This window comes from Camelus ferus, chromosome 3 (genome assembly GCF_009834535.1).
Source record: "Camelus ferus isolate YT-003-E chromosome 3, BCGSAC_Cfer_1.0, whole genome shotgun sequence".
Classification (NCBI taxonomy): domain Eukaryota; kingdom Metazoa; phylum Chordata; class Mammalia; order Artiodactyla; family Camelidae; genus Camelus; species Camelus ferus.
In genome coordinates, this window is record NC_045698.1 from 109,507,306 (window position 1) to 109,579,394 (window position 72,089).

The following is a 72,089-nucleotide window of genomic DNA, read 5'->3' on the forward strand; positions in this document are numbered from 1 at the left end:
TTGTATTTGAACTGTTTGTTTTTTATTTTTATTTATTGAAGTATAGTTGAGTAACAGTATTATATGAGTTTCAGGTGTACAACATATTGATTCAAAATTTTTGTAGATTATACTCCATTTAAAGTTATTATGAAATATTGGCCATATTCCCTGAACTGTACAATATATCCTTGTAGCTTATTTATTTTTATAAATAGTAGTTTGTATGTTTGCTCTTTAGAAGAGCTTTCATTTATCTCTAGTGATCTTTACAAGCCTATGCCATAGAATACTTATTTCAGACTGTTTTACTGACAAGAAAACTGAAGCCCACCCGTTAGTTAGCTTGTTCACGATCTCTGTTTTCATAATCCTTCCAGGTCATTTGTGAGGTGAGGCGTCACAGTTTTTCTGGATCCCCATGAATCTCCGGAAACTCGCTAATTTAGGGCGTTTATTAATTCATTCATTCGAAGCCAGGCTGGCGGGACCATGCTGGAAGCGCCAGCAGCGTGCTTACAATCTTCATGACGACACCTGGGGAGTAGGTGCCGCTCGGTCTCGCGATGAGAAAAGGGGTGGTGGTGGAGAAAAACCCGAGAATTGCGCATGCGTATTGCCCAGTCGGCGTCTGACCTCGGAGGATTCCGTAGAGGGTGGGAGAAGATGGCGGCGGCAATACTGGAACGTTCAGGTAAGGGTTTCTTTAAGGGATGGAAGAAGGGAGTGGAGGTGAGAGTCTGAATTGACGGCTTGCGTTGATGTTGCAGGTGCGTTATGGTTGCAGAATCTGAGGGGGAAGCTGGCGTTGGGGTAAGTCTCTCGTCTTGGAGTTGCGAAAGGGTCCAAGGCTCCCTTATGTGCCAGTCCATTTCTGAGAGTCTGGGTGTCAGGCTCTGCTTTAGGCTCTGAGGCTAGCGAACCAGACAGCCAGAGTCCACTTTGCACTTCGTTTTTTCGCCGCCGTATTGCATATACCTGCAGGGCTCAGGTTTACCTGTGACCGAGCAACATTGTAAATATGTTTTCCCAACAGTCTTTTCTGTTCTTTCTGATAAGATTAGACTCTCCCAACCATGTTGGGATTGTACTTTTCAGGCTCCCTCTCTAGTTAACTTGCTTACATGAGCAGGGAGTGTTGTGGACAACTGCGGTTTACACTGAACCTGACGTTGTGTTAAAATCTTCACACGCAACATTCTACGTAGAGTAGGTACTGCTGTACTCCTTTTTTTCACACAAGGAAATTGAAGTCCCCAAAGTAAAATGAGTTGCCCGAGGTTTCTATTTATAGGAAGTTTGGAAGTTTTACAGTATTCTTTGACCTTAGGACAAAAACGTTCTTTACGGTTTAGGAATGCATTTGAGTCAATACTGGCAAGAAGTTTTCTCTGCCTCCTTCTCATTGGGCCTCTTCTGTAGTACAGCTGTTCGTATTTGGAGATTGATAATATGATTGTAAATTTTCTACTCGGTGCATTTGTTAAACTTAATTGAGGTTTAGTTCGTAGGTTTTGGAGACAGACTGTGATTTTGGAAAAGTTACTTATTTTTTCTAACCTTCAGTTCTCTTTCCTGATATGAGAGGAATATTAATACCTACCTTATAGATTTGTAATGAGGATTAAATGAGATAATGTATGTGAAGTGTTTTGCGCAGTGCATGGCATATACTAATCCCACCTTAAATCTTAACTGCCTTCAATGTTTTTATCATTATGAATTATTACTGAGTTTCCATTATATTTAGCCTTGTCTTAGATTCCTGGCTTGGGAGATGAAAATGTGGGCTAAAGAATAAAATTGAAAGTACTGGCACTTAGGATTTGTCTTCACTTTGCTATGTTAGATTGTCTTCTATCAGTTCACCCGTGGCCTTGCTGATGTACTTACTTTTTCTGAGAGTGCTGTGCCTTTACTTGTTTCTTGGCTTTTTCTCTGTCCTCACTTTATGTCATTAACAGCAGTCTTCATTATTCAAACCCCTGTTTAACTGTTTTAACTTCATGAGATTTTTCTCAGATCTCACTAAAAATGAAAGAAATTAATTTTTCCTTCCTTTTAATATGTGTTCTTTAAATAACGGCTTCATGTATAGGTAGGTGTCTGCTATCTTATATCTCCTGGACAGTTAGGAACAGTTCTTGCTTCTCTTTGTAGCTCCAGCATACGGTCTTGCCCATTGGAATATTTTGTTAATTTTGGTTGATTTAAAGTGTCCAGCACTGACATGTATTGGGAAGCTCTGAGCAAGTAGCTGAAGCAGTTTGGCTTCAGCCTTTTCATCTGTGTAATACAAGAGGGTTGGATTTTGCTAGATAAACTCTAAGGCTTTTTCTAGCTTCGAAGTTACATAATTTTATGAAACCCTGTTCTGGACTTCCTAGTGGGGAAATGACCATATGAAAACGAAGTACAATAGGTGAAAATAATGCTCATGATAACTGTGTAAGATCTTAGAGGTCATCTGATTTAATGACTGGATACCTAACTGCATACAGATACCACACAGATAATAGAAATGAACTAACTAGAAGTGGTCTTTGTAAAATAAGAGAGAATGGTAGGACCGTTGGCTGTCAGTAGCATGCATTCCTCATCTAAAAGCATTGAATTGGATTAAGAAACAGTGGTGCCGACCGAATAAAACTTTTCTGCAGGCTGTATTTGGTAGTAGACTGACTATTTCCAACCTTTGAATTTCAAGTCTCCCGTTCTACTTACGCATGCATTTGGGAAGTTCTGTGACTTACTGAGGGTTACACAGCAAGGACATCGTAAATCTAGGATCTAAACAGAAAATTCTCTGGCTGTAAGTCGTGCTCTCTCACATCACAGGAAAATAGTGATGAGCCCTGTTGGGCGAGTCTGAAAGAGCTGATATTGAAGTTTTAGTTTAAAGAGTGAAGAGTACATTTTAGTGGTTTAGAAATAGAAGGGCCAGTGTAAAAGTTTGACAGCACTAGTTACTAAGCTGTACATAATTTAAAATTCTCCACAAGAAAGCCAAGTTGGAAATGTCATGAATCAGCAGTTTGGTGGAAAAATGATGACAGCAGTGTGATATATTTGAATAAACATTGGGCTGCAGGTGACAGAGCTGGACTTTAGGTCCCTGTCAGGGTCATGTGTTGTGTGTGGCCTTAGGCCATTTGCTTAACTTCTCTGAGGCCCAGTTTCCTCACCTCAAGAAATGATATTTAATAATATTCAACTTCAAGGGTGATTGTGAGAATTAAGAGACTAGTACATAAAATGTCTATTATAGTGCCTGGCACTGTGGAGGTGTGGTGATGGAGATGCTACTGCCATGAAGTTTTTTGAGAGGAGTCATTTTATGCTGAAACCAGTCAGTAGCTACTCAGCACCCCTAGATGAGATTACGTATTTCATCTGTCAGCCCTACTTTTATAGGACGATTCGCAGGAAGGTAAACTGAAACATACGTTAGGTTACTTTTTTATTTAATTGAGTCACTCTTAAGGGACTTTTCCAAAGTAAAGGGTAGAAATTATCTCTGGTTTTTATGCATTTATGCTTTCAGTGTTCTGATTGCCATGACCAGATTTGATAACCACATTGATTTGTACTCCTTTAATTAAGTCTTAGAGGTTGTTTTAGGACAGTGGTTTTTAAATTTGTCTCACAGACCCCTTTGAAATTGTGACAAAGATCACAAAACGTGTTCCCAGAAAAAATGCATATGACATTCATAGTTTGGCTTGTAATTTCATAATCCTTAATCTAGAAAACTTTGCACTGGGACAGCATAACTAAACATAAGTAATAATACACATAATAATAATAATAAAAAACATAACTACACAATAATGATTAATGGTGTAAAGTATGTTGGAAAATATGTCAGGCAGTGCCCTTTGTGTTAATGGGTGAAACACTTCCCTCGATTTATTTTGAAAATTTCAATCCTACAGGAGAATTGAAAGAATCCTTCATCTGGACTCATCAGTTGATAACATGACTTTAACTGTTTCTATAAATATACACGCTTTTTTCCCCTGAGTCATTTGAAAGTGAGTTGTACACATTATGGTACTTTATTCCTAATCACTTCAAACTATGTTTCCTAAAAGTAAAGACAGTCTGCAAGAACTACACACCATGATCAAAATGGTACAGTTTAGTGATCTTTTATTTTAATGTTTTAGTTAAATAAATTTAGATAGAAATCCAGTATATACTGACATTTACTTTTGAAAAAGAAAAATTGACTATTAGTTGTAGCTTGTCAGTAAGCCCTAAAATGGCCATTTCCTAAAATGAGGAGACCTTATAGATGGACATTTTCAGTTCCATAATATTTATGTCCATTTAGTGAGTCTCTTGTTTATGTGACATTTTATTCCTTTCAAAGGACTCTCAAGACTCCTCTTTGCATTAGAGTTTGTATCTGGTTGATCTGGTTTGTATCTGAAAAGTTTCTGTATTAATTTCTTAAGGCTGCTATAACAAATTACCTCAAATTGGGTGGCTTAAAACAATGGAAATTTATCCTCTTGTATTTCTGGAGGCCAGAAGTCCAAAATCAGCAGGCCCATTCTCTCTGGAAGCTGTAGGGGAGAATCTATTCCTTGCCTCTTCCAACTTCTGGCTTGTCTTCACCTTACAGTTCCCTCCGTTTGTCTGCTTCAAAACTTTGTCTGCATCTCTCTCATTAAAATACATGGGATTACATTTAGGACTGAACAAGGTAATCCAGGATAAGCTCCTTATCTCAGCATCCCTAACTTAATTACCTCCTTTGCTGTAGAAGGTATTATTCACAGGTTCTGGGGAAGAGGATGTGAACATATCTTTGAGGCCACCATTCAGTCCACTGCAGTCTCCCTCACAAGACGTCTTGTACCTCATCTTCAAATCTTTATTTCAGCAAGATGCCCTGTGAATCACACTGTTACTTCTGCTGTGTCTGCAGCCTGGAGTGCTCTTTTACCAGGTTTCTGAATGTGGAAGCCTGCACTTTCTTCAACATGCAGCTCAAGTTCCAGCTCCTTAAAGCCATCCCAGTTACTATAGCCCTCCTGTTACTTCTGACATTCTAATGCCTGTGACACATTTATGGTTAATTCTCTCTCTGAATTTCAAATCACCCGAGGGCTAGAAATACGTTTTATGTTTCTTTGCCTTCTCATCACCTAGTATAGTATCTGTAGTATAATAAGAAATATATTTGGTCTTTGTCTTTGGTTCCTGGCACAGAGCTCCTAAAATCATTGGAATTTTCTGAGTGATAGGAGTGTCTTTTGTTGATCATAATGAGCCCCTTTTGGAACAAAGAGGTTGGAAAAGAGCTGGGAATCAGGTTACAAAAACTGGAGCAAGTTACAAGGTTCTGAGAGCTTCTGGGCTGGTGAACACATTGATGTGTTTGGAAGGTGGTGTGCCTGGAAAGGGCATAGACGCTCTGTGCCCTCCCCACCATGCCTTGTCCTATGCATCACTTCCATTTGGCTGTTCCTGAGTTGAATCCTTTATAATAAACATAGGAAAAGTATTTCCTTGAGGTCTGTGAGCTCTTCTAGCAAATTATTGAACTTGGGGTTGGGGGTGGGGACCATGAGAGCTAGATCTGTAGTCAGCCAGGCATAAATGTGGGTAATCTTGACACCCCTTTTGTGTCTGGCTTCTGAAGCGGGGGCAGTCTTGTGGGACTGCACCCTTTAACTTATGGGATCTGAAGCTAACCTTCAGGTAGATGGTTAGAATTGAATTCAATTGTTGGATACCGAGTTAGTGTTAGAGAATTGATTGTTGGTATAGAAAACCCCCTACTCATTGGTGTCAGAAGTGGTGTCAGGAAAAAGACACCAGAGTACCCTATCCTTATTAGTTGGTCAGTAGGTATAAGTTGGTAAAGTATAAGTCAACCTGACAGATGGCAAGTTGTAGTCTCAAATATTGCCAGGAATTGAGATTTTTTTTCCGCTCTAGTACCAAGAAGGAATCCTAATGGCAAATTTAGCATGGGTACAGATTTCTACCGTTATGTAATAGAGTAGCTTGTGCTGATTATCCAAATTCATTTATTTATTCTATTTTTTTATTTTTCTTAATTCTAATTATTCCTTAAGTTAAAATAAGGCCTTCAGAAGCTCTGTTTGCCCATGCAATGAGTTACTCATTAGAATATGACTGTTATTACTATGAATGATACCATAGTGATCTGAAAGGGTTAATGCTTTATTTTCAATTGATTATTGACGTCAGGGGCTCACACTAGCTTCTCTGAGGGAAGATGTTAAGTCTGTGAAGTAGGAAGTTGATCGAGAATATATTTATAAACTTTTTGATTTATTCTCAAATTCTTTGTTAAAAATTGTTCTGAGAATTGTGACTTTGTTTTTTATTTGTTCTCATCCCTCTCTATAGTAGGCCAAACACCCCCAAATATATAAACATGCAGATATTTATATATGTATATACATGCACATACATGCGCTATGTCATGAAAAAGAAGAATAACATGGGGGCAGGGAAGAATGAGACTTCTTTAAGTAGTTGTTTTGGGGCTCTGGTAGCTTACCCTAGGAGGTTACAGATTGGAGATCTATTTGATAAGTTAAGCCAAAAGGTGTGTTTTGCTTGGGTTATACAGTATTTAAAAACTTCCTTTTAAATCAACATTTAAAAACTGGTGGCCTTCTCATCAAAACCTAGGTTTCTAGATTCTGTTATGCACTGCAAGGCATGGCAACAATTTTCTAGAGCAGAAGAGTGTACCACTGTTTAGATGGGCCATATATTCTTCAGTTTTCCTCATTTTCTAACCAGATGTTATAGTTTTGCCTACTTATTTATACCCAGCTCTCTTACCATGTTTATATTACCTGGCTGTTCTCTGTATTTTTGAATTCATTCTACAAATACGTATTTAGTGCCTTCTTTGTGCCAGGTACTGTTCTAACACCGGGAATTTTGTAGTGAACAACAAACATAATAATCCCTCTCCTCATGGCGAGTACACTCTGGTGAGGCAAATAATAGGCAAAATAAGTAAAATACAGAGTGTGTTAGATAGTGACAACTGCTTAGGAGGAAAATGAAAGCAGAGAATGGAAATAGGAAGTACGTGTACGTGAGAGGGAGGTTGCAGTTTTGGATAGGAAAGGCCTCACAAAGAAGATAGCATTTGGGTAAAGATTTGAAGGAAATAAGGGAGCGTGCTGTCAAACTAGGCCAGCATCTGAGCGACTGCATTCTTGTCAGATGGACCATGAGTGCAGAGTCCCGAGGAAGGAACATACCTTGTATGGTTGAAAGCAGGGAGTGAGAGGACGGAGGTGGTAGTAGGAGATGAGATCAGAAAAAGGACTAGGAGCTCATGTAGAGCTTTGTGGGTCATTGTAAGTGCTTTGATTTTTATTCTGAGTGAGATGGGAAAGCATAGCTGGATTTTGTGTGTAGGAGTGCTGTGATCTGACTTTTGTCTGAGTGGTTCTTTCTGTGCTGAGACTAGACCAGAGCGGGGATGGAGAACAGGATAGAAGCAAAGACCATTGGATATTTCTGGTTAGAGATTTTGGTGGCTTGAATTAGGTGGCTTTGAAGGTGGGTAAGTGGTTGGGTTTTGGCAGTATATCAGTGACAGCTGACAGTTCTTATTGATGGATTGGATATGGGGTGTGAGAAAGAAGGGTGATATCAGGGTTTATGACCTGAGCAACTGAAGGATGGAGTTACTGTTGACTGAGATAGGAAGACTTCCAGAGGAGCAGTTTTTGGGGAGAATGTCAGGAGCTCAGTTTGGGGCTTGTGAAGTTTGGGAGATCCAGTAACATAACAGTGGAGAAGTGAGGAGGCAATTGGATTTTTGGGTTTGGAGTTCAGAGGAGGCATGTGAATTTGGTAGTCATCAGTGTATGAACAGTGTTTAAAGCCAGGAGAGTGGTTGACTTCACCATGAGTGTGAGTATAGATAGAAAGCACAGGAGTCCAAGGATTGATTCCTACTGCGACAGCCAACATTCACAGATCCAGGTAGGAGGACAGAAGGAGACTGGAGATGTATGTAGAGAGGAAAACCCAGAGTGTGTGGTGTCCTAGAACCCAAATAAAGAAAGTGTTTCAAGGAAGAGCACGTGACCAGATGTGATATTGTGATTTATGAGAATATTTCTCATATATATTTAGTCTTTGTGATTCTGGCTCACAGCTCCCAAAACCCTTGGAATTTCCTGAGCCATAAAGGTAATGGGAGCATCTTTTGTCATATTTGGTCTCTTGTCCTCAGTTCCTGAAATGGATTCGGAGCCATAAAAGTGAAATAGCTGTCTTGTTATTCTTAACAAGCCGCTTTCCACCACAACGGGGCTTTTGTTAATTAGGTGACTTTTGGGAAGCGGCTAAGATTAGGGACTGGTTGCCAGGGGAACCAACCATGAATAGAGGGGTGGAACTTTTCCACGGAGGGGAGAAGGGCTGGAGGTTGAATCAGTCACCAATGGCCAGTGAGTGAGTTAATTATGCCTATGTAATGAAGCCTCCCTGAAGACCCAAAAGGAGAGGGTTTGGAGAGCTTCTGAGTTGGGGAACCACTACATTTCAGTGTGCCACTGTGCTGGGCCCCAGGTTTCAAGAGGACAGAAGCCTATGTTCGGGACCTTGCCCTGTGTGTCTCTTCTTGCTGCTGATTCATATCTTTTAATATCTTTTTTAATAAATTGGTAATCTAGTGCATAAATAGGTTTCCCGAGTTCTATGGCCTGCTCTAGCAAGTTAATTAAACCCTAGGAGGGGGTCATGAGAACCTCTTGATTTATAGCCAGTAGTTCTGAAGCACAGGTAACAACTTGGGCTTGCCGTTGGCGTCTGAATTGGAGGGTGGTCTTGTGCGACTGGGCCATTAACTCGTGGAATCTGATGCTGTCTCTAGGTAGGTAGTGTTAGAATTGAGTTCAATTGTAGGACACCTAGCTGGTGTTGGAGCGTTGCTTGTTGGTGGTGTGAGGAACCTCTCCCAGCATTGGAATTGTTGGGTGGTCAGACCCCTTTTGCCAGAGATATTTAGATCATTCTCAGATGAGGACTGAGAGTTCACCATTGGATTTTACAGCACAGATATCTTGGTGACCTTGATAAAGGAGTTTTGGTGGAGTGATGTACGCAAAAGAGCCTGACTGGAGAGGGTGAAGGATGAATGGGGGTGGGGCTAGAATTAGGCATAGGGAGTTTAGGTAACTCATTCAAGGAGTTCAGCAGTAGCTAGAGGAATTTGGTCAGGGGACGGTTTAAGTTGGGAGGTATTAGAGTATATTTGTTTGCTAATGGGAGCAGTCCAATAGAGAACAAAAAAATGGATGATTTAAAAGGGGGAAGAAAGAATTGCTGGAGCAGTCCCCTTGAGTAGGTGGGAAGGAATTGGATCTAGGGAGCAAGGGATGGGATTGGTCCAAGCTAGGGCATAGACGGTGCAGGCATAGTAACAAGAGAAGGTAGTAAATATTTATGAACATGAATGCAGGTATATAGATTAGGTGGTGGGAGCTTGTGGAATTTCTCTTCTGTTTCTTCAATTTTCTCAGTGAGTAGGCGTGATTGTCAGCTGAGATTGAGGATGACGGAGGAGATATGGGGGCTGTGAGTAGCAAGAAGAGATACGAAGTTTGTCTGCACAGGCTAGGAGAATAAATGGACTAGGGAAATATATTAGGACTGCCAGGCAGCCTTAAAGGCCCGCTTGGGGTTTATGAATAAGAATGTAAAATTTAGGCATTTAGTCATCTTTGATTTACGGAGTGAGAAAATCTGGCTTATTAACCATCCACATGTGTATAGCATGGTAACAGCAGCCTTTTGGAACAGAGAGGTCATGCTCAGTAGTCTGCAAAAATTAGCTGTTTTTTGTTTTCAATTTTTTTAGCTGCTACTTTAGTTAATAGTGACTTCCAGTTGGGAGTAATTTTGCCGTATACCTTGCCCCAGGTGACATTTGGCAATGTCTGGAGACATTTTTGGTTGTTACAACTCAGGCAGGAGGTGCTACTGGCACCTAGTGGGTAGAGGTGGGGGACACTACCAAACATCCTATGAGGAAGGCACAGGACAAACCTTACAACAAGAAATGACCTGCCTAAAATGTCAGTAGTGCAGAGATTGAAAAACTCTGAGCTTATCGTGGCCCAAAGTTGCTGGGATTTCACTTTTTTTGTTTGCTAAAGTTTTGTTTCCTTGTTGGATTGTCCTTGACTTTTGCAAAGTAAAACTATATTGCGTTATGAGACTGTACACATCACTTCAGCCTTTTATTTTAGATTTTAATTGAGGCAAGAGGGAGGATGTTCTTTTATTCAGTCTCAAGTGTGGGATTAATTTAATGTTGTCGGAAGTAAATATGGAACAAAGAATTTTTTTACCTTGATGCATCTAAGAACATGATTTTCTTAAGATTGAGCCTGAGGCCAGTATTATCTTCACTTGGGATTTGGGTATACCTTGTACTAAATTTCATAATGAACTTTGAGTAACAAAGAGGAAGTATTCTATCAGATTTTAACTTTAGAAAGTTTCAGATACTCTGCCTTAGGCACTGAGTTAACTCTTAATCCTAAAATTTGGCTTGTATTTGCTTCTCTTTAGTGCCTAATGAGTATGGGCAGGATTTGAAAAGTGGTACTTAAACTTAATCCTCAAGTATTGGTAGATAGTAAACAGCAGAATAATGAGAGAAAGAATTCATGTGCTAATTCCAGAATACCGTCTACTTTCTTCTTGAGCTCTGGCAGTCTCACTGTACTCTGGGTACCTGTGTGTATGTGTTGTGTACAAGCACTCTGGAGTGTTGGTTCATGCCTGCCTTCCTTCACTTAGTTTACAGTGATAGAAGCTAAAGGGGTTTGGGTTTTCTAGTAAATGGAAGGAAGTAAATATCAGTAGTGATACTTGAATTTCAAAATGATAAAAGTTGATCCTTGTTGCTTTTCAGTGTTTTTGTTTTTGTTTACTTGCTGTTTTTTTTTTTAAAGATTTTAACTTATTTTCATTCTTTAGAATGCTAACAGTAAGCTAGAGTTCTAGGCAGACTTAAAATTTAATATTTGTTAGAAAATAGTTTTACAGAAGGAAATGGATCCTAGCAATAACCCATGCTATCATAGGTTAATTCTGCCAGATTCCTTTTCTTGAATTTGTTTTCTCTAGTGACTCTTCATGGGCTTTCTTACATAAAAAGTTCTCATAAAAGCCTTAAGTTTTGAATTAGTTCTATTTTCAATTGGACCTTAGGATCGGTTCCTGCTTTAATTCAGTGTTATTCCCACAGTTGGCCAGGAGAGGGCACCTCAAAACTTTTTGCTTCAATACAGGTCTGAATTAAGTACCTCATTTGGAATGATATTTTAATTTAACTAGATTACAGTTGTTTAGTATTTGCTTGATAATACATTTTATGAAGCATTTGAGCCCTGAAAGAATTACAAGTATTCAGAAAGCTTTATCATTATTCAGTCATAATGTATTTAATTTATTAAGCATTGTATTTAATTCACTGAATGTGTATTGAGGATTTGAGGAGTGTAAGACACTGTGTTAGAAATGGGGGATACAGAAAGCATCGACCTCACCCTCAAGCAGTCTTTCAGACTGTTCAGTATAGTAGTGGTTTCATTGAAGAAGAATTAAATAAAAGCCAAGGCATTCTTATTTCTGTAATCATGTTGTCAACCTTGAAATTAGATATAGGATTAAGGTTCTGAGAGACCCTGGAGATGAAGTACTCAAATTCCCTTTCTCATAGATAAAGAAACTGAGGTTCCAGGAGTTGACAAACTTAGTGCATCAACAAAGTACAACTTCATAGAAACAAATGATCATGATTATAAACATGAGATGGTTTAAAATTGTGTAATATGAAGTTTACAGTTCACAGTGTTTATTTTTGGACAACAGGAAAGATGAACTGCTCAGAAGTCCTGTTTAAAATTAATACTAGCTATCAGTGTTTATCATGTGCTAGGTTCTGTAGGGTGGTGTACAGTAATTATTTATCCACCACTAACAGAATAAAGTAGGTGTTGTTCTTCTCATTCTAAAATTTATTGAGCCATAATATGTGTCAGATTAAGTATTTAACTTACAATATCTCATTTGAGCTTCTGAGAAAGCCTATGAGGTAATTATTATTGCTCCATTTACTGATGACAAAACAGATCTAGAAAGTTATGTGACTTCCCCAAGGCTGTTCACCTAGTATTAGAGTTAGGATTTAGACCAGGTCTATTTGACTCCATAGTCTCTGCCCTCATCACCTGGCTTATGGTTTTATTAGGAAATTCTGCCCTCTAATATCATGTATTCTAGTTTTGTGCTTTTCAGTTAGAATAGTGGAACCTAAATGTGGATGGCAAAGGATTTTGTCAGGTATTTTGATGGCATTCATCAGTGAGCTTGAGGTGTAGAGTAGGAGAAATGAGCCACTAGAAGAAGAAAAGATTTTTAAAATTCTTTAGCCTGAATGATTTGAGGATTAAAAACAAAGGCTTTGCCAAGTATATAAGCTAGTTGCATATATTGTGTGAGAATCTGCCAGTATACAACAACTTCGAATATTTAAGTCTGGGTTAAATATTTACTCGGTATCTATGTACCAAATACTGTCCTTGGTGCTCGAGTACCATAGGATGCCATACTTGCCCTCAAGGTGCTGAAATCTATATACTTACTACGGGAACTCATTTTTCTACACCCAACTAACTATAGTAAAGGAGTAGTCCAACTCATTGCTACATGAGTGGCAAGAACAAAGTACTAAGGCAGTGGGGGGAAGTAGTTGTTTTTTTCGTTTTTTTATTTTTGTTTTCATTTTTTAAAATTTTTAGTTGAAGTATAGTTGATTTACATTGTTGCATTAGTTTCTGGTGGGCAGCATAGTGATTCAATTATACATTTATACATATGTATTCTTTTTCATTTTAGGTTATTACAGAATATTGAAAATAGTTCCCTGTCTATACAGTAGGACCTAGTTTATTTTATATACAGTAGTTTGTATTTGCAAATCCCAAACTCCTAATTTATCCCTTTCCTTCTTCCCCTTTGGTAATTATAAGTTTGTTTTCTATGTCTGTGAGTCTCTTTCTGTTTTATAAATAAGTTCCTTTGTGTCTTTTTTTTAGATTCCATATATAAGTAATATCATATTGTGCCTTTCTCTTTCTGACATACTTTATTTAGTATGATGATCTCCAGGTCCATCCATGTTGCTGCAAAAGGCATTTCATTTTTTATGGCTGAGTAGTAGTCCATTGTGTATATATACTACAACTTCTTTTGTGGGGGGGGGAGGTGGAGGTTATTAGGTTTATCTAATTATTATTATTTTTTTAATGGAGGTGCTGGGGATTGAACCCAGGACCTTGTGCATGTTAGGCATGTACTCTACCACTGATCTATACCATCCCCTGCTACTACAACTTCTTTATCCATTCATGTGTTGATGGACATTTAGGTTGCCTCCATGTCTTGGCTACTGTAAATAGTGCTGCTGTGATCATTGGAGTGCATGCATCTTTTTGAGTTAGAGTTTTCTCTAATATATGCCCAGGAGTAGGATTACTGGGTCACATGGTAACTCTTTTTTTTGGTTTTTAAAGTAATCTCTATACTGTTTTCCATAGCGGCTGCACCAGATTACATTCCTACCAACATTGTAAGAGGGTTCTCTTTTCTCCACACCCTCTCCAGCATTTATTATTTGTGGACTTTTTAACGATTGCCATTCTGACTGGTTTGAGGTGATACCTCATTGTAGTTTTGATTTTCATTTCTCTGATAATTAGTGATATTAAGCATCTTTTCTTGTGCCTGTTGGCCATCTGTATGTCTTCACTGGAAAAATATCTGTGTAGGTCTTCTGCCCATTTTTCGATTGGGTTGTTCACTTTTTTTTTTACTGAGTTGTACAAGCTGTTTGTATATTCTGGAAATTAAACCGTTGTCAGTTGCATCATTTGCAGATATTTTCTCCCATCCGTGAGTTGTCTTTTCATTTTGTTTATAGTTCCTTTGCTGTGCAAAAGCGTTTAAGTTTAATTTGGTCCCATTAAGAAATTTTTGCTTTTATTTCTATTGTATTCATAGACTGACCTAGGAAAACATTGCTAAGATTTATATTAGAGGGGAGGGTATAGCTCAGTGGTAGAGTGCATGCTTAGCATGCACGCGGTCTTGGGTTCAGTCCCCAGTCCCTCCAGTAAATAAATAAATGAATAAACCTAATTACCTCCCCACTGGCAAAAAAAAAAAAAAAAAAGATTTATGTTAGAGAATGTTTTGCCTATGTTCTCTTCTAGATTTATGGTGTCCTGTCTTATGTTTAAGTCTTTGAGCCATTTTGAGTTTTTCTTTGTGTGTATGGTGTAAGAGAGTGTTCTGATTTCATTGATTTACATGCAGCTGTCCAGCTTTCACAGCACCGCTTATTGAAGAGACTGTCTTTTCTCCATTGTCCATTCTTGCCTCCTTTGTCAAATATTAATTGACTGTAGGTGTGTGGGTTTATTTCTGGGCTCTCTCAAATGGAATGTAACCTTTAAAAATTATGAATCACTATGTTGTACACTTAAATTTTATGTAATATTATGTATCAACTTTACCGCAATTAAAAATGTGTGAGTGTGTGTGTGTGTGTATATATATATATATATAGTGGGAAAATCTCTAAAAACTAAATTTTATTGTCCAGTTTGGGCAAGAGATCTTGGGTTAATACCTGTTTATTATTTGACTTACGTGAATTACTAACTTTTCACTCTTCTTAGCCTTCAAGAAACTAGCTCTTTGTGGTTTTTTATGTAATAGTGGTCTCTGTTAATGAATACATGTAGAAAGTTTCCACTTGTGATCCTTAAATAGTTTCCCATCAAAACGGAGGTCATGTTGCTCAGAAAGATAAGTAAGCTCTGGAAAAGATTCTGAGTATCCATTGTTTTACAGGTTTCTTTCAGCTCACAACATTTTACCCCAATCACATATCCACACAAGTACGTCTCTTGAAATATCTCGAAAATGGGAGAAGAAGAATAAAATTGTTTATCCTCCACAATTGCCTGGAGAACCTCGGAGACCAGCTGTAAGTTTGTGGGGAGAAATAATCCCTTGGTTTTGATAAAGTGCTCTTACCCTCACTCAATAAAGCAATGGTTTATTTTTCCATGTTGAAAAAAGAAAGAATTATATAGCAATTTACTTGATCCTTTAATTGATACAGAAAATGTTCTAGATTTATCATTTTGGTAGTTTAAAAAGATCATCTTTGACTTATTTGCTTGCCTTTGACATAACCTCCTGGATAGGGACCTTAACTCTAAAACTAAGCTAATAGCTTGGGATTGAGTTTGATTTTTTTGACTCCCAGAGGCTTGATAATGGATTCTTGATAATGGAGCATGAGAAGTTGACAAGAGTGGCTTTAAACCATTGGCCAGTATTTAAATCATATATATGGTTTTTCAGTATTTTATATTTTAACATAGACACTCTTGGTTGTGGGATTTTTCTTTCTTTTCTTTTGTATTTCACAAAAATTTGAAGCTGAGGTTTGAATTTAATCATTAGATTCCTTCCAGAGATATCTTTTTTCTTCTTGAGTTTTATCTTTAGCTGCTCAGAATCCTTTTATGTTCTCCACACTGCTAGAGATTGCTCTAGTCTGAGATAAAAGACTCATTTCTAGCCTAATGTAAATTTTCTCTGGGATGCATACACATTGGTTAAAAAGTTTAAATAAGTAATAATAGCATAAACAGGATGGGAACATTTGAATCCTTAAGAAAATAGACCGTGATAAGTACTTTAGAAATAGAACGATTGGGTTAATTATAAATCAGTTCAGCAAACATCTTTTAATGGCCTTTGGAATTTAACGCTACTAGACAGTATCATCTAAGTAATGTCATTTGCTAGGTTTTCTATGTACTTGATGGCATGCATTTCATTAAAATTCAATTGCTGTCTAGATATTAGTCTGAATTAACATAGTTTTATGGGGTTTTTTTCTTTTTTTTCTTATTTAAGGGAGTTAATTTTTTAATTTACAGATCTCCCAGGTGTTTGGAAACTAAGAAGAAAAAGAGATTCTAATAGTTTAAACAAATATTTTTTCTTAACACCTTTATTGTGGTACAGTTACTGTACAGTAAACTGCACATATTTCAAATGTACAATTTGATGAATTTTGATAGATGTTTATATACCAATGAAACCACCACCACAATCAAGATAGCTAACATTTCCATCACTCCCCAAGAGGTGCAATTTTCAAATTCCCAATTTGTCCCCTCCCACTTCCTGTATTACCCCGGGTAACCATGAGTTTGTTCTCTATGTCTGTGAGTCTGTTTCTGTTTTGTAGGTAAGTTCCTTTGTGTTCTTTTTTTAGATTCCACATATAAGCAATATAATATGGCATTTTTCTTTCTCTGTCTGTCTTACTTCGCTTAGAATGATAATCTCCAGGTTCATCCATGTTGCTGCAAATGGCATTATTTTATTTTATTTTTATGGCTGAGTAGTATTCCATTATATATATATATGTATATGTGTATGTGTGTGTGTGTATATATATATATCACATCTTCTTTATCCAGTAATCTGTTGATGGACATTTGGGTTGTTTCCATGTCTTGGCTTTTGTAAATAGTGCTGCTGTGAACATGGGGTGGATGTGTCTTTTTGAATTATATTTTTCTGTGGGTATATGCCGAGGAGTGGGATTGCTGGATCATATGGTAAGTCTATTTTTAGTTTTTTAAGGAACCTCCATGCTGTCCTCCATTGTGGCTGCACCAATTTACATTCCCACCAACAGTATAGGAGGGTTCCTTTTTCTCCATACCTTCTCCAGCATTTTTCATTTGTGGACTTTTTAATGATGGCCATTCTGACTGGTGTGAGGTGATATCTCATTGTAGATTTGATTTGCATTTCTCTTAACAATTAGTGACGTTGAGCATCTTTTCACATGCTTGTTGGCCATCTGTATGTCTTCTTTGGAGAGATGTCTATTTAGGTCTTCTGCCCATTTTTTGATTGGGTTGCTTGTTTTTTGATATTAAGTTGTATGAGCTGTTTGTATATTTTGGAAATTAGCCCCTTGTCGCTTGCATTATTTACAAATATTTTCTCCTACTCTGTAAGTTGTCTTTTCGTTTTGTTGATGGTATCCTTAGCTGTGCAGAAGCTTTTAAGTTTAATTAGATCCGTTTTGTTTCTGCTTTTATTTCCATTACTCCAGGAGCTGGTTCAAAAAAATATATTGCTGTGATTTATGTCTGAGAGTATTCTGCCTGTGTCTTCCTCTAGGAGTTTTATATTATCTGTCTTCAATCCATTTTGAGTTTATTTTTGTATATCGTGTTAGAAATGTTCTAATTACAACCTCTTACAGGTAGCTGTCCACTTTTCCCAGCACCACTTATTGAAGAGACTGTCTTTTTTCTATTGTATATTCTTACCTCCTTTGTTGTAGATTAATTGACCATTAGTGTGTGAGTTTATTTCCTGACATTCTTTCCTGTTCCATTGATCTGTGGTCTATTTTTGTGTCAGTACAGTACTCTTTTGATTAATGTAAACTTTGTAGTATAGCCTGAAGTCAGGGAGCATAATTCCCCCAGCTCTATTTTTCTTTTTTCAAGATTGTTTTGGCTATTTGACTATATTTTGTGTTTCCCTACAAATTTTAACATTTTTTGGTTCCAGCTCTTTAAAAACTGCCATTGGTGATTTGATAGGGATTGCATTGAATTGGTATATTGCCTTGGGGTAGTATGGCCATTTTAACAATATTGATTCTTCTAATCCAAGAACATGGTATATCTTTCCATTTGTTTATGTCGTCTTCAGTTTCTTATTTATTATTTTTAATTTTTTTTTATTTTGGGGGAAGAAGTAATTACGTTTATGTATTTTTAGGGGAGGTCCTGGGGATTGAACCCAGGACCTCATGCATGCTAAGCATGCACTCTACCGCTTGAGCTATACCCTCTCCCCTTGTTTTCAGTTTCTTTCATAACTGTCTTATAGTTTTCAGAGAACAGGTCTTTGGCCTCCTCAGGTGGATTTATTCCTAGGTATCTTATTCTTTTCGGTGCAGTGGTAAATGGTATTGTTTCCTTCATTTCTTTTTCTGCTATTTCATTGTTAGAAATACAGCTGAATTGTGTATATTAATTTTGTATCCTGCAACTTTACTAAATTTGTTGATGAATTCTAGTAGTTTTCTGGTCGCTTCTTGAGAGTTTTCTATGTGCAGCATTATGCCATCTGCAAACGGTGACAGTTACTTTTTCATTTCCAATTTGGATTCCTTTTATTTCTTTTTCTTCTCTGATTGCCATGGCTAGGACTTCCCAAAGTATGTTGAATAAAAGTGGCAAGAGTGGACATCCTTGTCTTGCTCCTGCTTAAAGGAAATGCTTTCAGCTTTTACCCATTAAGTAGGACGTTAGCTGTGGGTTTGTCATATATGGCTTTATTATGTTGAGGTATATTCTGTCTGTGCCCACTTTCTAGAGAGGTTTTATCATAAACGAATGTTGAATTTTAGCAAAAGCTTTTTCTACATCTATTGATGATCATATGGTTTTTATTCTTCAATTTGTTAATGTGGTTTATCACATTGATTTATTTGCTGATATTGAAAAATTTTTGCATGCCTAGGATAAATCCCACTTGATCATGGTGTATGATCCTTTTAATGTGTTGTTGGAGTCCATTTGCTAGTATTTTGTTGAGAATTTTTGCATCTATATTCATAAGTGATATTGGCCTGTAAATTTCTTTTTTGTGTTAGCTTTATCTGATTTTGGTATCACAGTGAAGATGGCTTCATAGAATGAGTTTGGAAGTGTTCCTTCCTCAGCAATTTTTTGAAATAGTTTCAGGATAAGTGTTAACTCTTCTTTAAATGTTTGGTAGGATTCATCTGTGAAGCCATCTGAAAACAAATAAACTTAAATTTTCATACTTTTTTATGCCATAAGATCTTAGAAGTTTGATTTGTCCCAGAATTGGTGCTGTTAAGTGTTGACTCCCTTTTGTAATTAGCCAAAATTTAGAAAAAGTTACACCTTTTTACAAATATCATAAATAAAATATTTTCTGTAATTAATGAGCTTTCTTCTGTCTTGAGCTCCTTGGACTTAGGTATTAATTGGAAACTAAGAAATCATAACAGTATCTGTCAGGTCTAGAATCTAAAAGCAAAATTTTTTATTTTGTAGTACTAGTCTTTTTGGATGTTAAAACAAACATACTTCAGGCTACATCCCAAATAGCAAAATTCATTTAGTTAGCAGTAGATCATCTATTTAACTGTAGCAAATGAAGAACAGTGCTGATTGGATCATTTGTTATATACTGTAATTTACTGGAACATTTTGGTTAACCTTTTTGCATCTTATATACTCCTTAGTGCCTGTATGAAGACATTTGGTTTGATTTTATGTAGGCACTTTGGAGAAACCCAATTTCTCTGTTTTGCACAGATTTTTGTTTGAAGGAATAATCCTTTTTTGGGACAAATTAAGACTTGGAAAATACATTAACATTTTCTGACTTTAAATAGTATTTGGTAAATTGATACTGATGTGTCAGTTATACATGACTGTTATGACTGAAATATTAATGCCCTTCTTAAATACCTTGTTTATTAGCAGGGAGTAATTTGCTCACTTAGCCACACAGTTTATACACTGTGCCATTATGTGCAGCGGCCCCTAGGCGTTCCAGTCTGCTAGCTGCAGACATTTAAAAAACCAGTTTTATCTCTTGTTTAAAAGAGGGCCAGGTAGTGTTTATCACTCTACCTCATTCTGATCTTCATCATTTAGAATATGCTGTTAAACAAATCATGGTGAATGGAGCATTGTGTAAATCTGATAGCGGTAAGTTAAAATGAATGTCACCAATTTAGATTAGTCCTGTTATTTTTAAGACTATCTTCCTAGTTCAGCTAGCACCAGTTTCCACAGTGTAAATTCATATGTGGACTTTATCTCACAAGTGGCTTCATCATGGTGAAGAAAGTGAGCCAGAGAGAAATGAAAAGGCTTTCTTTGTAATAGTCAAAACTTGTTAAATTGGGTTTTACTTTATGGTATCTTTGAAGAAAGCTATGTTAAATAAATTGAAAGCGTCCTGAGACTGTATCAAAACTATTTGAACAGTCATTTCTATAAGAGGCATGTTTTTAATTTGTGGATTAATTGACATACTGATAATGAGTAATCCTTATGAGTCACTAATGTGGATCCCATGAGACTCTAGAGCTTTAGTTAGATGACTTTTTTTTTGTTACTTGTGTTATTATGTGCAGTTAAAAATAAATTAACTTGTTTAAAAGTTACTGGTTTAGACATTTCATAATTTAGACTTACTTTTACCTCACTTGAATAACTGTTTTACACGTTACATTGTAATGTAACTTTACTTAATTTTGCCATGTAGGTTAATTAATAGCAGTGATATTTAACCAGGCCTTCTGACCTCTAACCTTGCCACTTTATTTATTTCCCGTGGTAGATTTATTTACTGAGACTTCAGTTTATCTTTAGAAAGTGCCCTTAGTCATTGTATCTGCCCAAAGTATGTGTTAAGCTCTAGTTTTTGAAGAGGATGATTGAATAACTCTCCCCTTTTTTTGTAAACAGTTCTTTCTTTTTTCTCAGTGTTTTGTCAGGATTACAGTATCTTTTTTACAAAATTTGAGGATAGTGAGTAGAGGGTATAGTTCAGTGGTAGAATGCATGCTTGGCTTGCATGAGGTCCTGGTTCAATCCCCAGTGCCTCCGTTAAAGGGGGGAAAACATTAGAAAACAATTTGAGGATAATCATGTACAATTCGGATTTAAAGATACCCCACTGTGACAAACCAGGAGTTGAAAGTTTTCTATATAAAAGATTTTGTTGAGTGAATTAATTTTTGCAGATTAATATTATCAGTCATGACGGTTCTTCTTTCCTCTCCCTGCTCCCCAGGACACTTTATTGCTGAAAATGTAATTAGGCTATTGCTACAGTTTTCAGCCTGTCAGCTTCTATTGCAGCTGAAATGAAATCTGCTACATATTAAAAGTATGGCCACTTGAGAAAACTCTGTTGCTTCTAAGGGCATTTGAAAATTTCCGGCAGGAGTCAGAATATTAGAAAATTCTGAGTTTTTTCTGCTATTATTTGCCTTGAAAAATGTTTTCTAATTTTTTTTTAAGTGTCAGTATGCTGTAGTAGTGGGAAGAATGTGGGTTTTAGAGTCCCAAGGGGGAACTTTAAAGATACACTGGCCAGAAATTGTATTAGGCCCTTCACATACTTCCTTGGGTGGCGCTAGCTTTGTCTTGTAACTTTGCAATCTTGGACAAATTATTTGATTTCTCTGATTTTCATTTTGTAAAAGGTTTATAAAATGTTTTCTCTCCCAACTCACAGAGTTAGATCATATGAAATAATGGGCTTGAGAAGTGCTTGATGAACTATAAATTGTTTAATGGATGATTGATTAAAAGATTCAATAGGATATACCTACTACTATAAATAGAAGGTAATAGGAACTAACATTTACTAAAATCTTACCCACTGTGAAGTACTTTATTTACATAGGTTACTTCATTTAATCCTTTTTAGAGTTTTATATGTTTGGTACTGTTATCTTCATTTTAAAGAAGAAACTTAGGCAGAGAGAGGTTGAATAGCTTGGGTTTTGTAGCTGGTAAATGGTAGAGCTGGGATTCAAACCCACGTAGTCTGATTCTAGAACCTATGCTCTTGACCAAACACGTAGAATATTGATTTTCTTATGAAAATAGTTATTTTGTCCATTTCACCATTGTTCTCCTAACAAGGGACTTTTTTCTTAATGTACCTTTTCTTTTGTTCTTTTAGCCAGGTAAATGTTTTCAAAAATACTTTCATTTAAATCTTTTACTATGCCTCAGAATAGCAATGTTGCAAATATTGGCACCCACTAGCCATTTTATAGTTGTTTCTCCCTTAGTAACCTTTATAATATGGTGAGACTTTGGAAAAATGTAACTTTCCAAATTCTTAATAGTTTTTAATTTCTTATGGCAGCATTTTCACTAGGCATAGAAACTAAAAACTTTATTAACAGTGTGTTACTGTCATTTTGATAAACTTGTTTTTTTGTTCTCTTCCCGTTTTAAGGAAATCTACCATTGTCGAAGACAGATAAAGTACAGCAAAGACAAGATGTGGTATTTGGCAAAATTGGTAAGCTAAAATGCCTACACTTAGGCAAAGGAGCCACAGATTTTATCCCAGGATTTGGAAAAGCAAAAAAAACCTGTCCTGATTTCCCGAGAAATTGAGGAATATAATTGCATTTTCAGACATTTGGTTGGTAATCCAAAAAGGATAGCTCAGAGATGAGTGGTTTTGCTTAATTTTTACCTTTGGGTAAACTAAGCCATGTTGGATCCATAGATACTTAGAACAAAGGTATCAAAAACTTGGCTACGGTTAAAGAATCCAGGAAGCAAATTCAACCTATTTCAAAACTATTGCCTTTTTTTAAGTTTTTCCCTTGGAAAATGAAATTTATATATGAGAGAATACAAAAGCAGCAAATATACATGTAATACATTTATTCTATAGAAGGAGATATCTCAAATGCCTAGTGTGGTCCTTGCCAACCTGTAGTCTTTGTCTGTTATGTCTTCTCTCTTTTTTATTATCACTGAAACCATTATAATCCAGGTTTTATTGTTAAAATGTTTAAGTCTGATTTTGACTTAGAGTGGTGGCATCCCTTTTCAAACTTGTTTTCTTCCCTTTTGCCTGCATTTAGTTAGCTATTTTTATACTTAATGAAAAAGGTTTTCCCCATCTTATTGAGGAATAAGTAACATGTAACTAGTTAGCTATTTTTAGAAATTATTTGGATTATGTAAGTTTCTTTTCATTGAAAAGGGAACACTGACTTTATAAACTAATTTATTTTCTCTTGTTTGTTACTCATTAATTCTAGATACGAGGAATGTCCATTGACCAGGCTCTGGCTCAATTGGAATTCAGTGACAAAAAAGGGGCCCAAATAATTAAAGAGGTAAACTAAGATTGATGGGGAGGGAGCGCATAGCTGTCTTGCAGATGTTAGTAAGCTTGGCCTAAGTCCTGAATTCCCTGAATTTCTTGGTGTAAATGAATAGTTTATATAACACAGATTTAGGGTACTCAGTTTTATTAATGTTCTCATACCCCAGGACTGTTGTATGCTTTAAGTAATTTTTTTCCTGAGATGCTTTTATTTGCATCAGATGGCAATTTCTATTTTGTGGTCAGTCTATGAAGTGATACATCTTATTTTTAATGATTGGGGGCTTGATAAATTTTTTAGAAGTTTTTTTTGGGTCAGTTCTGTGACTGAGTGATTTTGTAACTAACTGAGTGGAAAGGACACTGGACTGGAACTCAGGGGAATTGATTGTTTTCTGTGACAATTTCTGTTGTGACCATGGGCAAGACCCTTGTCTAGTTCCATTTTTCTCATTTGTAGACTGGGTGGGATTGGATTAGATTATCTCTAAAGACCCTTCTCGCTCTAAATGTAGCTGATTTACTAGGTGCAAATGTACTCATGGTATTTGTGCTGACTTATTGTAGGTGCATGAGCGTTCTTATTTCAAAAGGCATGGTTGAGGCTATCTGGGGATATCAGCATTATGTTTTATACTTCAGTTAATTTTCAGTTAACTAAAATCTCAAGTCAGATGTTATGTTTTCAGTGTTTTTTTAATTTTTAGTTTTGTAGTTGAATGGTTGAGATTGTTGGATTCAGACTTCCAAGAGGCTCTATTGTAACACCTATATTTAATTCCATTCAGAGTGCAATGACTGAGTGTCTGTTTTGTACTCAGCTTTGTAGCACATTCTCGTCTTTAAAGGAGTGAAAGATCTGATTTCTGTTCTTTCTGGCAACAATTGTCCTATTTAAAAAATGTGTTCCAGAGGAAGTTAACTTAATTCAAAATATCTATGGAGTATACATTTAATAATTCTTAAAGGAAATTTTGAAGTATGATTTTCTCTACTTGTCTGATGTTGTTAATGGTTATTTTGGATCCAAAGTTTAAGAATTTTCATTAAGATTTACCTCTTGAGCTTCTTGAACGTTTTGGCAAGCTTTTGACTCAAAGATACAGTGTTCATTAGCAAGGGTGCTGCTGCAAGTGCTGTCACCTCCTCCTTTCAGCCGACATGTTCCATTTACAACTGATTAGGATGGACTGTGTTCCTTGCACTTGCAGGTCTTGTCTGAGGAGGGAAAGCTCACTGTATTCCTTCTCCTTAGCATCGTTACCATCTGATACTCTCTTTTTAAAATTAACTATAAAAGGGAGGCATGTGAGTAGCAGTCATGTTACAGAGATAACAAGAAATGAGAAATTTAATTCTGTTTTAATTCATGGTCTGCCATATACATGTCTTTCTTTTCCTTGTTTAAGGTTCTCTTAGAAGCACAAGATATGGCAGTGAGAGACCACAATGTGGAATTCAGATCCAATTTGTATGTAGGTAAGATCTTTAATATTCTTAGTTTTAGAAAATGTGTTCCAATAGTGATGCCAAGTTCTTTATCTAACAATAATCTTTGATATCTAACTCCTTAGGACTGTGTTTACCAGTGAGAATGCTGATAATAGCTTTCTATGTGCTGTTAGTCTTCTGTAAATGGTCATAATTTTATTGTTTTATTGTTACTTGTTCTGTAATGTGATTGAGATCATGAAACCTATTGCTGATAATTATTAAATAATGGATATCAAGGTGGTACATAGTGTGTGGTTCTTTAATCATAATAAAACTAAAGAAGAACATAGCTGATTTTTTAAATGAAGTATTGGTCATCCCAAATGAAATATATATAAAGGATCACACGTAGACTTAAAAAATCTTTCTTTATGATGTGCCAGGCCAGGTGCCTCATCCATAAAGGTTTCTTATAAGTTAACCTTCCAATTACATGGAAAGTCTGTTGAATTATAAAAGGCCTTCAAAGGCTCAGGTGACTCAGATGTGTTTGTCCACCCTTTATTATTATATCCTGAAGCATCATCTCCAGTTTCATATACTTGTTCCACATCAAATTAAGTTAATGTAAGTGAAGATGCTTTGGGAAGCATGAAGCACTGTGCAAAGGTAAGAGATTTTTTAGTACTATACCTTCACACACTTTTTCTAGAAAGAGATAACTGTTTATAATGAAGCTCTCTTGCCCCTTTCCGACACCACAGTAAAGTCATGTGGTGATTGGAGTTAATGCAGCAGTTACTCCTAACTTCAGCAGTTTTGTAATCAAAGATGGTAATGTCAAAGCAGAATTTTCTCAATCTCCTAAACCTACATATAAGAAGGATTATTTATCTAAGAACATTTAATCTCAAGATTTAGGAACTGCTACTCTACAAATAGAGGGGAAGGGGCTGAATCATTATGGGGGAAGTTAGCTGTGTCTTATAATTTTTCAACAATTAGAATTTTTAAAGAAATCTAAATTCCACTTTGTCACTTAACCTCTGCCCTACTGCAGAAAATTATTCTGGTTAAGTTAAAATCTTAACTCATCTATAATTGATGCTGGCAACCACACCTACTTCAGAAATTCAAATGAGTTATGATTTTTGATTGAAATATTTTAAAGCTGAATCTTGTATAATTATATTCTGATACATGCATAGATGCAGAGGGAAATCAAAACTCAGAAGATGTAGCCCACAGTAGTTAATCATAAGCATTTTCTTGTGGGAATAACATGAGTAAATAATGCTGGGAGGGCCCAGAATTGGTGGAAGAGATGCAATGAGTGAAGAGCAAGACCATTTGCTTAAAACCTCTTGGTGATCTTTCCTGCTCTGTGACTCAAGGTCAAGTGAAATTTGATTTTTTTCGTTTCATAAGAATATTGACTTCTTAGCTGATACATAACACTTCATAATGAAATTCAGATGTAAATAAAATGGATTTTTGTCTCTAAATCCATTTCAGTAGTTGTAGTATAGAGAGAGAGAGTGAAGAGCTTAATCCTGTCTTCCTAAATGAAGGTGCAAAGTCCAGTGTTGCCTTTAAGCAAAAATAAACTTAACCAATTTTATGTGAATGGGCCTGTAATTCATTGGTCTCCTTATGTACATTTCTGCTGAAAAAGCTCTGCCCTTCCTGTACCCTCTGGTAAGTTCAGATTTGTCTTACGATTTTAGTAAATATTTGATTTATTTAAAATTTTTTTTGTTTTTTTGCAGTGAGGAGGTGAGTAGGTTTATTTATTTATTTATTTAATGGAAGTACTGGGGATTCAATCCAGGACTTCGTGCATACTAAGCACACATTTTACCACTGAGCTCTATTCTTCCCCCTTGTGTTATGATTTTAAAAACTCATTAGCTAAATATTTTGTTGCCTTACTCTATTATGAAGGAAAAAGAGGTGTGTACTGCAAGAAGATGAAGTATCTGACCATGACATTCAGGCATCTTATCCCTGTATTTGCCAAACTTCTCTGATGAGAATCACTTGAGGTTCTTATTGAAAATACAGATTCCCAGGCCTCACCACAGACTCACTGGATCTGAAACCCCAGGAGAGAGGCCTGGGTGAGTACTCTAGTGATTCTTATAAAATGTGGGAAACTTCTTTATCAGCTTACCGTCTTTGAAAAGGCATAGATGTTTCACTCCATAGACTTCTTTTAGAGCTTTGAAAGATAGTTACTTGGCTGCCATTTTGGCTCAGCAATAGTTCTTTCTGTTCCCTGAGATAAGTAAGTACAGGCATTTGAGAGAAAGTCCTTTGGTAGCATATGTTCTCACTATATGGTGATTCCTTCAAATACTTGTCTTCAGTCTAAAGCTAATACCTGGTGTTGCGTGACCACAGACTTTGAAAGTTCATTTCCTTTTCAGCCTTATAACGATGACTAATGACACTGTGAATAGGCCTTAACAAGTGGACGTGGACTAATAAAATGTCACTGCTTCGTGATTCATGACATCTAAAGTGGTTTACTTCAGGGAAAAAGTGATCGACTGACTTCGTAAAATCAGTCTTCTGGGCTAAGAGTGATGAGGGGGAAGAGGGAGAGGGTTTTTAAAGTTAAAATGGTCAAGATTCGCATTTACCTAAATACCAGCAATAGGAAATACTGACAATATTTTAAATATATGATGTCTGTTGGGCATTATCTTTAAAGAGCATTATCTTGAACATTATCTTTAGAAGGTTGTTTCCATTTGCGAGATGTCTTAATGTTTTTTCTTTCATTCAAAAGATATTTGAGTGCTTTCAGTGGGTGTACTACCTGTACAGCTAGGTGACAGTGTGTCTTTTATAGCAATTTAAAACATTTAACACACATAGTTTTGTTCTTTGACAGTAATAGTCCTTGGGAAGAATACATTTTGGCTTTTAAAGATAGGCTTTTGTGGAGCTGAAAGAGTGTCCAAGGGAAAAGATTGATTTCAAAGTGAGGTAACCACTTCAGCAGAGGCACATGGGTTGGAGTGAGCAGTAGTTATGTGGCTCAGTGAGTAGAACAGTGCGACAGAAGTAGAGGCTTGACCTGGAGTAGATAAAATTGAAAAGGTGGGTTGGGCCTAGATTCCAGGGGCTGAGCAAGGCAGGCTGTGGCATTCAGCTAAAACTGTATTGAAAAGGAACCACAGGAAGTTTTTGGGTAAGAGGTTTGTGTTATTTAAGGCAGTGCTCTGAGACTGTTAACTATAAGCAGTGGTATTGAAATTGTGCTGTGGGACCTTCTGAGTGGGGCCTGGGGCAAACAGAAGGGATCCTTGATATCTTGGTCACTGCTGTATCCTTAGAGCTCAGGATAGAGCCTGGCACCCAGTAGGGGCTAAGAATTTCTATTTGTTGGGTGAATGAATGGCAACACACTTTTGGGTCTACCCCCACCCATGTTTCAGTTGGAACAGATCCAGATGAAAAAGGGCATCTACAAGTTGCTTCATTTTAATTGAAATGTTCTGTTCAGAAGCAGTTTGAAACCCCTGTCATACAGAATCAGTGGAGGGGAGACTGGAGGAGGGGAGACCATACACCGATTTGGAGTCAATGTGGCGAACTCCTGATTTCACTCAGGCCTCAGAGTGGCTGTGTTGTGTGTTCCCATTCCAGAGTATTAAAGAATCCTGGTGTTTCAGAAGAATTAATGTTTTTGCTTTTACATAAAAAATGGTGGCATTATGTGCATAAGGATAGGCAGATGGTATTTTATGGCTTAAGGATGAAATCATAACTGGCATTTAGCAGGTATTGAGTGTCTGCTCTTAAGTGTTTTGGGAAAGATGGGAGGAAAATGGTAGTTAACATAGACCCTGATAGGGTTGGTCGTTGTGTTTTGATAGATTGTGTAGTGCTGCACAATTAGCTAATTTTGATACTTCTTTCACTGGAGTAGTATTCTTTATTCTCAAAGTATTCGGAAAGTGGTGCTCAAAATGGGTTGAGTAGCAGTTTTGGATAAAAGCAGCCATCATGTATGTACAATCTTCTTAGAGGCTTTCTACACTCTTCCCAGTGTCACTTGTTCTTTTTTGTAGGTTTCCTCCTCACAGGTGGACCCAGGGCACATGGTGATGCTTCATTATAAAGTGATTTGTATACTGCCGCTTTTTCTTTGGAAAATTAAAAAAAAAATTTTTTTATTGAGGTATAATTGACATACATCATTATATTTCAGGTGTACAACATAATGATTCAATATTTGTATGTACCGTGAAGTAATCACCACAAGTCTTGTTAACATCGGTCACCATACATACAGAATTTTTTTTCTTACGAGAGAACATTTAAAAACTATTCTCTTAACAACTTTCAAATATACAGTACAGTATTATTAACTGTAGTCACTGTGCTGTACATAACATCCCCATGACTTAATTATTTTATAATTGAAAGTTAGTACCTTTTGACTCTTCACCCATTTCGCCCACCTCCCCCCCAGCCCCATCTTTGGAAATTCTTACATGCATTTCTTTAGTGCCCTGAAGATGAAGTAAATTAAAGGGCAGTAGTTCTCCCCTTGTCTCACTGAGACCCTACGCAGTTTTCTTAATCATTTTCATCCTTAGTTTTCTCTTGGCCAAAGCTAGATGCTTCTGCTGAAACCCATTTCATGAGAGAATTGTAGTTAGAGGGTTGTGGAGCACATACTTTGATGTAGTCCCTGTAACATAAAATTCTGTCACAGTAAGAATGAAAGAATGGTGAGCATCAAAGTGGATTAATTTGATATGTGTTCTGTAGATTTTGCCTTTTTAAAAGGCTTATTAAATTTGCTTAAAAGAGTAAGACTAAATTCAGAAGATAGTAGAAGGTGGTTTCTACTGTGATTTACTGTGAGTGAACAGGTAAATGATTTCTTCTTGTACTACTTAAAAGGTTTTTTCCAATTTTACAAGGTCAAACTTTGACACGTAGAACGGGGGAGGGGACATGAGGGGGCAGATGTGATGCAGGAGTTCCTAAAACTGGCTGTGAATCAGAATTTGCTTAGGGGTGGTGTTTGCTCAGGATATAATTTCCAAGGCCCAGCCTTGGATTCGCTTAGAATCTCCAGAGATGGGGTCTCAGCATCAGCATTTTAAATATGTTCCCTGGGTTAGTTTGATTCAGTTAACTTGAGGACAGCATTTGGGAACCACTGGTTCCAGGGACTTCTCATACAGTTAGAATAAAATCAGAACTTCCCTCAGCCTACAGGGCTCTGTTGATCTTGCCTTTATCTCTGACCTCTTCCCCTTGTTTGTGTCACGCTTCGCCTTCCTACACGTGATTTAGCAGCTCCTCTTCCTAAAACAGGCCAAGCACATTCCCAGCATCGGGCCTTTGCTCTTGCTGTTCCCTCTGCCTGGAACTCCTTGGCCCTAGATAGTTGCATGAGTGATTCATTCTGGGCTTGGATCAAGTGCCTCTTTCTCAAGGATGCCCCTTGACACTGCCCAGTCTGAAGTTGCCCCCCAGCACCCCATCAGTCTCTGTCACGTAGTTGTTCTGTTTTATTCGTAACACTGTCACTGACCGAAACGATGTTGTTTGTCTTCTGTCTTTCTCCTTTAGAGTATGCGCTGCGTGGAGGCAGGGCCCTTGCTAGTCTTGTTCACTCTTGTTTCTCTAGCACTTGGAGTAGAGTCTGGTCCTTAGGAAGGAAGGACTCAGGAGAGACCAGCCTGCTTTCACCAGCCACGAGCTCATGTCGTCTTAGAATCCAGTGTGGGAGAGGGCGGACATTCCTCAGCTGGTCAGGCTTTAATCTTGTGGATACAGTCATTTCCTATAATTCTCTTTTTCTTCCCCATCTAGCGGAGTCCACTTCAGGGCGCGGCCAGTACCTGAAACGCATCCGATACCATGGCAGAGGTCGTTTTGGGATTATGGAGAAGGTTTTTTGCCATTATTTTGTGAAGTTGGTGGAAGGCCCCCCACCTCCACCGGAGGCACCGAAGTCAGCAGTCACCCGTGCCAAAGAGTATATCCAGGAGCTTCGCAACCGGACCATCATTCACACTCTGTGATGGGGGTATTCAACTCCACAGTGTACATATTTTAACATTTATTTCCTAAAACCAACAAAAATTAAAGACAAATGCTTTTTATAATTTGTCATTGAATTATTGAAATATGAAACACAACTGCTAGTTTTACATGAATATTTATAAGGCTTTGCCCAGCTCTCATGAGCCTCTGGGTATATTTTATGCATTTGCAACTTGGAAGGGGAAATCTCCTTTAAACATAGTAACAGACTATGTAATTCAGAAGGCTTTTTTGAGTACTGTATGAAGGGAATGTTAACTTTGCAGCTAGTGCCCCGCAGTTGGCAGCTTTGATACTGGACTTGAGTAGAAAGTTACAAGAAAGCTTGTCTTTGTTATTTCACTTGACTTTTCTCTTGGGACTGGTGAAGGGGGGTGGAGGTGAGCATTGCTGCATGTTGTTTCACTGCAGTATTTTAGGGCATTCTGTTGTTCTGTTTATCCTTTTAATTGTTGGCATATTTCAGTGGGTGAAGGATTATATTTTCCTTTACTGTTTTAGCAGTAACTTGGAATTACAGGAGTTTATTAGAAATATTAATCTAAAACTCTGAAAGCCCTTTAACTTAGAAAGTTTCATTCTGGTTAAAGACTTTTATGTCTCCTTCCAACAATAGTTTCTATTGCTTGGATATCTTGTTTAGTACTGATTAATTTTTCAGAGTGAATTCAATTTCCTAGAGAGGAATAGAACCAATTTTGGGATTGCGTTCTAAAATCAGGCAGTAGGTGGCACTGACTTCCCTCTTGTTAGCATAAAATTTTTAGAATTACTGTTGAACACCACCTGGCTCTCATTGATACATGTGTTTTCTTTTTCGTTTTTCAGTTTGATTAGGTAGAATTGTTACAATTTGCACATATACAATATCTTGCATGTAAATACATATATATAATATACTGCACATATTTTTAAAATTTTCATATATGTACTGTTTATTGTTTTTAAGAACTTTTAGAGCTTTAGCTTTTTAAGCTTACATAGTTATCAAAGGAATAAAGCCAACCACAAAATAAGAGTTAATTTAAAAAGATACTTACACCCTGCTATTAACTGCGACGTTACTTATAAATGCCAAGATATGGAAGCACTTTTTTTAAAACAACTTTACTGTGGTATGATTCCTGTACAATAAACTGCACATAATTCAGATGTACAATTTGATGAATTTTGATAGATATATACTCCAGTGGAACCACCGCCACCACATCAAGATAGCTAACATTTCCATCGCTCCCCAAGAGGTGCAAATTTCAAACTCCCAGTTTATCCCTTCCCACCTCCTTTACCCCATAAATTTGTTCTCTATGTCTGTGAGTCTGTTTCTGTTTTGTAGATAAGTTCATTTGTGTCTTTTTTTTTTTTTAGATTCCACATTTAAGCAATATCATATGGTATTTTTCTTTCTCTTCCTGACTTCACTTAGAATGACAATCTTTAGGTCCATCCATGTTTCCGCAAATGGCATTATTTTATTCTTTTTTATGGCTGAGTAGTATTCCATTGTATGTATATACCACATTTTCCTTATCCAGTCAACTGTCATTGGATATTTGAGTTGTTTCCATGTCTTGGCTATTGTAAATAGTGGTGCTGTGAACATTGGGGTACATGCGTCTTTTCAAATTATATTTTCTTCTGGGTATATGCCCAGGAGAGGGATTGCTGGATCATATGGTAAGTCTATTTTTAGTTTTTAAGGAACACCCATGCTGTCCTCCATAGTGGCTGCACCAATTTACATTCCCATCAACAGTGTAAGAGGGTTCCTTTTTCTCTACGTCCTCTCCAGCATTTTTCATTTGTGGACTTTTTAATGATGGCCATTCTGACTGGTGTGTGGTGATATTGCATTTCTCTAACAATTAGTGATATTGAGCATCTTTTCATGTGCTTGTTGGCCATCTGCATGTCTTTGGAGAGATGTCTATTTAGGTCTTCTGCCCAGTTTTTGATTGGGTTGCTCATTTTTTTGTTTGATATTAAGCTGTATGAGCTGTTTGTATATTTGGGAATTAGTCCTTTGTCAGTTGTGTCATTTGCAAGTATTTTCTCCCATTCTGTAGGTTTTTTGTTTTATTGATGGTATCCCTAGCTGTGCAAAGCTTTTAAGTTTAATAACATCCTGTTTGTTTATTTCTGCTTTTATTTCCATTACTCTCAAAGCTGGTTTGAAAAAAATATTGCTGTGATGTATGTCAGTGTTCTGCCTGTGTTTTCTATATCTGTGTTTTCATTGACAAGAGGCACTCTGTTCACAGCCCACTGTTTCTCACAGTTTTTTGCAGAGATAGAACCTGAGGTGTGTGCTTGTTAATACAGACCTCTGGGTCTTGCCCCAGTGATTCTGATTCACTCGAAATGTATGTTTTAAACAAGCAATTACAGGTGATTCTGTTGTAGGGTACCACACTTTGAGAATACCCTTCTAGTTGAATGAAGAATGTAGTGTTAGTGCCATGTTTGAAGGTGGCATTAGTAATAGCTACTGTTAATTGGAACCTCATTATTTGACATGCTCTGTGCTCTATTTTTTACAGCTCTTCACAACATCCTGCAAATGTAGATACTGTTTTGCTACTTTATAAAGAAACTAAACACACAAATTCAAATAACTATCTCAGGGTCACACAATGTGTGAATATTGAGGCTATGATTTAAACTCAAGGTTTCTCAAGTACCTGGTTCTGCAGACCTAATGAATATATAGGTGGGTTTCTGTGCCTCTGTAGTTAACCTAATGTGCAGGTAAAAAGGCAAAGGGCTCAGTGAAATAAGCCAGTGAAGTTTAGGACAGATTCATTCTGGGTCCTAAGCTATTGCAGCATGGAATCTCGGAAATGACAGGGGAGTGGTGGAAGGAGACCCTCATTGTAGTCCTGGCACACTCATTAACTAGAAAGGAGACTCTGGGCAGATCTCCTCCTCCCTGGCCTCTATGCCATCCGTCTGGAAAACAAGAGACTCGGTGTGCTCTGTAGACTGCCTTCTTCAGAACCACCTGAAGGACTTACTGGAAGATGCAAATCCCTGGACCCGGCTCTCAGGCCGAGTGAGTCAGGATCTGGAGCGGGACACCAGGGGCTTGCATTTGTAACGAGCGCCCTGGTGATGAGCGGCTGGACAGTCCCTGGGCCAGGTGGTCTCTGGGCTCGCTTTCAGTGCAGGTGTACCACGAGTCTTAGCCTTGGAGTTTTTGACTTCCTAGGCTGTGACTAAAACATGTGAAGTGGTAACGCGGACTCCATAACTATAAATTATGTAGATGAAGGTGCTGCTTCAGTCAGGCCGTTAAAGCTATTTTGAAAGAGTTAAGTGGGAGGGTATAGCTCAGAGTTAGAGCACGTGCTTAGCACGCACGAGGCCCTGGGTTCAATCCCCGGTACCTCCACTAACATTAAATAAATAAACTTCATTAACCGCCCTCTGAAAACATACATATATAAATAATAATAACACACACACAAAAGCTATTTAAAACAAAACAACCTTGGATTCTAATGAAGTTTGCTTGCGATAGAAGGTTAAGTCTTCATTTGGAACTGCTTTTATTGGGTTAAAAAGTGTAATGATAGCTAACATGTAGCACTATGTACCTAGCACTATTTTAAGCACTGTATATACATTATCTCAATGAATCTTTCCCATTGTGACTGAATACATCTGGTTAGTTTCATGGCTGAGGGTGCACTTTCTAATGTAAATGAACATTTTGGTCCCCACTTAAAATTTAACTTTGCATTTTCAGAAACTAATATCTATTAACTATTCTTTAATGGCAATATCTGAATGCTTGTAATTTCCTTCTTTCTTTGGCAGAGAATTATGATAGACTTAAGCTTTTTTGTTGGAGTGTAGCACATTCAGAAAACGCACCAGTCACGAGTCTAGCTCAATAAACGACCAACTGGTGAACATGGCTGAGTAACCAGATGAAGAAACAGCATGATAGCAACCCTGAAGTCCCCTTCATGCCCCCTTCAGTCACTACCTACCTCTCTTCCCTAAAGGTAACTGTTAGCCTGATTGCTATCATATGACAGATTTTCTTTTTCAAAGGTTAGCTTTTGTTTTTTTCAACTCAACATAACTTATTGGACAGCCATTGTATGCCTGGTGCTGAACATACATGCAGTGAAAGAGGAATCAGCTCCTGCCCCATGGAGCTCACACTCTGCTGGGAGAGGCAGACTGTAAATCAGTAATTGCAAGTGTTCATTGTGCTGTGTGCTATGAAAGCAGAGGAATGGGGCTATGGGAGCAGACGTTGGAGTGCCCTGAAAAAGTCACTGGTTTTTTGGGAAAGTTTATTTTTTTTTGAAGAGACAGGGAAAGGGTAAAAATGAAAAATGTCGTATGGACCAGTAAAGGATTATGTTGTCAGAACGCTAACTTGAGTTTTATTTTCAATGGTATAAACGTTAGAACCACTTTGCCCTTCTACAAGTTAAGATGGATGTGGGATGTGGGATGTGGGATGTGGATGGGGAATATACTGGAGCTGACTTTCTGAGTCCCCAGCTAAGCCTGAGGGGAAAGACATTTGAAGAGAGTGTCTTGCGAACATTGCAAAATAAAATGGAGGTGTTTTTCTATAAGTGATGGGAAATGATTAGTTTTCCCCAAGCATTTCATTTTAATAACAATTTTAGTTGATTAAGAAGAGCTCAATCACATGTGCAGGTTTAAAACAGGAAGTGTTTTTGGAGTAGGTGACCTTCCAGAAAAAGTCTAAAGCAGGACACTATTGCGGAGGTGATATTATTAACACCTCTAGGAGTGGGCACCTCTTGTTAAGCCTGTCTCTGATGTAGCTGTCTAGGGTCAGATCTCAGAGAGAGAGGGCAAAGCAGCCTATAGGAAGTTACATTAATACATAACTTAGGCTATATCTGTTATGGAATCACAAATACATTGGATGGAAGGGAGGATATATTGGTAAGTGAATCATACGTACTCAAGTAAAATGTTTTTTATGTTTGTTCAATAGGGACTTGAATGAATTATTATTTTCACTTATGGCCAAAGGAGACTCATAAAAATTCCACTCTGGAAAGTAAGGGATGGCAATATTAATATCAACCGAAGTGGAATTTAAGGAAAAGGCATTAAATGAACCTAAGGGTTGTTTAATGTACATATGGAGGAACACATTCTGCAGTCAATTTGAGACAATTTCTAAACCTCCTGAAGGTCATCTAAAAGTTCTAAGTTTCCACAGTGGACTCCAGGGTAAGACATTCTGATTTAAATGATTTAAGTTCATTTTGTCTATCTGGCCATGGTTCTTCACTCTTTTCCTGTATGTACCCTCTTTACAATGTGACTTCGAAGGTCCTCTTGTTATGAGGTGGAGTCTGTTCTGACCTCTTGGGTTTGGGCTGACTTTGTGACTTCAGCTCACAGAATGTGGCAGAGGTGACAGTCTGTAGGTTTTCAGCCTCAGCCTTGTTTGCTTCCTCTGTCTTGGACATCTGCTTCTCCATGTAAACAAGCCCAGGCTGACCTGCTCCAGGATGAGAGAGCCCATGGAAGAGAGCTATGGCCCCCAGCTTACAGCCAAGCGGCTGTTAAACACAGAGAGCACCCCGCTGACATCAGCATACCTGCCGACCCAGCAAAAGCTGATGATTGAAGCATGAGTGAGACCAGCTGAGGATAGGAAAACCACCGCAAACTGACCTTGCAGACTCATGAAGAAGTTAGTGAGTTCTTACTTTTTAAACCCCTGAGATTGAAGGTGGTTAGTTGCATAGTAATAGCTGTGATAAGTGTTTCAAACTTCGTACCCTGAAGAGAACACCCGTCCTTTTCAAGTGTCTGTAAAAATTTGTAAAATTGATTCTGCAGTTGTAGAATCTAAATTGATTCTACAGTTGTAAAATTGATTTACAAAGAAGACCTCAGATTCTCTCAAATAAGAATTATATAGACCACTTTAAAAAATTATACTGCCCTAAACCCAGAAATGTGTTCTTTTTAAGAAAGTTTAAACATAATCTACTTGATAATAAGACATTCCTAACTCTTGACTCCTTGGGGGAAAAAAATCATTGAAATGGATAGATCCTGTAAGTCCAATCAAGAAATACAATTAAAAGTGATATTTATAGACAAGGGCATAAAACATACAGACAGTCCTCTATAGAACTGTGCTGGATCGTTCTATTTCTCTGTATGGATCTGGGTTAGAATTGACCAAAAGATGAATTTGAGTAATACTTGGGAGTTAAGAAATTATGTTCTCGTAGTCATTTCAGCATCTTGATGCCTATCGTAGTAGTGCCGCAGTCTAAGGCAGCCATTGTTCCATTCCAGCATCTTGTTAAGACTAACTTAAGCAAAAGGGAATTATTAAAGATATTAGATAGGTCAAAGAATTTCTAAGTCGGCCCAAGAACTAGAATGTATACCTGCCCCCACACTGCCCCAGTCTGCAAACCCTCTCCTCACTCTGTTTTCTTCGTAATCTGAACCAGGCATGGGTATCTATGACTGGCAGAAATGCCCTATAACTAAACCTTAACTAAAGAAGTCTAGAATTGTACTTTTTAGTGTCCTAGCCTCATAAAACATCTCAGTGTCCCACAGCCAGAGACCACTGTGAACACAATTATAGTTGAACAAGTCAGGATTATTACTTGTCACATCAAGGGAGAACACACTGTGGGGAACCATGGGGAATCCTCAGCAGGAGGATGGTAGCTAGAACCCGTTATAGAATCTGGGCTTTGGTTAGGTGACTCGTGGGGGGTCTAAGGAAGCTAGGGTTTGCCCGGGTTGGATGCCATTAGAGAGTTGGGGTGGGGAATTACGTGACTGAGTATCTCAATAAATTTTATGTATAGAGAGGGCAAACTAGGGTGCGGAAAAAGATGTAATTAATTGGTAAAGAATTAACAGTCACTCATTTTAGACAAGAGAGGGAGATGTTTGGTATTTTGTGGATGGCCTAGTGACCTTATTTTTGTTCTCAGACAGAATTATGGTGTGTATTTGCATCATCTCATTTATCTCATTTAATCATGTTCTCAGAATGACCTTGTCTGAGATGGTATTCCGTGAGATGGTTTATGTCCAACAAGAGAACAGCATGGCCAGCGTTGAGTGCTTGGCCAGCTTCCGAATGTCAGGGGCTGCTCTTTTCTATTTCAAGTACAAGCTCGAAGGGGTTTACTGTGTCTGCCTCAGGTATCATTTTTCTTGATGAAGCTCTGATTTCCCACCAAAGTCAGGTACAAGTTGAGTATGCCCACTTCAGTGGTCATTTTATATTTCCCAGAAGTGCAGTCAGAGAAGTAAGACAAAATGAAATCAGAGGAAGATCTTTGGAAAGGAAGAGACAAATTATTAGTTGCATGTAATTGCCTATCCAGGAACCCAAGAAAATCAACCGAAAAATTATTAGAAGTAAGGAGAGTTCAGTGAGGCAGTTGGTTACAAAATCAGTATTCAGAAGTCAGTGCCTATGCTTTAAATCAACAATCATCAGAAAATACAATTTAAAAAGGCATTGAAACAGAAACTAGTATAGAAAATAGCTAGAATAAACTTGACATAAGGAAAGTATGCAGGACCCATATAAATAAAACTGTGAAACTTTCCTGAGAGACTTGAAGACTTAAATGGTAGGGCATACCACACTCTTGGATGGCATAACTCAATAATTCAGTCATTTCATTTCTAATAAAAATGTCAAAAGTATTTTTTTTAACTAGACAATATAATCCTAAGGTCACCTGGGAAGCTTAATAAAAGGCTTAGGAATTTTTAGAAGATTGAAGGGTGACTTACACTGCTAGGAAGAAAAATTTATTATCAAAGCAGCTTGATTCTGTGTAAGAATAAAAATAGCCCCCCAAATAGGCTCCAGTATACACATTTGGTTTAGGATAAAGGTGAGTTTGAAATGCTTTATCCTTATGCTTCAGATTCAGAAAGCTGCTAAGCATATCGCCTGTGCCCTAATAATGACAAAATGATAGATAAATTATAGAATCATTATTTTTGTTGAGCCCATGGGACAGATGAGGTTGTGAGGCAGCCAAGCAGGAAGTCCCTCCGAGGAGAGAGCGGCTTCACAAACCGTCTCTGCTCTGGCAGAGCACAGGGAGCAGAGGCACCTCCTCTGTCCACCTGGGGGAAGAAAACGGCTGAGTTGTAACACATGTGGGTGAGTGTGTGAAGCTGGAAAAGCTGAGGTAGCGGAGGAGTTCCCACTCAACTACAGACTCTGCCACAGACTTCTGCCAGGTGCTCACAGAAATATTGGGGGGCAGAATGAGACTGGCTTTTGCCAGCCCACCTCTGAGGTGCAAGCAGGGGGAGCCAGTCACTGGATGCTGGGGACACAGAATGCCATGAACTTCCCTGGATTTTTCTCCCTTAGGGAGCAAAAGCTCTAAGCTACTAGGGGTCAGGCAGCAAACTCAGTTGCCCACAGAGTTCAGAGGGATCAGTGGATGTGTGGCCCAAAGCCCTGACTGCTTCCCTGGACAGTTTTCCCTGGATAGTAGACTACAGCCTCAAGTTTCTGGGGTAGCAGAGTCTGTCAATCCCAGGGCAGACAGACAAGATGCTTTGCTTAATAGCTGCATAAAAAGCCTTTGATAACATTGAACATCCATTTATAATAAAAACTCTCAGCAAACTAGAACTTCCTCAGTCTGATAAAGGACATCTACAAAAACCTTACAGCTACCATCATGCTTAACAGTGGAAGATTGAATCTATAAATTGTGGTACGTCCCTGCAGTGGAATATTTCTTATCAATAAAGTGGATGAACTCCTGGTACAAGCAGTGGAGTGGTTGAATCTCAAAAGCATTGTGGTAAGTAAAAAACGCCATACTCAAAATGCTGTGTAGTGCATTATTATATTTGGTTGACATTCGGGGAAAGGCAGAACCTATATGGACAGGACAGATCAGTGGTTGCTAGGGGCTGGCAGGTGGGGGTGGGGGATTGACTACAAAAGGGCACAAATGAACTTTTGGGGATGATGGAAATACTCCGGCTATGTATCTTGATTGTTGTGACTACATATTATGTATTTGTCTAAATTCATGGAATTACACTCTTAAAGAGGATGAATTACATCTTGAGAGATCTACTTTTAAAAAAATGATTCAGAAAGAAAATATGCTAGAAACAGTGCTGAAATAATTGATAACCCATTTGTGGAAAACTAACGTTTCATTCCTCACAGAATATGATAAAATAAATCCCAAATGGATTATAGATAAGAATGAAAGAAAAGTTAAGAACTTAGTGAAGTAAGCCAGAAAGAGGGAGAAAAATACCATATAATACCACTTATGTGGAATCTAAAAAAAAAAAAAAAAAAAAAGTGAACTTACGTATAAAACAGAAACAGACTCAGACATAGAATACAGACTTGTGGTTGCCAAGGGGGAGGAGGGTGAGAAGGGATATACTAGGAGTTAGAGATTTGCAGATGCTGACTGGTATATATAAAAGAGATAAACAGGTTTATCCTGTATAGCACAGGGAAATACATTCAATATCTTATAGCTTATGGTGAAAAAGAATATGAAGATGAATATATATATATATATGCATGTATGACTGAAGAATTATGCTGACCAGAAGTTGGCACAACATTGTAAACTGACTATATACCTCAATAAAAAAATTCTTTTTTAAAAAGTTAAGAGTTTTAAAAAGTTAAATACACAGGAAAGATAGGTGATGAATACATAGGGGGGTGAAAGCACACGTAAAACACAGAAGTGAAGACTTCAATAGTCAGGATAGTGACTGTCAAGAGGTAAGAGGAGTGTGTCCTTGAGAAAGGCCCCACTGCAGGAATCTCTTCTGTCACTCTCCCTTCCTCCCTCCCACCCACCCTCCTTTCCTCCACCTCCCTCCCTCTTCCTCCCTCCCCCTCACACTCTATCTCAAAAATATGGATGGCAGTTACATGAACATTTGTATTATTATTCACCATACTGTACAGCCCTCTGTACATGTCTTATATTTTATAATTTAAAAAAAGGTAAAACTTGGGGTCCAAATGTAATTTCCTACATTTTGTATATAGAGGACTTAGGCACAGAGAGGCTAAGACCATTGGTGAAGATTTAATTCCCCCGTTTCCTCATCCAGTTCTCCATTTCCTATCCAATGCTCTACCAGCCAAAGCAGCCACATGGTTCAGCACAGATTAGCAGACCCTGAACCTTATAAACCAAACCCAGTTAAAAAGAGTGTATCTTGCAGTTATGAGATGTATATTAAAAAAAATTGGAGAAATATGGGTGAAATCAATCTGACTTGGAATGAAGAAAACCTTTTAAATCATCATGGTAAAGGCAGAAGCTATAAGGAAAAGATCAATAGATTTGATTACTCTCAAGTTAAAAATGTTGATCAAATTTTAAAACACCAAAGCAAAACTGAAAGGCAACATACAATTGGAGTAAATGTGTAAAAATATACGGCAGATAAAGGGTTAACATTCTTGAAATACAAAGAGCCCTTAAAATCAATAAGACCAATATCCCAATAGAAAACCAGGCAAGAAATATGGTTAAGGCTGTTTTTAAGGGAAGAAATGCATACTGCTAATAAACATTTTAAAGTATTCATTCTCTTGAGTAACCCAACAGTTGCCCATTCAAGGTGTGCACTTGTCACACATCCAATTATCCAGGATTAAAGAGAATGGAAACATCTAGAATTGGGAAGTTGTAGAGAAAAGAGCACGCTGAAGTGTTGGTGGGAAAGCAGTTCAGCAACATTAACAAGAACCTTAAAAATTGGTTATTCTTTGATTTAACAAGATGTGCACAGAGATGTTGGTAATAGTGATAACTAGAAATGACCTGATGAAATATTCCAGTGATGGGACTGGCTGGGTTACGTTCCCTCTGTATGCCTGGACATTTTCTAGCCAAAGTGGCATCATCGTGTGGCTTAGAAAAGATGGCTTCTCTTATTCTGGGAGACCCCACCCATTCCAGGCCCACAGCTTGTAGGCAGCCACCTGGACAGTGGAGACCATGGCTCTGATATACACAATGTGATGTTGTCCTGTGGAGTCATTACAACACATTTTTGAATAATTTTTAATGACATAGGGTTAGGGTCACAATACACGGCTACTAACATCAAGCATGCGATGCGCGAAGACTAATTCCTAGTTATTATTTAAAAAGTAAGTTTTCCAGTGTGTACAGTGTGAGCCCAGTTTCAAAAAAAGAGTAAGTAATAATATGCATAGAAAGGAAACTAGAAAATAGAAACCTAGAAGAATGTATACCAGTATTTTCAGAGCATTACATCTGGCTGATAAGATTATAGGTGCCTTGTTTTTCCTTTTGTGTTTTTCTATATTTTCGATATTTTCCAGGTGAAATGTGTATTACCTCGGTAATTAGAAAAACCAGTTAAATAAAAAATCTCATTTAGAGAACTGAGCAGAACCAAGTAAAAAGTGCAGATTACCCAGGAGAAATGTGTGCTTTTGGCTACTTTCATTACCTTGACTTTCACATAAGCGGAAGCCTTATAAGATGGAGAGAAAAAATCAGTACAGAGCAGCTGCTTTAGAATGACATTCAGTGAGAGTGATGAAAATGTGACCACATTAGAACATTGAAATGAGATGAGGTCATGTGACACAGGTCATCCTTAATGTGCAGGTTGTAACCCCAGGAAAATGCTTCTGACTAAGCCCTGCTCATCACAGATGTTCAGGGGCCAAAGAAAGCCTGGCACAGGCTAGGGGACAGATGGAGAAGGCAGTGAGAAGCCTTGGTTAAGTCACAGAAGCCTGGGAAGCCCCTGCACTCCTCACCCAGTGATTAAGTGGGAGATAAAGACAGATCAGTATTCTTGGAGTTTGTTTGAGCCTCACTTGACATCATTATGTGGCTAGTTACTTCTTTATATCCGAGTTCTCTGTTCTGATAAGGTGTTGGATGCAAAGCGAGAGTGTTACATGTGGCATTTCCCTTAGTGGTTTGCTTTCCCTGAAGCCAGCAGTTTAATTATCTGTGTTGATGGAGAGGAGAAAGCCCATGACGGAGTGAAACATACAGATGCCTACTGCCCTCTCTCCTCTCATACTTCCCTCCACTGCTTACAACCCTCCAGTGACTCCTCACAGGCTTCAGGACAAAGTGTAAACCTTTCATCTCGGCATAAAAGATCTGCTTTTCATTCTAGCATCATCGCTCAGCACCACATACTCCAACCCCACCAAAGTAGCTTTAGTTCTTTAAACACATGTGGCCTGTTAGCTCATGTCTAGGGGTATTTATCGTCCTGCTAATATTATCCAATGCCTGCTATGTGCCAGGCACTGTGCTAAATGTAATATCTTCTGCCACGGAAGAGTCCTGTCTTGTAGACTTAAATAGCATCCCCTTTTTATGAACAAGAAACCTGAGGTTCAAAGAAATTAAATAATTTTTGTAGGGTCACGCAGTGAGTAAGTGACACAGTCAGAATTTGAACACAGATGTGTTTGTTTTTTAAAACCACTTTGTTGAGATATGATTGACATACAGAAAGCTATAGGTATTTAACGCATACAGCTCGATGTGTTTGGAGATAAGTATACACGTGTGAAACGGTCATTACCACAAACTCATTTGTAGCCGTAAACTTACCCATCTCCAAAAATTTCCTCCTGCCTCCTGAACCCAGGTTTGACTCCAAAGCTTGAATTCCTTTATGGTTTTTTAAATTGTGCTAATCATTCAAACTATTTTAAGTGTACACTTTTGTGGCATTAGGTACACTGAAACATTGTTGTGCAACTATCACCACCATCCATCTCCAGAACTTTCTGTCTTCTCCAACTAAAACTCGGCCCATTAAACACTAACTCTCCATTACTCTCTCCTCCCAGCCCCTGGCAACCACCATTCTACTGTCTCTATGAATCTCACCACTCTAAACACCTCATATAGGGGGAATCATACAGTGTTTGTCCTTCTGTGACTGGCTTATTTAATTTAGCATGGTATCTTCAAGTTTCATCTATGCTGTAGCATGTGCAGAATTTTGTTTTTTTTTTTTAAGGGTAAACAATATTCCATTGTGTAATTATATACCAATTTTGTTTATTCATTCACCCATCCATTAATGCGTGGGTTGCTTCCACCTTTTGACTATTGTGAGTATTGGTGCTCTGAATATGAGTGTACACATACCTCTTCAAGTCCCTGCTTTCACTTCTCTTGAGTATTTATACAGAAATGAAATTGATGGATCCTATGGCAATTCTATGTTTTTTTGACTGGACGTGGTTGAAGATTGCAGGTCAGTCATTTTGTAGAGTGCAGGAGTTCAGTTTGGTCTTGACCTGTTTCCTCATGGTTAGACCCAGGTTATATGTTTTGGCTGGAATGTCACAGATGCCTTTTTTTTTTTTTTTAAATCACATACCATAGGGTGGCTCATGATATCTGGTTACTGGTGTTTTTAACTTTGATCAGTTTATTGTACTGGTGTCTGCCAGCTGTCTCTACTGTAAAGTTATTGTAAAGTCTTTTTGTAATTACTAAGTGCCTTGTGAGGAGATACTTTGAGGCTATATGTCTCTTTTCTCATCGGTCTCACACCCACTAGAGTTTAGGAAATGCTGACATTTCTTGACTGAATTCATTACTCTGATGGTTAGCAAATGGTAACTTTCTGATACCATCAGCTTTCCTTTTGCATTTATTGTCTGCTGTAAAGAAGAGCTTTCCCTTCTCATTTATTTATTCATTTATTTCTATCAGTGTGGATTCATGGGTACTTTCTTTATTCATTGGATTCTAATCTCTTGCTGTCATTATTTATTTTAATGCTAAAACATCCCAGATTTGGCCAGTGGTAGCCATTGCAAGTTGCTTTCTATGTCCTTTTGACATTTCTTCGTCATTGAGCACTTCCTTACTTTATGGCACAAGAAGATGTTCCAAGCTCATCTTATTCTTTCCCTGGATTCAGTTATTTGAAGAGGGTATATTTCTCCATAGAAATAAAGCCACTCCTCAGCGTTAAAAATGCATAAACAGTTTGTTACCCAGGTGGCTTCACATGCATCACCCCTGGTGAGCCCCGTGGGTTTGAGATTTCACCCCTGTTTTGTTACCGGATTTGTTTGTGCAACAGGTGATCCATGCACTTTATGGCCCGTTAAATAAGTGGTAAACTTAAGCATACCTGAGCCGGGTGCAAAAAGGAACTGGCACTGATCTGTGCTGCAGGGTAGTTTGGTTTCCTCCTCCTGGACACTCAAGGGCCTGCCGGCATGGAAGCTCTGTTTAGAGAGGAAACCGTCTTGATGTATTTCTGTGTAATGGTAATAGAAGTGAAACTGTGGTTGTGAAAAGACACTAGGTTTAGACTACACCATATGGCACTGAGAGGCGTTCATCACTACAGTGTCTAACGGCTGAACTCAAAATAGCCCATATTTCTGCATTGATGGAGAATTAGCCCCTGACTGCCAGGAAGCACCCACTGTAGCAGCTCTTCAGCCATGTAATTTAAAATAATTACTAATTAAATGAGAATAAAATGGAGTCCATAATAACAATAATAATCACTGTAGCATTGGTCATTACCCAAGTTACTGTTTGTTGGAGCATTACCTAGAGGAGGATGGCTTGCCAAAGGGAAGAAGGATGGCCAGGGAGCTGCGGGCTTCATCATTACTGCTGCGGTAAGGAGTCAGGACTGCTCCAGGGAGCTTGGCAACTGCAGACCTAATTTTATATTCCATCTATATTGCCGATCTCATGTTGTTTCAAGGAATTTGTTAACTAATACAGCAGGCAGTGTGCCATTGAAAACCAAGGAATGGGAATAGCTGTGTGGCACTTGCCAACAGATTTTTATCATTGCATGAAACAACTCAAGCAATTGCCTTGTCTTCAACAAGCATCGCTCTTATCTCCACCTTGGGAAAAGCAGGGCCCTTTTGCAAGGCTGCCTTTGGGTGTATATGTCCAACGCCAGTGGTTATGAGTGTGGGTATGTGGGATAGTGTAAGTGGGGCAGATTTCAGGTCACTGTGCAAAGCCCTGTCCGAGTGTCTAAGAAAGTAAAAGGCAGAGGCTGTTTGGGTTAAAGGCAGGGTTTCCGCTTCCTGTTGTTTGGGTGACTTAAAAAAATATGCATTCTTTTATTTATTCTGCTTCCAACAAATGAGTTCCCGCTCTGTGCCAGACATTGCAATACGTGCTGGGACTACAGACCTCAGCACCTGACCATCTCCTGAGACATATAAATATAGATGTACACGAAGTGCCATGGAGGCTGTGAGGAGAGTGAATAATGGAAGAGGGGGACTCTTTTTGCAAGGTAGCATCTTTGAAGGACCCTTGAGGAAGTACCATCTATGCTGAGGCCTCAAGTCTAAGGAGTGTGTGGCCAGCGAAGGGTGAGGAGAGAATGTTCCAGGCAAAGGCCCTGCCTGAGGATGGATCCTGGTTGGTTTGGGGAACTAACAGAAGTACAGAGTGAGGGAGAGTGCAGCACAAGGAGAACGTGGCGAGGTCAAGGGCGGCCGGCTTTAGAAAGAGGAGTTCACATGGGATTTTCAGTGCAAGGGGAAGGTTCGTAGCCAGGGTGGCAGGTGGCAGGACCCAGTTTAGGTCTGTAAAAGCCCAGTCTGGCTGCTGCTGGAGAATCACTTGCAGAGGGTGGGCCCTGAGCCAATGCAGGGAAGCCAGGTAGGATTTGGGAGGTGTCGGGACTGGCTCCCAGCTCTCTGGCTGGAGCAGATCAATGAATGGACGTGCAGTATGCTCAAATGGAAAATGTCAGAAGACAACAATATCTGGGGGTTAAAATACTCAGTTTTTTTTCTTGCATGTGTAGCAAGATATATATATATATATATATAAAAATTGACCATTTTAGTCATTTAAGAATGTATACTTCTGTGGCACTAAGACACACCGTCACTACTGTCCATCTCCAGAACTTTTCTAACTTTTCTAACAGTGACTATACCATTTTACATTCCCACTCACAGTGCACAGGGGTTCCAGTTTCTCCACATCCTCACCAACACTTGTTATTTACTTATTTATTTATTTATTTTGATAATTGCCATCCTCATGGATGTGAAGTGTTGTCTCCCTGTGGTAAAACATTCAGGTTGTTAGATGTTATATTTACGATGCCTGAAAGATCTTCGCGTGACACTGTTCAGTAAACGGTTGGATGTGCCAAAAGGGTTCTCAAAGGGAGGTCTTCTGGCCCGCAGGTCAGTTTAGATCCCACTGACCAAGGTGTGCAGCAGGCTCTTGTAAGTGCCACACCATGGTGGGCCCTCTGTATTTGTTCTAAGGTGGCTTACCCCTGCCCCCGTGCCTACCATTTGAGGATGTGAGCATTTGGTTATTTGGGTTCATTTCTGGTGAACAAATGACACTTTGTACCTGGTTCTCCCCTTTCTGATCCAGATTGTGGCTCCCAGGGAAATTAAACAAGAATTACTAAATATCTGCAAATAAAAGTGGTGGAAAGCTTCAGAAAGAGGGAATTTATTGTCACGGTCTTGGAAGGGATATTTAGTTGAAGTCAAATAGGTTTGATGCTCCTTTAGAGTGAAGAGAAGGAGTTTTTGTTTGTCTCTCCCTTTTCTTGGTAACAAAGAAAATGCAGCTTTAAAGTGTTTTTCAATTTCTTTCTCAGCTCCCTTTCATTCTCCGATTTCTTTACTCTTAATGGGATAATATAAACCAGTTTTCTGTCGTCCATTATTCATCAAAGCTGTCGACTTATCCTGAACAGAATGAAGGCAGGGATGTTATTAAAATAAAACAACTTCCAGTTGAGCTGCTAATAAATGCTGAAATGCATCCACATTTCTCCTATTGATCACCTCCCGCCGACAAAAGCAGACACAAGCTTGTACCGCACGCTGCCCGTGGAAATGAAAGATTTAATTAGATGAAAACCGAATGAGCTGGAAGATCTACAGTGCTCGGCCATGAAACGATTGTTATTCATAATTGGCTGTTTGAAATGTCCCTGCTTCTTGAGCCTTTTTCACTTAAAAAATTCCCTGCAGTGCATTAAGACGAACACAGTCGTTAGTAAATTTTCCCCTGCGTGCTTTACAAACTCAAGGTTGTGGGCTAGAATGAGCCATGTCAGGCCATAAATCAGGTGTAATGGAATGCCTTGAAATTGAGAATTAGCAGGCGAGAGCAGGGAGACAGCAGGTCTTCTCCATTTCAGGCCCGTCTCCAAGGAGAGGCGGTGCTGGTGGGGAGGATGGACGAAGAGGCCCGTAAACTCCGAGAGAGGCGTTCTGTAGAACTCACTAGCTCTGTAACTGTGAGCGTGTAAAGTTTAATGTCTGGTAAGTGCACCAAGATTTAGTGATGGGAATGTATTGAAAAGTGGGCATTCACTTCACTGGGAATGTTTCAAGCGCCTATCAGGCAGCCTGCTTTTGAAAACAGTGGGGAAGAGAAAGATGGACGGGAATCCTTGCCTCTGGCAGCCACGTGACACTTCGCCTACACAGGTTTTTCTTCATGCAGCTTCCAGCAAGTTATTAATATTTGGTTTCCTCATTTGCACAATGCGGGTATTAATTGTACCTGTTTCATCGATGTGGCATGAGGATTGAATGAGCTAATGTAGACAAAGCTTTTAGCACAGTGGCTGGGCACGCAGCACACACCAAATGAATGTCAGCTACTAGCGGTCATATTTCGCCTTTCACATCTCAAAACCCTGAAGGGAAGACATTCTTTTTTTTCCCCTATATTTCCCACAGCATCTTGCCTAGTCCCTAACACCCTGTTCTCAAGAAAAATTTTTATCTAAGTTTAAAGAAGTGTCCATCTCTCAATCTTCATGTTCTTACAGATACGGATAAGAGTTGACAGTCATTCAACAGGTGAGTGTTTAACATCTTAAATCATTAAAAAAAAAAAAGGTTTTGCTTTTCAGATTACAAGAGATAGAGCAACTGCTCCTGGGCAGAGGCAGTGAGGTTCAGAGGGCACATGTGGGAGCTGGGTTGCCTCGGTGTGGGGTCCTGCACGCCTGCTCCCAACCCCCAACAGAATGATCAGTGTGTGAGGATTAGATGAGTTCAGACACGAAACACATGCAGGCGGGCCTAGCGCATACTGTGTGCTCAAGAAAGTCTAATTAGCGTTCACTTACGTCCAGTGAAAACCGACCAAGAGACTGCTCATTCTCGTGATCGTGAGATACTATCTGCTAATGAATGCTTATTGAAAGTGGGCTCTGGGGTTGACGCAGGGCTAGGCACTGTGGGACATCATGAATAGCCCGGTTTTGGAACCCTTGTTGCCACCAGACCCTGTGCTCAGGGCTTTGTGCAAAATATCTCATTTAATTCGCTCAATAATCCTGTGGGGCAGGCAATATTATTAGGCAGTATTGTTCCCCTTTTTTGAGATGAGAAAATAAGATCAGGGAGGTTAGGTAACTTTGCAAGTCACAGAAGTGGTCACCGACTGAGCTAAGACTCCAATGCAGGTCTCTCTGGTTCCAAAGTTCACCTTTATACCACCCTACCTTGAGAATTCTGATACCGAGTCAAGGCCTGGCAGCCCATATGCATGATCTAGGGAAGTGAGGTGGGAGAGCTGGGGGAGGCGCAGAAAACAGGCAGTTACGTTATAATGTGCTCCATGCTGTAACTCTTCCTATTAGGCTTCAGATTCTTTCTTAACACAGTGGTTTAGACATTGGAGCAAAGCTGGCACATGAGATGAAACCCATTGTGCACAATGCTGTGTATTAAGCAAGGATTTAGGAAGCCTGGACGGGTTTTTCCAAGAAGGCTTTATTGAGCTCCTGCGTGTTTGAACCTGATTCTTGCTGCCATATTTGTACTGAGTTTAATGCTGCACCAGAATCTCAGGCTGGATACTTTCTCTTTAATATCCTGCCCCCTGTAGTCACCACTTCCGTAGAAAAACACTGTGGTGTGTGAGTTCTTGTTTCTCAAGTGTAATCTGGAGTTAAGTGGAACTGATAAACAATGTCAATGAAAGTACCTTTTGCAGACACTGACAGGACTTAACCTGTCTTGAAGAGATAAAGGATGCATACGTGTTTAATTTTTCTTTGCATCTTAATATGACCATTGAATGCCCTTGGTCCCTGAGCAAATTAATCATCACAAAATGAGAGTAAATGACACGCAGTCTGCTGAGCTGTGGCCTGTTGGATCAACCACCCCTTGACATGGTGTCACACAGGAGGCAGGCCTCCTCAGTAGAGCTGCATGAAGAGCTGTGCTGGACTAAACTTATTAGATGCTTCCTTGAAAACTCAAGGCACTGATCTAGCTTGAGGTTGGTTCTTGGCATGTCTGTGGGGTGAGGTTTCCCTCTCCAAGTAGAAAAGGTCCAGAGCAAGTTCCGATGTGAGCCTGGCTCCGCAACACATCGCTTACTGTGTGACTTTCACAAGTCACAGCCTCTTGAGTGTTATTTGCTTCATATACAAAATAGACTTGTGGCTAATGTTATGTGTACCCATGTGTAATTTTAATTTCTAGTTGTGGTGAAATACACACAACATAAAATTTATGATCTTAACCATTTTTAAGTGCACAGTTCAGGAGGTATTATGATAATTCAGTATAATTATAATGCTACCAATATTTTTATTTTATTTATTATATTTTATTTTATTATTTTAACATTTTTTATTGAACGAAAGTTCTTTAAATTCTGTGGTGGTTTACAATTTACAAAAGTTTCACACACATGGTTTCTTGTAATCCCGTTGTTTCCCCCTAGCCCTTTATTGCCCCTGACCCTTCCCTCTCCCAGCTGGTAACCACTAGTTTGTTCTCGATGTCTGTGAGTCTGCTTCTTTTTTATTTATTCACTAGTTTGCTGTATTTTTTTTTAGATTCCGCATATAAGTGATAACATACAGTATTTGTCTTTCTCTGTCTGACTTATTTCACTTCGCATAATGCCCTCCCAAGTCCATTCATGTTGCTGCAAATGGCAAAATTGCATTCTTTTTTTTTAGCTGAGTAGTATTCTGTTATTTATATATACCACATCTTTATCCATTCATCTGTTGACGGACACTTAGGTAACTTCCATACCTGGACAATTGTAAATAACATAATGCTATCAGTAATACCACCATGTGCCCAGTAGAATTGTTGTGAGGGCCAAATGAGAAAAAAGGATGTGACAATCATTTCTAAACTAAAAAGTGTTCTGCAGGTATCAGTTGCTGTGGTTAGTATGACCCTGCCCCCTCTTTGGTCTTCACTTCCCCATCAGGGACTTGAATTTCAGATGCTTTTGGTCCTAATATTGTGTGGAAGCATTATTTCTACCCAGCAGAGTTTTCCATGTCAATAGGGAGTCAAATCTTATGCTAAAAGGCTGAGTTTTCTCTAGCAAAACATTAGCATCATCACACACTTGGTTTTGTCACTTTTCTTGTCACCATATGCTGGAAGCTACTGGTAAAATCTGCTTGGCTTGTCAGAGGCTCTGATACATCTGTATCTATATTAATGACTATGTCTATATCTATATCCATGTTCTGTCTTCTGTTATTGAGTCAGAAATATCTATCCAGCACCTCCTCATCACCTGGGGACTGTCTGAGGTGCTGGGGATACAGCAGCGAATGAGAGAGATACCCAGTTAAATTTGCATCTCAGATAAACAACTAATACTCTTTTTTTTTGTCCAAATGGGACACACTTATACTAAAACATTTTTTGAACTTTTAATTTGGGACATACTTATAGTAAAAAATTATTGGTTGTTAATGTGACATTCAAATTTGGGCATCCTGTAATTTATCTGGCAACTCTAATTGGTCAGAACCTAGTTACATGGAGACAACTAGCTGCAAGGGAGTCTGGGAAGCTTAGTCTTCAGGTGGGTGGTGATGTGTTGCACTACAGCTTGGGGTTTTGATTACTTAAAGGAAGAAGAGGAGAATGGATACTGGGGACAACTAGCAATCTTTTGCTAAAACTTGTGTGTCTCATTCATTCATTCTACTACTATTTATTGATCACCTACTGTAGGAAAAGTATTGGATAAACAACATAGACAGGACTCCTGCGGTCACAGAGCTTGTATCTTAGTGGAAGAGAGAGGCAATAACAATTTATACACATGTAAAATTTCAGGTAATCATAAATGTACTGAAAAATGAGGCAAATAAGTTTTCAGAGTTTACTAGGGAAGCTGTTTTTTAATTGTGGAGGCTAGGGAAAGCTCTGGAGGAAGGACATTTGAGTAGACACCCAAATGAAGTGAGGAAGGAAGTGTGTGAAACTCTGGGGAAGAGCACGGCAGCCCGAAGGACCAGTTAGTGCAAAGACAGCAGTGACCTTGACATGTTTCAGGAACTAGAAGAAGGTAGGGGAAGCAGGCAGGGGTAGGCTTTGAAGACCATGACAGGAGTTTTTTAAATTCTAGCAATGATGAGATGTCACTGGAGGGTTTTGAACAAGACAGTTAGGTGACTTAATTTACATTTTAAAAAGATCACTGTGCCTGCTGGGTAGACAGCATGGCTATAGGGAGCAAGAGTGAACGGAGGAAGATAAATTGGGTGGCGATTGCTGGGGATTGGGCTTGGATATGGCCTCAGGGTGGGGGTAATGAGAAGCTGTGGGGTATACGGAGTAGGTACCAGCATCGTCCTCATCATGCCGGTGAGGGAGGCTCAGAGAGGCAGAGTCTGGTTTTGTACAACTTGCTCCCTCAGCGGAGCAAGGTCCTGCAGAGATGGCGGGAATGGCTCAGCCCTTGATTCTGACAGTGCAGCAGGAGCCAGAGGGAGGAGACCTGAGGACGAAGGGGGCCGCTTTCTCCCCTTCCCTCTGTGTTAATTCTTCCCAAGCATTGATTCTGTCTGAGAATCCGGAGCTGAGATAGTCTTATTTGTTAGTGGCTTCATTGGAACAGAATCTTGTCGTGTCCTTCGTGAAAAAAACGTGAGAACATGCTCTTGAAGGTTGGCAGCTGTGACACCAATAGCAGTGAGAACTGGAGGAAGAGGGAGGCGACTGTTTTATTCTTTGTGGTCCTTGGGGGCCCCAGGTGTAGAGGAAGAGGCTTTGGAATCAGCCACACCTGGTCCTGAAACTCATTTACTAGCTGAGCCTTGGTTTTTTCATCTGCAAAGTGGGGACCAGAGCGCAGCTGCCCCACATAATTGCTGAGAGCATTACAAGAGGAAGTATGCCTGAAACCAGTAGCAACCAGTAAGTATGATTCATCTTACGATTCTGTGATCATTTTGGGTCCAGCTCGCCCTCAGTGCTGCTGTTTAACTTCCCACCCGTTCCCTTACTGACCCTACCCTTCCCATTGCTCCCCATCCCCTTCCCTTGCTTGCTTCTCTCCTGTCACAATGTTTAGAGTCCCACATGTGTGGCCTAGTTGGAAACTGGGATGAAAAGCAGAGGGAAAAAATGCCAGGAGGAGGGGGGTCAGGACGGATGGAAGGCCCTTCCATTACCCTGTTCTCTGGAATTGGGATATGAACTTTCATATAAGTCAAGTGAAAGACATTGTGTACTTAATGGTCTCATTTAGTTAGTTCCAGAAGCACAATGCTGATAAGAAACAAATTAGAAACGCAAGGTTTTTCCCAAGTGCTGAAAAGGTACGTGTTGCCGGTGGAGCTGGTTTTTCCCTGTGGGTCAGTTAGGCAGGCTCTCCCAAGCACATATGCAGATGGAAATGATCACTGCTTCTGATGAGGCTGTCGGAGCCAGGTATCCCAATTTGGGAAAGGGATTGAAGTCCTGTTTATTTGACTCATGGATAATCACACTCTGCAAGATGTCGGCTCCTGTCGGGAAGGGGAGGGAGGAGGGAGCAGAACTTTCTGCAGTGGATTTCAAAAGTGGATCAGCTGGCCAGAGTAAGTGGTCACTCTGGATGAAAAGACTCAAAGAGCTGTGGACTCACAGCAGAAAGAGCCCTTAGGAACCTAGGGGAACCGTCCTTTTTACAGATAAGACCGCTGAAACCCAGAGAGGGGTACTGACTTGCACCAGGTCACACAGCTTAGCTCGGAAATGAAAGCAGGGAAGAACTTTGGTGGGCTTTGGGGTCAGAGAGTATTCCAGGTTCAAACCCTGGATCCATCACTATATTCCTTGGGCAAGTTACTTAATTTTCTAACGCTTCAATTTCCTCACTTGTGAGATGGTGCTAATAATTGTTCCTACTTCACAGAGTGTATTTGAGGATTAACAAGAAAATCCACGTAAAACAGCCAAATGCTTGGCACTTACTAGGTGCTCAGTAAATATTGGTATTTTGTAGTGTTGATGAGGATCTATTTCCGAGGTCTGAGGTCCGAGGAACTGACAATAGGAAAATCTTTCTGTTAACATGTTAACATGTGAATGGTTTGGTCCTTATTAGAGGGTGTGGTGGGTTGAGTTGTGTCAGCCTTAAAGAAATGCTCAAGTATCAACTCCCAGTAGCTGTGAATGTGACCTTATTGGGAAATACGGTCTTTGCAGATGTAGTCAAGTTAGGATGAGGTCATGCAGGATTGTGGTGGGCTCTGATCCAATGACTGGTGTCTTTAGGAGGAGAGGGAAATTTATGCACAGGCACACAGGGAGAACACCACGTGAAGACAGAGGCAGAGACTGCAAGGATGCTGCCACAAACCAAGGAATGTCTGTGGTTATTACAGCCACCAGAAACCAGAAGAGGCTGAGAAGGATTCTTTCCTAGAGACTTTGGAGGGAGCATGGCCCTGCCAACACCTTGGTTTTGGACTTCTAGCCTCTAGAAGTGTGAGACAATAAGTTTATGTTGTTTTAAGCCTCCCAGTTTGTGGTACTTTGTAATGGCAGCCCTAGGAAGCTAATACAGAGGGTATCAGTGGAGGGAGAGTGTTCTGGGCTCCATTTAAGCATCTAGGGTTAGGACTGTTAGCTCTAGCACCTTCATGTGTGTATTTTCAGTCCACAGAGTGATAACCTCTGAAAGTGATCGTGGGTGTAACGCCCACTGATTTAGTGATGCTGATGCTGGAGGTGTATGTGGTGATGGTGCTGGGGGGACGCAAGGGCCATGATGAATGAGAACCAGGGAGCCTTCAGGATCATGACTGGATAGTCAAGATCACAGAATATCAAAAGTACACTTGGAAGAGGCAGGAGGGGACGCGGTAGGACCAAGAGCAAGGACTGCAGTGACTGACTTGTCCCTGTTCTCCTGTTAAGTCTCCCTCCTTCCCCTTCTCTGTCATGTGAATGCAGGTAGTTCTCTTGTTGGGCTGAGAGGCAGAGGATTTGGAACAGACCTAGGAAATTGTTGGAATGTGTAAAGTCCTTGGTGAGTGCCTTTTTCTTCATGTCAGGTGAGGACCAGGAGACAATTTCCAGGAATCTGCTAAGTGCCTGTGTAACCTCCCAGAGACAGCCAGGTGGGCTCTGTCTCAATTCATGTTTCTGCAGGATGGTCCTGAAAGATGTAGGAGCCCCTTTTCAGTACAGAGTCCCTCCATCCCCTTTCGACCTCATTGGTCCCACCTCCCCATCAGTCATTTCTTCTCTGCTTCTCCTACTCTGCCCTCTGGTGGTTATTATTGTAACTCTTAAGTTCTCTGCCCCCTCTTACCAGAAGGGAAAGCATTCAAGACAGAAATGATAAACCAGTCTCACTGCTCACTGCTGCAGCTCCTACAGGAAGGCGAGAATTTGTCTTGAAAGAAGAGAGGGCACATGATACAGATGTGTAGTTTTCAGAGCTTCTGTGCTGAGGGAGAAGACCAGTGTGGGTGGAGGTGGGGGCGGCAGTGCGGTTGTGTGCTCGGTGCCGGGGGCAGGAGCCCGGCTAGGCTACTCTTTGGGCTGCTGAACTCCCGACAAACTCAGTGCTGTTGGGCTCTTGGCTCTCTTGAGCCACGAGAAGCAAAAAATGTTGAATCATTAAATTTCCTGGGTCATCTGTTCATTGGCTAGGAAGGGTTTTTGTGTTTGTTTTCGTTTTCTTTCAGAATAAATGTGAAGGGAAGTTATGGGGAGAGGATGGGTGGCCAGTCAAGGAGAGAGGAGCCACAAGGCAGCGCAGCGGCAAAGCGGAAAGCCAGGGTGGGCGGTGGAAGGAGGTCTCTCTGTCCTGTGCTTTGAGAAGTGCTTCCCTGTCTGCAAAGTGAATGTAAGTTGTGAGCATTGTTACCACCCGTGAGAAATCTCCTACAGGTAATTCCATTCATATGAAATATTCCGCACAGGTAAACCCAGAGAGACAGAAAGCAGATTAGTGATTGCCAGAGGCTGGAGAGTGAATTGGTAATACGGTTTCCTGTTGAGGTGACAGAAATGTTCTGAAACTAGACAGTGGTGGGGTGATCGTCCAATATTGTGGATGTACTAAATGCCATTGAATTGTACAAATGAAAATGGGGAGTCTTATGTTTATATGAGTTTTATCCCAAAAAACAGAAGCCCCAAATAAATACCATGAACCGCTCCTCCCCTGCCCAGGTCCCTTTAAACCACATTGAGGCTGTGAAAGTGGCCTCTGGAAAGATGAAGACTCTGGTGGGGCTCTGAGCCTGGTGGAATTCCCTGGACTGAGTGTTGAGGGGGCTGGGGGTCCTCACTCCCTCTGCCTGCTGCTGCCCTGGCCGCTCCTCAGAGGAACCCCCGGGGCTGCTGAGAGGTTAAGAGCACAGGCTTTCAGGGGCCTTGATCTGAGTGTGAATCCTGGCCTGGCCGCGGCTGCTGATGTGAATGTGGATGTTACAGGACCTCCCTGAGCCTCAGCTTCCTCACCTGTAAGATGCAGGTGGCGATGCCTACCTCACAGGGTGTTTGTTAAAAGCCTGAACGAAGCTTGTAAGCGTCTGACTCAGTGCAGGGGGCACGATGACCACTCAGTAAGCAGTAGTGGCTGTTATAAGTAGTAATAAATTCTCTTCTCTGGTATCGTCTGAGCTTAGTATTGATTGCCAAGATCCACAGGTAGTAAGAAGGACTTGCCCTCAGCTGAGTCCTCGAAACAGAATCCCCAGTCCCAACAGCCTGCTTGCAGGATGGGCAGAGAAGAGATGCAGCAACAGTGGAGGAGATTACTGTTTTAGTTGTGGTTTTGAAGGGGTTGGTGAGCAGCATCCTTCTTCCTTGCTTGAGTCCGGAACCAGTGGAAAAATTAAACAAAACCTAAGGAAATAGGTGACCAAAATACCACCTTTATCCCAATCAAACAGAGTTTGGAGATTCAAAGGACTTACTGCTGTACACCAGGGAGAGACTTCTCATCCCATTAGAGGCAAAGCTGGGTCGCTGCAGAGCTATCCAGACTGGGGCTTGACCTGCTGAAAACACCCCAGGAAGGAACAAGGGACAGTGCTGGCCATCAGTGAAGGGGGCTCTTTCCCAAGCCCACCAGTCAGGGCAGACACTCTGTCTCCAGATGGAGGGAGGCCAGGAATGCTGCCAGTGGGGCTCCATCCAAATGGAAGATGTCACAAGAGGGACAGAGATGGCTTAACACTGGATTGATGGAGGACCCAGGAGTGGTCTCCATGGTGAGGTGGGGGCTTCTTCATGTCCAGATGGTGCTCCCACCTCTTTCCCCTCGAGGGCTGATACGATGATGGGCATTCCAGGGTCAGTGCCTCCTTCCTTTACATTCAGCAAGGAGTCTTTTGTTACAAAAGGAAACAGAATAGCCCAAACAAAACAAAACAAAACTCAAACAAACTAACAAAAACAAAACCTGGAAACAGCCTCGTTTTGCCCAACATTTGGGGAATGGTAAAGTAAATTATAGAATATCCATTCAACAAAATGTTAGGAAGTCATTTAAAAAGGCTGTTTACAAAGGGTTTGTGAAGAGGTGGGAATTATAATGTCAAGTAAAAAAAGCCTGATACAAAATTGCATATGTAGTATGAACTCAGCTATATTAAAACCTCCCTAAGGTTATGCATTGAAAAGTAGAAAAAATTGTGAGGAAGTTACCAAAATATTAACAGTGGTTGCTCTTCTGTTTAGTTCTTTTGCTCTAGTTACACATTTCTGTAATAAGATGTAATGGAAAAAATTGACTTTATTTAAAAATAAAGCAGTTTTTAGAATGATGCGTGTTACACATTATCAGTCAAACCAAAAATTTAGAATTTCATAGATTCATAAGATTATAGAATGCTAATGCTGCAAAGGGACCTTAAAGATTTTACTAGTTTAAGGATTTAAAATTTTGGAGGAGGGGTCACAGATCTTTTTGAAGATCTCCTGGAAACTATGGTTTCTCTCCTTAGAGCATTTCACATATAAATATACTATCATTTAAGTTGCTTTAGTTTCAAGGTACAGAAGCCATAATCAGAGCAGCTTAAACAGTGGAGGACATTTACTGGTTTCTGTAATATAAAACTTCAGGGATATCAGGTGAAGCTTGATCCAGCACTCCAACAATTTCACCAGGACTCACTTCTTCTGTCTCTGCTCTGCCTTCTGCAGTGTCCGCTTTCTCCCAAGGCTGGCTCCCTGTGGGTTCCCAGACTGCTGGTGGAAGCTCCTGGCACTTGATTCTGACTTGCATATGTCCAGCTGGAAAGAATGTCTCTGTCTTAGCATTCCCAGTAAAGGTCTCAAGATTTGATCTGATTGTAAGTTTTAGGCACATGCTCATCTCCAAACCAGTACCTTGGCCAGGAAAGAGAGAGCACTGATTGCCCTAGCTAGATCACTTGCTCTGCTGTGGCTCTGATACGGAGGTAGTGTCCCTCGACCACATCATTCACCAAATAGAAACTGGGGACATGAATGCTCCCTGTACACACAACTTACTGCAGATAGTTTATGGCTTATCCTTAAATCCCCCCAAAATTGCCCACATACCCCAGGTTAAAATTTTTTGGTCCAATCCAGTCTCATTTTAGAGATGGGGATTCAGAGACCCAGAAAGATGTCACGAATACTCCAAGCAATACAGTTTCCTCACCGTCAGTCTGCTGCTTGTCTCCCCACCAAATTCCCTCTGACTTCACATGCAATCAAAAGTCAGAGATGAAGAAGTAACAAGTTGGACCCTTGTCAAATCTCTAAGTTCCTCTGGGACCCAGGACACACGCGTTTTGAATGAGAGAAAGGGAGCATTTTATGTTGAGGGACAAAGAGTTCCACAGTGGGGGAGGTGGCTGTGTTGAGCCACTGGCTAGAAGTCTTCACCTAAGACAGTGTAGAAGGGAAATGATAAAAATGAGGGGGGATAATTAAGTTATTCATGCCTGTATCTTGAAGGTAAGAATTGTACTTCCCCTTCTAAATACCCTGCCTGCTCAGAGGAACGGTGTACCCTAATAAGTGCTGGTTTATGAAACGTGCAGTAATTGGATTGGAATGTGAATTATTAAACCGTATGTGGGGTAGCTTTTCTTGCTAGGTGTTTAATGATTATGCTCAAATGTGTGTGGCTGGTTTGTTGGCTGGGAAGAAAATTGTTTAACTCTGGGTCAGGGCCAGGGTGGCCTTCAAAGACATCCAAAACAGCTGGGCTGACGAGGTCCTTACAAGTCACTTAGGTCAGTTGCCTGACTTTAGAGATGGGGACACTGGAACTGAGTGTGTGAAAGCACTTGTTGAGGGCTGGACTGTGATCACACTGAGAATGAATTGCTCCTTTACCTGGTTTGTTATTGGAAGATGGGAGTTGTATTCCCCCAGAAGATGTGTTGAAGCCCTGACCTCCTGAACGGGATGTTATTTGGAAATAGTTTTGTTGTAGATACAATTAGTTATGATGAGGTTACATGGGATTAGGGTGGGCTATTAATCCTGTGTGACCAGATCCTTATAAGGGGAGGAGAGAGACACAGACTGGGTAGCTGGAACATAGAAGTTAATTTCTCAGTTCTGGAGGTTGACAGTCGTAGGTCAGGGTGTTGGCAGGTTTCTCCTGAGGCCTCCTTCCTTGGCTTGCAGACGGCCGCCTTCTTGCTGTGTCCTCACATCCCTGATGTCTTTTCCTCTTTCTTCTAAGGACACTGGTCCTGTTGGATTAGGGCCCTACCCTAATGGCCTCATTTTAACTTAACCACTTCTTTGAAGCTCATCTCCAAATATGGGTGTGTGGTTTAGGGCTCCCCTGATGACCTCACTGAAACTTTACTTTTTAAAAAGGCCTTATCTCCAAATATGGTTACGTTCTGAGGGCCTGGGGGTTCAGGCATCAATATTTGGATTTTGAGGTGGACATAGTTCAGTCCATAAGAGCACTTAAAACTTTCTATTTTATTGATACTTGTGTGTTATTTTAATTCACCTAAAAGATGGTAAGTTCCTTGAAGGCAGGAAGTATATCTTGTCTATATCCTTTTATCTCCTATAGTTTTTAATATACTTCTTGGATTTAGTAAATGCTCAGGATTTTTTTTGTTGAATGGATGAATGGTATGTAAAATAATTCTTGATTAGTAAGAATTTCTCATTTCTCAAACTTTTGGTATAAAATCTATATAGTGCAGGTAGCAGTGGACTTGATGTCAAAGACCCAGGCTCTTTTCCCAACTCTGTCACTTTCTAGCGGAGATCTTGAACAAGTCAATCTTTCTGGGCCTCAGTTTCTTCATCTGTAAAATGGGAATAATAATGCTTTCCTGTTTGTTTTACAAGGTTGACTATATTAATGAAATAGAATGATCATTCAGAAAATATTCTGGGGCGCCTACTTTATACCAGATACTGTTCTAGGCATGGAGGATACAGTGGTACACAGCTAGGCAGGGTTCCTGTCCTCATGGTTCTGGTAGGGGAACAGGTGATGAACAAGATCACTAGTGCAGAAAATAATTTCAGAAATTGCTAAGTACTATGTAGGCAATAAAGCAAGAGGTGTTACAGTGAAAGCTTACCTTCTAGAAAGCATAGCTAGCAAAGAGCTTTCTGGGGAGGTGACATTGAGCCAAGATGTGAATAATGAGTGGCTGTTCCCAGGGGGAGAGCATTGCAGGCTGAGGGAGGAGCAGGGGCCTTGCCAGGGAAGGTAGTGAGTGTTGTTGCCCCCGTGAGCTGAGCCAGCAGAGTAGTGACATTTAACATGTGAGGCTCAGTCACTGTGCAAGGTTTCCTGGGCATCAGAAAGATCCCTGCAGTCGGGATTTTGTCCCTGACTTAACCACACATGCAGTTGGGACATCACCTCCTACGTGTATGACCTTAGGCACGACACTGCCTCTAGTGGCCTTCTCCTCCTGCCTGCCCTGTGTGTCTGCCAGCACCCCGAGACCACGTGGGTGAAGGCCCAGTGGAAATATCATATGCTATACAATTTCCAGGTGGTATCATTATTTGAAACCATGTTACCCACGATTAAGGGATTTGGACATTGAATGCAGCAACTAGCTTGCTGATCAAATTTTCCGAGGAGGGCTGCAGTCACCCCTGTTAAGGGCTCAAAAATGCCTGTGTCAGGCTTTTCAAAGCAAATTGATAAGAATTAAGTAGATGCTGAAGCTGTGTTCTGTAAGCTGTCTTTTGTGGGGGTTGAATGCCAACTTTCTTTCCTACTGAGCCTGTGTACATTAGATTTGGTAGGGGCAGTCTCCTTGTTGGGGCTTTTGGGTGCCTCTGAAACTGTTGTGGAGTCAGGTCCCTTGATGTGTGTGTGTGTGTGTGTGTGTGTGTGTAGTGTTTTGCATTGCAATAGAATATTCCAGAAAAGAGCCTTCCGCTCACATATCTTAAGCATTCCACTGCCACCAGAACTGATGTGATTGAACACTGTACACGTATTTCCTGAGTAGTGAAGTTGTACCCAAGACACATATAAATGACCCAGCAACAGAGCATTCTTTTAAGAAGAGCTGATGACTTGAAAGTTCGTGGCAATTAAGTGTGTTTCCTTTGAACGCATTCCCAGGTTTCTCCCCCACACCCCATGAACCACCTCCCCGCGCTTCTTCTCCTAACCTCATCTGTTTACACTTAAACTTTTGTGGCTTATCCTTAAGTGCACAGAGAATCCCCATTGTTGCTGATTCTGAAGGCTGCCGGATGCTGAGGCCTTTAAGGTAATGGCTGCGCACACTGGAAGGTCACTCCTGCCCTTAGGGTCTTGGAACTTCAGGAAAAAGGAGCACCACTTCCCATTCTTATCTGTGATGAAGGAAGTAAGACGTGCCGGGGCCCTTTCACCAAGTCTGAATTTAGAAAACAACCAGGATTGTGCTGAAAACCTTCCTGGGCTCTGCTTTGGCCGTTGGGGTTTGAAGAACTCATCCTTTCTCTGTGTTTCTAGCTCCTCCCTCTCCATGTCGATTGGTTGGACTCCTGGTCTCTGTCTGTCTCTCTGTTTCCTTCTGTCTCTCTTTGTCTTGCTCCTCCTCGCCCCCTTCATCCCTATTGATTCTCCTTGTTGGAATAAAGTTCTGCTCAACTAATGGGGCTTCCATAATTGAAACTCTGGGACATAGCAAAATGGAACAGCTAATTCCCCAAATGAATTAGTGGATTTTAGAATGAGATGAAATGAAATGGCACTAATAGGCATTTTTTTTTTAAAAGACAAGGCTGAGGGATTTGGAGCGGGAGGTATGCAACTCAGGACTGTGAAGACTTTTTGCTTTGGTTTCAGAGTTTTGGACGGCTTGTGTGCAAAGCCGGGGGCCGGAATGACTGGGACGCTTAGGCAGAGGCAGGGGGAGCAAGCTGGCCTGTGTGAGCGGCCTGTGCCGTCCGTCCGTGGGGCTGGTGAGAACCTCGCACCTGCAGCTGGGCATGTGCTCTTTTGCAGCCTCCGCTCCTGTCAGTCCTGCTCCCTGAGCGGGGTTGGGTGGGTGTTGAGATTTCCGGAGGAGTGATGCCGGGAAGATTCTCTGGATATCCCCTAGAAGGAAACATTTTTCTCCAGGTGTTATCTTTGCCGCTTTCCTGGGTTTACTACAGGGAGATTGTGGTAGCCGTTGTGATTGTTCTCTGTCTCTGCCCCTGTCTGTCTGTCTGTCTGTCTCTGTCTCTCTCTCTCACACACACACCCTGCACGGTGGCTTCATTCTCCAGCATAACCAGAAACCTATGTTCTCAGCTACAGAGAAAGGAAGCACATGGGGCTAATTAATGACAAAAAGTGACTAGTGATTATAACTTTTATAACTTTTGTGAATTCACTAGGAGTGAATTATTTAGAAGTTACTAAATAATACATGTTTACTGTAAAAAAAATTAGAAAATAGATAAAAAATAAACAACAAGGTCCTACTGTATAGCACAGGGAACTGTATTCAATACCTTATAATAACCTATCATGAAAAAGAACGTATATATGTACAATTGACTCACTATGCTGTCCACCAGAAACTAAAATAATCAACTATATTTCAGTTAAAAGAGAAAGTAGATAAGCAAAAAAGAAAATACAATTCACTGAGTGTATAAGAAATTTCCTTTTTATTAAATACTGGCTTTTGAAATTGAAAAAGTAATCTATGAACAGTAAAAAACATAAAAAACATTCAAACACTAGAAGAGCATCAAATAGAGTAAAATGCCCTCTCAGTGGACCCCCAGAAAGAGAAAATTCCAGACAGAAAGTCCAGAAATGTACTATGATTGTACAAATTCATATCTCTCTGTATACGAACTTAAAAAAACCCACCTGGGTGGGAGCATAATGTACATACTCTACTGCACCCTATTTTTTTACTTAAGACATTTTGGCTGTCTTTTCGTGACAGTTCATACAGATGGATTGTTTAATATGGCAGAGACTCCTTAGCCACCATGTGCAGTCATGAATACCATGCTGATCTGTGAATAATATGTTGGGACACAAGAGAAGCCAAAAAAATGGACACTCAGCACTCCTGGGAAATTATACTTCATTATTCAAGAGTCTGTCGTGTTCATGCTATGTTTCTGGAAAGATGTGACAAGTTAATTAATCAGTCTTTTCTCTGACCTAAGCACTCCCACCACACAGACCCTGTTACACTCTGCATCTGTCTTTGATGTCAGCAGAGTCATGACCCACAAACCTTCATGGCATTCAGTCCCGGTTATCTGTTCAAGGATGGAGCAGAGCTGCTTCCCTGGTGTTGGTCTCCAGAGCAGGTGTGTAGGGGGTGGGCCATGCTTGCTAGTGTTGGACACTGATGGACAAAGAAAGATGCCCAAGTGTTCTTTAAGGAATTAATTTTTTTTCAGACATGTGAGCTCTTCTAAAATGCTGGAGCCAGAGCAGGGCCCCTTTTTGCTGGTCTCTGGGTGGTACTGTACACTGGTATGACCATATGTTTGTTAAAATACTGAGTTACATCCACACGGTTGGTAATTGATGCTGCCCTGAGACCTACCTGATCCCTCTCCAGGACTCCTGCTGTCCTGGCCCCCCTCGAAGACCACAGTCCCCATAACCCACAACTAAAAGGTTAATGCCAAACACAGTGAAGTCCTCCAGAACACTCCTCTAGAGCTGTTGCCTGTTCTTGTTCTGATTGGATGATAGATGTGCCAATCAGGTTGTTTAGACACCTTCTAATTTTTTTCCTTTTTTCCAATTTTATTGAGATATAATTGACATACAACACTGTGTAAGTTTAATGTATGCAGCATAATGATTTGATTTGTATACATCATGAAGTGACTATCACAGTAAATTTAGTGAACATTCATCGGCTCATATAGGTACAAAATTAAAGAAATAGAAAAAAATCTTTTTCTTATGATGAACACTCTTAAGATTTACTCTCTTAACAACTTTCATATATAACACATGCAGGGTTAATTATATTTATCATGTGCTTTGTATCCCTGGGACTTGTCTTATGACTGGAAGTTTGTGTCTTTTGACTGCCTCACACAAGTCCCCTTGCCCCAACTCCCCTCTGGTAACCACAAATCTGATCTCTTTTTCTTTGAGCTTGCTTGTTTGGTTTTGAAGTCTAAGTGACCTACAATACTATTTTGTTTCCTGTTATACAGCATAGTGATTTGCTATTTCTGTGCATTTCAGAATGTTCAGTAGACCACGGTAAGTCTGGCTATGATATGTCACCATAGAAAGATATTATTTAATCATTGATTGTATTCCCCACACTGTACATTTCATACCTGTGACTCATTTATTTTGCAACTGCAAGTTTGTACCTCAGTCTCCCTCACCTGTTTCTTTCCTTTCCCCAACCCCTTCCCCTGTATATATCTTCCTTGGAAAAATGTCTGTTCAGATCCTCTGCCCATTTTAAAATTGGGTTGTTTGTTCTTTTGATGTTCAGTATGAGTTCTTTGTATATTTTGAATGTTAACCCCTTATTAAACGTATTATTTGGAAATACCTTTTCCCATTCAGTAGGTGGCTTTTTCATTTTGTTGGGTTTCCTTGGCTGTACAAGGGCCTTTTCATTTGTTGTAGTCCCATTTGTTTATTTTTCCATATGTTCCCTTACCTGAGGAGACACATCCAAAAAAATATTACTAAGACTGATGTCAGAGAGCATATTCCCTATGTTTTTTTCTACTTTCTTCTACTAAATAACTTCTTGAATATTCTCTGAACTCGCAGAAGCTCTATAGAAATAATCTGTATGCTGATTAGCAGCTCTAGTCCTTGGGCACCTCTGACTCATGGATTTTTCAGACCTTGGGGCAAATAATGGCCATTGCCAGCCGCTCCTGGTACGAGTATCTAAAAGCGGATGGACAACACAAGGAATATAACCGATACTTTATAATAACTATAAATGGAATATAGTCTTTAAAAATTGTGAATCACTGTGTTGTATACCTGAGACTCATACGTCACTATGCCTGAATAAAAAATAATAACAAAAACTAACTTCAAAAGACCAACTTCTAACAAGGAAAAAGAAAGAATAAATAAATAAATGAAAGCAGATGGGATCTTTCTTCCCTCATCCCTCTCGCCTCCCCCCTCCTCTGCCTCATCCCCACTCTCCCCCTCACCCCTCCCTCAAGATCCATAAACTGTAGGCCAGGTGGTGTGGGCTATTTTGAACGGATATAGCAGCTCTGCTACCGCCCTGTGTGTAATGGGATGAAGGAGAAAGTCCTAGAAAACAGACAAGACGCCAGCCAAACAAAACAACAGGGCCCACACGAATTGGGTTTGCTAAGGCGGGGTTCTAACTCAGGCTCTGCTACTTGCTTACTACTTGAACTTGAGCCAGTCAATCCCTTTCTCCGGACCTCAGGGTGTTCATCTTTGAAATGAGGCAGTTGGCCTGATTGATTCCAAGAAGGCTTCTAGGTTTCGGCTTGTTAATGATAGAACAGAGGCCCTGAACCAGGACTTCTGTTTTATGCTGCATCTCCCCTGGCTGGCAGCCATCTCCAGTCCATGCTGTCCTTTACAGTGAGTTCCCTGACTTCCACCTCTGCTCCCCAGGGCCAGAATAAAGACATTAATCTTTGCAGTTAACTTCTGAGGACGACTACGTGTATGTTTCGTGGTTTATGTTATCAGTGAAATGTGAATCAATGGAATTCGGGGACTCTTTCTTCTTCCCCATTGACTTTGTGATTGTGTTGTGATTCCAGAATTGTTTTTTTCTTCAGAGAATTCAGAGAATGTGAGCTATTGGAAAGCCCTTAGAAGTCATTTTGTCCAGGAGTTCTTAATTCAGATTGTGTTAACTTCTGGGGTCTCGGAATACACAGAAATTAAAGAAAGAATGTTGTGTGCGTACATGTATGGATCTAAGGAGATAATTCATTTTTAAATTTGAAAGCCAGTTTATTTTAAAGTATACTTTACATTAACAACTACAGATTAAATATTCTAATTAATGAGTTTCTACAAATAAATAACTTGAGCAGCCACCATACAAAACAACATAGGAAATATTTCTATCACTTCAGAGGGGCATCCCTTGTTTCCTTTTCAGTTAATCTTCCCCCTGCCCCTTCCCTGGCCGCCACTTTCTGACTTCTGTCACCATAGATTATGTTTTCCTCTTTCAGAGTTTTACATGAATGGAATCACACAGTCTTTACTTTCTGATGTGGCATCTTTTGCTCTGTATAGTGTTTTTGAGATTTATCCATGCTGCTACATATATTAGAAGTTCTTTTATGTGGCTGAGTAACATTCAGTTGTATGAATATATAACAATTTGATTGTCATTTTCCTATTGGTGAGTATTTGGATTATTTCCATTTTCCATTTTTATGAATAAGGCTGCCATGACTGTTCTCGTATGAGTCTTTTTGTGGACTTATATTTTCTTTTCTCTTGGATAAATATCCAAGGATGGGATTGCTGGGTCATAGGTAGATGTATGTTTAATTTTAGAAGAAAGTGGCCAACAGATCTTCAAAGTACCTATACCATTTTACATTCCCATCAGCAACTTTTGAGAGTACCAGCTCGTCCGCATCCTAGCCAACATTCGTTGTTGTCAGTTCTTAAGATTTTAACCATTCTAGTGAATTCAAGTGGTATCTCATTGTGGTTTTAATTTGTACTTCTTTTTGGACTGTGATACTGAAGACATTTTCATGTGCTGATTGGTCACTTGTAAATCTTCTTTTGTAAAGTGCCTGTTCAGATTGTTCCATTTAAAGCCAGTTTGAATATTTTGTTAACTTAAAAATGAACGAATTATTATCAAATGAAATCCATATGTGAATATGCAGATACTCTAGAGTAATTGGCACTGGTGCAGGGTATTGATAAAAGGAAAAGTATTTATCATTTGGGCAAAATAGAGATGGTGGCTCTTGGCAGGTGGAGCCACGTGAGCAAGGCTGCAGAAACAAAGAACAGTATACCCCATTCAGTGAATGAACCATAAATAGTGGAATATGACTGGGAATGGGACGTTGGCGACCAGCAGTAGAGCTTTAAAGCATAGCAAGGCATGGGCTGGAGCGACAGGCGTTGTTTGGCCTTAATGTATCATGCTAGGGCATTTCAACTTTCCCCCCAAGTCAATACAGAATGACTTGAATTTTACTCAGTGTAGTTGCATGATCAGAAATGTGTTAAAATTCACAGGGAAAAAAATGCACAAATGGACTGAGTTGTGGAAGACCCTTGGAAAGATACTCTGTGGAACCTGAAACACCTGTCACTGGAAGGTGATACTTTTTCCTTCCAGTGAGACCAGATGAGTTTGAGAGACTATGACAACTGTCATCAAGCAAAATGTGCTAAGGTCTTGGTGCCTCTCCTAAAAGATAGGCTACATTCTTGCAATAGGGAATAGATGCCATAGTTTATGAAAAATCGTTGTTTAGTGCCCCATTATTTAGAAATTACGCTTATTTGTGTTTATGTTTTTACGACATATGATGAAAAACATGTCTTTCAGTTTTGCTGGGAGAGGCCACCAGGGATTCTAAGTTGCTTTTAAGAGGCAAACGATGAAAGGGATCAGAGCAGTCCTGTCACCTGCATCCTCAGCTACGTGAGGCAGGTGTGCTCAAGTGCTTAGGACAGTCTCGATGGTGGAAAAAGGCTACTTTCAGGTAGAAGGTAGGAACGATACCAGAAATATCTTTTCAGTCAGGGTTCTTAGTTGCAAGCTCAGAATCCACTTTTGTTGGTTTACTCAAGGAAGGAATCGATTATTCAAGGACGTAGGAGGCTCACAGAATCTCAGAGAAGGCCGTAGATGAAGCTTGAGACTGTCTGTTTATTTAGAAACAGAGCCCAAATCACGCTGTAGGAGTACTACGATGAGAACAGCACTGCTCTCAGCGTAAGTACTGGCGCTTTCACTGATGATGTGAGGGGCAGAGGCTTGCCCCGAATGTCCCCTGATCTAGGTACCTTCCCTACTTCACTCACTAAAGTACGGATTTGGCATAGTGTCTGCGTTCCCATGTGCTTCCTTTCCAAACTGAAGGCTTCCTCGTATCTGATTGGCAAAGCTAGGTCACTCACTTACACTTGAGCTGCAAGGGAGGGTGGAGTGTTTTCTGGCTTCTTCCTTAGAGATGATGGACTTATGTTCACAAGATACTGAGTGGCCAAATTGTCCATTAAATCTTATATCACTGAACACTACAGTTAAGTGAGATTAAAAGAAGAGAGAAAACACGTTGAGCAGTTTCTGTCTCTGTTTCTTGAAAAGGTAAAAGCAAAACAAAGAATGATTTGACTAGGGAGGGAAGCCATCCCTAATTTTGGCAGGTTCTAAAAGAGATTTTATGAATCTTTTGGGCTTATTTGGGTGCAGTTTTGTACATTTACCTATTTATGTGCTGTTCTGTAACTGAGTTAGCATGCTAGTAGCATTGTAAAATTAAAGAGGTTTTATGGGGCTGCCCTGGGAACATAGCCACTGTGTGTAACATTGTGCAATGAACAGAGACAACAGCAACATCCAGCACAAGACTTCCCGTTTCATGATTGGCACCTTCCTGCAGCCCCATCCAGTCTGGCCACCAAAGCACCTTGGCAGGATAATGAAGTCATCTCTTCCTTTATGGAAATCTTTAGGTTGCAATAAACAGAACCCATTCATGCTAACTTACACCAAAGAGAGAAGTTTATTGCAGGGAAATATAAGTATCTCTTGGAGTTCAAGGGTGGGAGGTACAAACTGGTCCCATGAGGGACTGAGCCAGGGCTCTGAAACCAAGATGGAGTGTCCCTGTCTCTTTGTCTGTCCATCTCAGCATGTTTTGTCATCTCTGCTTCTCTCTAAAGATCTGCTTCATTCTTTTCCTCTCTGTAAACTGACTTTCTCTGTTTTATGTACTTGGAGGAACATGGCTATTTCAGCTCCTTATACGTCTTTTCTGTTCAAGAATCAACAAAGACAAATAGGTATTTCCAAGTCTTCATTCCAAATACCTTGGACAGAGAATCCCTGTGCTGGGTGGGATATTATCTCCCAAAATGCATGTTGACCTGGAACCTCAGAATGTGACCTTATTTGGAGCTACGGTTTTTGCATATGTAATTCATTAAAAAGGGGTCATACTCGATTAAGGTGCACCCTAATCCAATGACTGAGGTCCTTATGAGATGAAACAGAGGAGACATAGAAACAGGAGGGAATGCCATGTGGGAACAGAAGCAAAGACTGGAGTTATATTGCCACAAGCCAAGGGACACCAAGAATTGCCAGGAGCCACCAGAAGCTAGGAGAGAAGCATGGGACAAATTTTTCCTAGAATGTACAGTAGGAACCAATCCTGTTGATACTTTCATTTCGGACTTTAAGCCTCCAGACCTGTGAGAGAATAAATTTCTGTTGTTTCCAGCCACCCGGTTGTGGTGCTTTATGATAGCATCCCTAGGAAATGAATACGGTGTCTTTGGCTGGGCTGGGTGAAATGCTCACCTGGTCCATCCATCTGGGGAGCTATGGCAGGGTGAAGAGGCTGCACCAAAAGCCCTGAAGAAAACTCTAAGGAAGAGGTGTAGGGAGGGGCAGGAAAACTGATGAACAGATAAAAATTCTCTCCTTCCTTCCTCATGACCAGTGGCGTTTGTGGATACCTGGCAGTGACCAGAAAGGACAGTGAAACTCTGGGAACAATTCCTGATCATTAGTTGTTTGGGGGTAATGTATTTCTTTTTATTTGTGGGAATGGGATATTAGTCGATTGCAAACATGGCAATAATCCTTCATCCCTCCCTCCTTTCAGGGCCTTGCAATGTGTCTTTGTACCTCTTCCCATTAAGAGGTAAAATCTGTTTTTCTTCCCCTTGGTTCTGGCTGGGACTTGTTACTTTCTTTGGCCAATGGAATGCAGCAGAAGAGGTGGGTGACAGGTTTAAGTCTAGGTCTTAAGAAGCACTGCATGTTTCCACTTGCTCTCTTGGAGCCTTACTGGTACCCTGTAAAAAAGCCTCAACTAACCTATTGCTATGGCATGATATGATATGATATATGATATGATGAAAGATATGTGGCCCAGTCAATTCCTTTGCCCCAGCCACCAGTCAGCTTGTTGCTTGACATGTTCGTGAGACCAACTGGATCGCAGCTGACCAGCCAGGTGACTGCCGACACATGAGCAAGCCCAGTGAAGACTGGTTGAGTCTGGTCTAGATCAACAGAATCGCCCAGCTGTCCCATAGATTCCTGGGCAATATTAAGGGTTGTTTTTAACCTACTAAGTTTTGTTATGCTGAGATGGATAGCTGATACAGGGAGATTGGTAAGGTGGATATTGGTAAACCAATTTTGAAAATGGGGAAAATTTCTTCATAAGCTAAAGATAATTCCTAGGTTCCGTGTTAATAGCTGTGTCAACCTGGGCAAGTCAGTTTAACTACTGTTTGTCAGTTTCCTCATCTGATTACTGAAGTTCATAAAACTGTTTCCTCTGAGTGTGTTGTTGGGCAGAGCAAATGGGAGAATGTGTGGGGCAGCACATTAGAAAACGTGAAATATGTATCATTTATGTATATTTTGCCTTCTGTTTCTTCACCAAAAGATGAATAATTTGAAGGGCCAATAGAGTGAGTTCATTTTACAGAGTTGAAAGCAACTTGCTCCGTACCAGGGCCACAGAAGCCCTGTGTGACCTGGCTTCTGTGTTCTCTTCACTCTCCTCCGCTACCTCTTCCTCAGACCAGAACGGTGGTTCTCCCCGTTCTCGCACGTGCCAGGTAGCTTCCTGCTGGAGAACACCTGTTCGTGCTGTTCCTTCCACTTGGGACGATCTTCCCATCTCGTTCTGTCTCTCTGTCTCTCTTGCTCACTTTCTTGCTTGAACCAGAAGTCAGGAACAGTTTAACTGTTACAGTGCAGAGAGGATCAGATTAAGTACCACTCTTAGGAATTTATGTGTGTTCTCTGTTTTCAAAGCAACCAAAAAGGTGAGGAAGGAAGAAACCCTTTGTTTTCTTCTACAGAGTCCCTTTAATTCAGCGATCAGACCAAAACCAAACCAGGAAAAGCACTGTGAGAGTTTGGTGAGGGCTGGTCAGGAGCCCTCAGAAAAGACCGTTTCCTGGGCTTTAGTCTCTCAGTCTCTCTCTTTCTATCATCTATCTATCCGTGCATCTTTCCATCTCTCTGTTTCTTTTCCTTTCTTCTTTCTATCTATCTATCTATCTATCTATCTATCTATCTATCTATCTATCTTATCTATCAACCATCCATTTTCTGTCTCTGATACTTTATTGAGATACTTTCATATCATAAAATTCACCTATTTAATATACCATTCAGTGATTTTCATATATTGACAGAGGTGTGTAACCACCAACAGCAATCTAATTTTAGACCATCCCCATCACCCCAAAAACAAACCTCGTGCTTGTTGACTCTCACTCCCCATTCACACCCCCAGCCCTAGGCAACCACTAGTCTGTAGGTTTGCCTTTCTGGACAGCTTCAAACTTTTCCGTGGTAGAGGTCATAAACCACAATAAACAACACTGATGAATTGTCAAAACTACTTAGAAGTGGCTTTCCTATTGGAATGTCTAGTGTGGCACACGTCTCTGTGCTAGATGATTTGGAAAACAGAACAAAGCCTGGGGACTGACTTGCAGGCAGCATTTTCCAGCCTCTGGTCTGTGGGACGCTTGGTTTGGGGCTTTGCTTATTTGGGGGCACGTGGGAGAGTTACGGCACCACCAACTGTTCACAGAATCCTG

General features: G+C 40.0%; 1 protein-coding gene and 1 long non-coding RNA gene across 3 annotated transcripts; one reads left to right on the forward strand and one right to left on the reverse strand.

The window, feature by feature from the left end:
* The first annotated feature begins 570 nt into the window (after positions 1–570).
* On the forward strand, positions 571–30,620 carry MRPL22 (mitochondrial ribosomal protein L22). Of its 2 annotated transcripts, XM_006194872.3 has the most exons (7): positions 571–673; positions 750–792; positions 14,929–15,064; positions 22,156–22,221; positions 22,979–23,056; positions 24,456–24,525; positions 30,325–30,620. In XM_006194872.3, exons 1-7 carry the CDS (start codon positions 589–591, stop codon positions 30,534–30,536), a joined length of 690 nt encoding a protein of 229 aa, XP_006194934.1. In that variant the 5' UTR covers positions 571–588; the 3' UTR covers positions 30,537–30,620. The 2 variants fall into 2 exon arrangements, with proteins under 2 accessions (XP_006194934.1, XP_014423350.1); XM_014567864.2 differs by lacking the exon at positions 14,929–15,064 and having other exon boundaries at positions 593–673.
* On the reverse strand, positions 5,509–8,754 carry LOC116662790. The gene is made up of 3 exons (XR_004318839.1): positions 8,493–8,754; positions 5,817–5,822; positions 5,509–5,518 (listed from the first exon to the last, which is right to left on the reverse strand). It is a non-coding gene; the product is annotated as an uncharacterized LOC116662790 (long non-coding RNA).
* Positions 30,621–72,089: the final 41,469 nt, after the last annotated feature.

Coding starts and splice junctions, on each gene's coding strand:
- MRPL22 (XM_006194872.3), top strand. CDS start 589: ATGCGTATTGCCCAGTCGGCGTCTGACCTCGGAGGATTCCGTAGAGGG. Junction 793..14,928: donor AGGGGGAAGCTGGCGTTGGG/GTAAGTCTCTCG, acceptor ATTGTTTTACAG/GTTTCTTTCAGCTCACAACA. Junction 23,057..24,455: donor GGGCCCAAATAATTAAAGAG/GTAAACTAAGAT, acceptor TCCTTGTTTAAG/GTTCTCTTAGAAGCACAAGA.